Source organism: Sorex araneus, chromosome X, assembly GCF_027595985.1.
Source record: "Sorex araneus isolate mSorAra2 chromosome X, mSorAra2.pri, whole genome shotgun sequence".
NCBI lineage: Eukaryota > Metazoa > Chordata > Mammalia > Eulipotyphla > Soricidae > Sorex > Sorex araneus.
Genome location: NC_073313.1, coordinates 257,740,754 through 257,812,842, shown reverse-complemented (window position 1 = coordinate 257,812,842; position 72,089 = coordinate 257,740,754).

Sequence of the window (72,089 nt, the reverse complement as noted above, 5' to 3'; positions counted from 1 at the left end):
CCATAGGAGTAGAATGTATTATGGTCCTCAACTTTCTTTACAGAAACAAACAGGGACATATGTCCATGGAACAATCACAGGTTAACGTTCTCAGCTCCTACTAAATAAACTTATGTATATATGTATATGTGTGCATGTGTGTGTGTGTGTATGTGTACATTTGTGTGTGTGCATTGGACAAGGGCAAGATGTAATACTACGCAGTGGTAAATATGTGATTCTTACACTTCATATTCAGAAAAATCATAATGAAATATAAATGAAAATGTATCATTGATCTAGCACTGTAGCACTGTCGTCCCACTGTTCATCAATTTGCTCGAGTGGGCACCAGTAACGTCTCTATTGTTACTTGTTGTTACTGTTGTTACTTGTTTTTGGCATATTGAATATGCCACAGGTAGCTTGCCAGGCTCTGCTGTGTGAGCGAATACTCTCCGTAGCTTGCCGGGCTCTCCGAGAGGGGCGGAGAAATCAAACCTGGGTCGGCTGTGTGCAAGGCAAACGCCCTACCCACTGTGCTATTGTTCCAGTCCATCATTGATCTGTATCACCGTACCACTGTCATCCCGTTGTTCGTCGATTTACTGAAGCAGGCACCAGTAACATCTCCATTACACTCAGCCCCAAGATTTTAGCAGCCTCTCCTTATTCGTCTTTCCCAACGATTGGAGGCTCTTTTAGGGTCAAGGGGATGAGACCTATCGTTACTGTTTTTGGCATATCAAATACGCCAGATATCATTGATCTAATGATAATAATTAGAAAAACATATCATTTTGACTCTACAAATAATACTGACAAGTAGATAGAATTGAAAAAAAAAACACTTGTCAGGGCCAGGGAAAGATCACCAAGGACTAGAGTGTGTGTCCAGTATGTGGAGGCTCTGGGCTTGGTTCAGGCACTGCACAGAATTCAAGCACTAATGGGGTGGCCCTGGTGGCTGCCAAAGATAAGAATAAACCTTCATAAAAGGCAAAACCAAAAAAATCCCAACTTAGCTCACAAATCATTGACCACCAGTAAGGGTGGAGGTCTCCAATGTTTGTAGCCTTCTACCCACCTTCTCACTCTTTTTCAGAGAGTTATTTGGAGGCCAAGGGTGAGGGAACAAGGTTGTTGTTGAACTAGCCTGGAATATCACTAAAAACTGCAGACAGTTTACAAACTCAGTCCTTATTGACCCAAGTGCCAAGGTCTGATGGGTTAGTCAGTCATGGACACAGATACCCAGGGTTACTTTGGCCTCAGAGGTGGAAAATGCAACCGAGAAAAGGAAGGAAAGAATCCTCCATTGAACTGGGGTTTCATGAAGCACCCAGAGAGCTTCTGTCAAAGCCATTGCGGTCATTCTGTTTAAGACAACTCGGAACATTATAGGAACATGTAGGTGCCTGATTGCCTGAATGTTAAGCAGATCCTTAGGCTGTGTACGACTTTATTTTTCACAAAAGCCCCCTTGAATGGAAAAAAAAAAAGATAACACACAGAAGGAAGATAAAGGATATCATGGAAAGTTAGAAGCCTTTAAAATTTTTTGAAATTTATTTTAATGCAGACATATGTTGATACAGTTCTAGAGCTTAAATGGATTAGATGACAAAGATCCAATGTTAAAATCAAAAAGTATAAAAATCGTTGCCGTGAAAGTGGTTATATCTCATTGCAGGGTTGTTAAGTCCTTCTCTGAACATTTAGGAAGCTGTTTGTGGCTAGTTGGATCCTCTGTATTGTTCTCATTTGCTGAGCTTCGTGGGCTTCTGCGTTCCTTTCCCATCTAATTTGCTGTGCTCCTTTTGTAGGTTCAGTGTTGAGGAATTAAGAGCGGGCTGTGCAGTGCAGAGACTTCAGAATCTATGATCTGGGCCAATGAGTCGACAGGGGCGGCCGCTGTGGGAGGTGGGCGTGGCTGCTGGGTTTCCTCAAGTCCAGAGCGGACCGAGGAAGTTGCCCACCCTGACTCCGAGAAAACGCTTGAGGTCTCAGCCTGGGCACTGACTACCGGAAGTTATTAGCGCTTTGTCATCTCTGCGAACAGTGTTCCCGCAGCAATGGGATGGAGCCTTTGATGTCCTACAACTGGGGGTGGGGTGGGGGTGGGGGGAAGGGGGTGTGTGTGCGTGGCTAACAGGGCTTTGGCGGGTCTACTCTTACTACCCACCTCCACGAGGGTGCCCTGGAGGGGATTGGGTCAGGTTAAAATATTTAATTTTTAAGTATTTTTGCTAATTTTCTCTGATAGCTAGACTTCACGCCAAGTCAGTATGCAAACTACTGGGTTGTCGCAGGCCAGGTGAGTTGATAACCAAATACCAGTTGCTTACATGTGAATTTGAACTTTCTGGGTATCAATAAGCTTTGATGCTGCAGGTCTTCATCAGAGGGACTTGGCCAGTAACAGTTTCATAGTTTGCAGTGGTTTACTTGAATTAATCAAGTCAAGGTTTTATTCCCTTTTTATTGAAAAGGTCTATTTTCAGTTTTACTGAGTTTCCGTTAGCAGACAGCTTGGAGTTTGCATAATGACGCGACACGCATATGTATTGTGAACCTGAACCGGTTACCACTGTAAACATTTAACATCTAACTCCTCCTTAGTTACAATTGTTTTTCCTGTGATGAGAACTTTCGAGAGCTACCCTCTCAGCAATTTGTAAATGTGCTAAACAGTAGAGTTAACTCCAGTCACCCTGTTGTACTTGACACCCCTGGGCTAACTTACCCCTCGACTGCAAGCTTGTACATTTGATTTCCGTCATCCAGTTCTCCACGTTCAACCTTTCAGGATGTTGTTTCTCTTAAGAACAAATCAAGAAGCACCTCTCAAGGTGGGTCTGTCTGTCGGATTTGTTTTCTCAAAAATGAGAAAGTCAAGAAGCATCTCTCACTGCAGTTTGGAGATGCAGCGTCAAGGGTCTCACGAGCAGGATTCTCAATGCAGGACTCACACGGACGGGGAGGACACTGGATTCCACGGCCTTTTGGCATTTACTACGGACAGTCATCAAGTAGTTGATCTTCCTGAGCAAAGGAGCGACAAAGCCCACTTTTCATGGTTGCCATACTAACACTAGTTGTATGGGGAGAGGGGAGGTCTTTGTGCAAGAATGTAGGTTTGAGGAGATTGTGGGAAAGAGAAAAAATGCTGTTTCTTGAAAGTGATTTTACATTTTTTCTCGGTCTCCCAGTTAGCACTGCAGAGGGTGGGTTGTGTAAAGAAACAAGGAAAGAAAAGAAATGTGTGGGATTCCATCCATAATGGACACTTTGGGCTGGAAAGATGATACAGGGGTTAAAGCACTTGTCTGGTGAAAGGCAGACCGTGGATTTGACCACCAGCACTGCGCATGATCTGTCAAACTCTGCCTAGGAGTGAGCCCTGAGCACAGAGCCAGCAGGAATCTCTCAGTCCTGCTGTTTGCTTCCTAACCCAGCCACCCTACTCCCCGCCCCCAGAAAAAAAGAAGAGAGAGAAAGTGTGCCAGTAAGAGAGAACACAGGTTAAGGCATTTGCCATGTATGTCACTGTCTCCAGAAACCTAGGTTCAAATCCCCGGCATCACTTGTGATCTCCTGAGCAATGCAAGAAGTGATCCCCGAGCACAAAGCCAGGAGTGACCCCTGCGCTCTGCTGACTGTGTCCTGAAAACAAACAGAACAGCATCATGGGAACTTCCTCCTGAGATGAACCTGTGCTTCTTGTCCGCCCGTGTTTTCCTTGCACCTTGGCAGCGGCAGACATCCCTCCTGACCGCGTGTGAGGAAGGTGGCGCATGGAATGGGATCCCACGGGGATGATGGCATCGGGATCACAATAGGTTGTTGTTTTTAAGTCCTCCCATTTCCCAAGTCACACAATAGACTGGTTGAGTCATTGGACATCATAAATAATTCTTTGCATATGTAATGACATCCACACATAAGGGGTAAAATTAATAACAAGGAAATTATCGATACACCCAGGCTTTCTTAAACCTTGTTAAAGTAGCTTTGTGTGTGTGTGTGTGTATCACACCCGGCGATGCACAGGGGTTACTCCTGGCTCATGTACTCAGGAATTACTCCTGGTGGTTCTCGGGGGACCATATGAGATTCTGGAATTGAACCCGGATCAGCCACGTGCAAGGCAAATGCCCTACCCACTGTACTATCGCTCCAGCCCCTAAAGTAGCTTTTTAAGATGTAGATTTTAGGGTCTGAAGTGATAGTATAGCAGGGTGGGGTTGCTTACCTTGCATGTAGTTTGACCTGGATTTGATCCCAGTTACCCTATATGGTTTCCTGAGCCTACCAGGAGTGATTCCTGAGTACAGAGTCAGAAGTAACCTCTGAGTGTCACTAGGTGTGGCAAAAAGGAAGAAAGAAAGAAGAAAAGAAATAAAAAAGAAAGAGAGAGAAAGAAAGAAAGAAAGAAGAAAGAAAGAAAGAAAGAAAGAAAGAAAGAAAGAAAGAAAGAAAGAAAGAGAGAGAGAGAGAAAGAAAGAGAGAAAGAGAAAGAAAGAAAGAAAAGAAAGAAAGAAAGAAAGAAAGGAAGGAAGGAAGGAAGGAAGGAAGGAAGGAAGGAAGGAAGGAAGGAAGGAAGGAAGGAAGGAAGGAAGGAAGGAAGGAAGGAAGAGAAAGAGAAAGAACGAGAGAGAAAGAAGTCTGGTTTCATTATTATTCAGGTTATGGGTGACTTTTTTCCTTCCTTCCTTCCTTCCTTCCTTCCTTCCTTCCTTCCTTCCTTCCTTCCTTCCTTCCTTCCTTCCTTCCTTCCTTCCTTCCTCCCTTCCTCTCTCTCTCTCTCTCTCTCTCTCTCTCTCTCTCTCTCTCTCTCTTCCTTCCTTTCTTGCTACACCAAGTTTTGTTTTAGTTCCCAAGAGGTGAGGGTCTCAATGAAGGCAGGGGAGGCACCAGGGTTGGCCAGGAGGAACAGAGAGCGAGAGGAAACGCAGGCTGGAGCTTTTGCTGCACTTTATGTAGGAAGGAGGTGGTGAGGGCAGGATCCCTACAACAGGTCCCACTTGTAGAGGCTGTGTCTACTCGTGCATAATGTAGCTGTGAGGTCCCGAGTGTAGGGCTGTGCCTTGAGGTGATGAGAAGAGGTCGTTTTGATTCCGCCGAGAACCCTCGAGACAGATAAAGAAGACCGTGGGGGTGTGGTTGGATCGGGAGGCTGGCCGATAAAAAGCAGCTTGCAGGAAAGACTGGAAATTGGCCTGCGCCCTCGTAGGCAAGTATTCTGCACACACGCTGCAGGCAAGTCTTTCTGGGAACTGGCTAGCCCTGAGAGAGGCTGGCCCCCAGGGTCAGCCAGCCCGGGACGGGAAGGTCACAGAAGTCCCAGCATCAGCACACAAAGGCATGCTTAATGCAGATGAAGCAACATACAAGTCAGCAAAAATAGGAAGGGCAAACATGGGGCATCTATTCTGTGCCTGGCACGTTTGTGCTTTGTATGGGTGAACTCCAAACCTTCTGCGTTAATGCCGCTCTCTCGGGTACCAGGTGACTAGTCAGAGAGTAAGATCCATTAGTAAATTTTTCTTTCTTTTTCCTCCTAATTCCGATAACCCCAGTGTTGCTTCACAGAGCTTTTTTGCTTCCTGTGGTTGGCAGTAAGGACTTTTGTTTTATTTATTGCACAAAGAGATTCAACATTGTTTAAAGACGTCACTGCGTTAAAACGGTGTTCTTCAACAGCTTTACACCTGCAGACAGGACTCTGTCGTACGTGTCCATTCCATAGACTAGCAGTTATCACCAACGCAGTAGGCCAGTGGTTTGCAATCTCTCTACACCGAAGGATCAGCCTCGGTCTGTGAACTGGTGGCTGCAGATGGCTGGTTCGCAGTAGTGTAGAATTCCCGGGGGTCTAGCGTCTAGTCTCTATCTGTATATTAGACTGACTCCATTTTATTCTGGACTGGAACAATAGCACAGTGGGTAGGGGCGTTGCCTTGCAGGCGGCTGACCCGGGTTTGATTCTTCCATCCCTCTCCGAGAGCCCAGCAAGCTACCGAGGGTATCCTTCCCGTACGGCAGAGCCTGGCAAATATCTATGGCATATTCGATATGCCAAAAACAGTCACAACAAGTCTCACAATGGAGATGTTACTGGTGCCTGCTCGAGCAAATCAATGAACAACGAGACGACAATGTGCCATTTATCCTGAAGCTCCTAGTATTGTCTCACTGTCTGAGGACACCTCCACCTCCTCCCTCACCCTCCTCTTTTTACCATCTGGCAGACATCATTGTTGACAGGGAGTGTAAGAGACAGTTTTGTTGGCTGTGTTTTGTCAGTTTGTTTGCTTCAGTATTCCACATGTGAGTGAAACAATCTGGTATGTGTTTTTTTGCTTCTTAGCATAGCCACCTGAGTTTTATCTAATCTTGTCCCCCAAAATACCACTTCCTCTCTTTCAATGGCAGTGTAGTGTCCCATCAACTGTGTGTCACCTGCCTCTCTATTGTGGGCATGTTTTTGTTTTGTTTTGTTTTTGAGTCACACCTGGAAGTGCTCAGGACTTACTCCTGGCAGGCTCAGGGGACCTTGTGAGGTGCCAGAAACTGAACTGGGGTCAGCTGCATGCAAGGAAAACACTGTCCCCGCTGTACTGTCTCTCTGGCCCTGTGGGCATTTTTCCAGTTGCATATTACCAAACTAGACTGTTTGGATCCCCGGGACCCACACAGGAGTCCAGTGCTTTGAAGTGGAGTGATCCAAAGACCCTAAAAATAAGACTGAGGATGGACTTGGTGAGAAGGTGAGAGCAGAAGGGACCATCGATCTCAGGGGAGAGAAGTGGGAAAGAACAGGTCCCAAAAGAATCAAAAGAAATAAAGGTTCTTTGTTTTGTGTTGGGCCATACCCAGAAGTGCTCAGGGATTATTCCTCCTGATCCTGTGCTCAGGACCAGTCTCTGCAGAGCTTGGGGGGTCCGTACATGGTGCTGGGAATTGAACCTGCGTCAACATCATGCAAGGCAGGTGCCTCATCCTCTAGACTATGTCTCTGACCCTAAAACAGATTCTCTTTTTTAAAAAAATTTTATTTTATTGAATCACTGTGACAAAAGTTACAAAGCTTTCAGGTTTAAGTCTCAGTCATACAATGATCAAACCCCCATCCCTTCACCAGTGCACCTGTTCCCCTACCAAGAACCCCAGTATACCCCCCTTCCATCCCTCCCCCCACACCTGAGTGGCCAATGATCTTCACTTTATTCTCTCTATACTTTGGATACATTCAATATTTCACAGAGAACTATTATTATTTGGAATTTCCCCCAACAACAATCAAACCTGCTGAAAAGGCATCATTTGATAGTTTGTTTTCCATTGTTGAGGATGAAGATTATAGGCACTCGTGCGGCCACTGTTGCGGCCGCGCAGTTTTGGATTTCTGTTGTTTTAGCTCAGTTTACAGTCTAGATGCATTTCTATAAGTCTCTGGGTGCCAAAATGGGTGAGTGGACCTCCTGGATCAGAGTCTTTAAGAAGCAGAAGGGCCATGTCGTGCGTGGCTGCTCCGGATCTCATCTGGCCTAAAACAGATTCTTACTGGCGCTTGTAGGTGTTTTCTCAGTTGGACTATATCCAAACCACAGAGTCAATAACACTGAAATTATGAGACCCAAACTTCAACAACCAAAGTTAGAACTGTACCTGTGGAGGTGGCTGGCTGGGGGTGGCGTGGGGTGGCTTGGAACCTGGGGTCATTGCTGGAAGGAAGTTGACACCGGTGGTAGAATGGGTGCTGGGCCATTGATGCCTAAAGCTCAACTATCAATAGCTCTGTACACCATGGTATTTCATTTTATTTTATTTATTTTTGTTTTGTTTTATTTTGGGGGCCGCATCTAGCAGTGCTCAGGAATTACTCCTGGCTCTGCATTCAGGAATTACTCCTGGTGGTGCTTGGGGGACCATATGGGATGCTGGGAATTGAAGCCAGGTCAGTGGTGTGCCAGGTGAATCCCTACCTGCTGTATTATTGCTCCAGCCCTCAATCATGGTGTTTGAATCACTTGTATTACTTGTCATCCCGTTGACCTTTGATTTGCTCGAGCGGGCGCCAGTATAACGTCTCCATTCATCCTTGTCGAGAGCTAGTGTACCCAATGGTATCTGCTCACTCCAGGAACAGAAGAGCCTCAAACCATTCATTCAGGGTTTTGACCAAGAAGTCTGACCATCTCGTTGGTGGGCGGCCACGTGGTCTTTTGATGTCCCATGGAATCCAGTAGGTAACAGCTCTAGTCCAGTGGTCATCTCTGAATCACATTACGTATCCGGCCAACTGATTTTTTAAAAATTTTTTATTAGAGAGTCACTGTGACGTACAGTTACAAACTTATGACTTTTGTGTTTGCATTTCAGTCATACAGTGATCGTTTACCCATCCCTCCACCAGTGCCCGTTCACCTCCACCAATGATCCCAGTATCCCTCTCACCACCCCCACCCCATCCTCCACCGTCCCACCCTGCCTCTGCGGCAGGGCATTCCCTTTTGTTCTCTCTCCTTTTGAGTGTTGCAGTTTGCAATAGAGGTATTGAGTGGCCTTCATGTTCGGTCTGTAGTCTACTTTCAGCTTGCATCTTCCATTCGGGTTGGAAGATGCGGCCCGTCTGATTTTTGACGCCTTGGCAAACGAGACAGCATCCCTGACTCTTGACTCTCAATGGAGGTTGGAACTCCGAATTCCTTCTCTCACTTGAGTGAAACGAGATACTCCAAGCATAGCTCTTTCGATTCCTCTTTGGGAGACCTGAATAGCGTTCTCATCCTGTTTGCGTAGGGCCCAGGTCTCTGAGGCACATGTGAGTGCAGGAAGAACAGTGGAGTCGATGGTGTTTGAATAAAACGCAAAATGTAGAAAATGCACAAATTAAAGGAAGTCATACTTAGGCTTGGTTTCAGTAGCGGGTGGTTTATACCAGCGTCCCCAGCAGCTGCAGGGTAAGAGGGTGGATGCCATTCATTGCAGGGTGTGGACAGAGCAAGCACCCCGAGGGCGTGGTATCCCGAGGGCCTCTCCATGCCCAGGGCCCAGACGCTTTGGAATCAGGCAGCTTCGGAGGGGTTAGGGGTGGAGCTTCCTCGTACAGGTGGGGGGCAGGGGTGGGGCTCCGGGGGCGGAGTCAGCAGGTTGGGGCAGGTCACTGGAGGTCTGTCACTGCTGGCCAGAGTTTGAGACAATGAGGTCGATTGCAACGAACCCCTGCCACGAGTGGCCCCTTCGTCACAAAGACGCTAGAATGCAGAATATTCTCATCCAGGCCGGTGACCATCCCAGTCCTTTCTGGAACTTTCCAGCCAGAGCAGCTGCGGCTGCGTGAGGCGGGCCTCGTTCTGGAACCCTGAACTCTGACGAGAGCTTAGCAGAGCTTGAGCAGCATTGCAAACCCTTTGCTTGCTCGGTTGTTTGGGGGCCGTGCGAGGCAGCGCTCCGTGTTTCCTGCAGACGTCGCACTCAGGGACCATCCTGGTGGGCTGTAGGGGGACTGTCGGGGGTGGGTGCTGGGGACAGCAGACCCGGTCAGCCGCAGGCAAGGCAAGCGCGCTACCTGCTGTACCGTCTTTTTGGCGCAGGACCAAAAAGATCTGGGTTTCATTCAGAACAGCAGTCAGTAAGCGTTTAGTTAGGTAATTCAACTTCATTAAAGAAACCCTTGACCTGCACAGGGGAAAGAGAGCGCACACCTGCAGCACGCACGTCTCCGGGTTTTGGCAAGGATTTAGTTACAATTCCCCGCGCACCCGTGGCCGCCTCAGCAGATGAGTGGGGTTCTATCGCCACCTTGTGGTAGCACGCAGGAGCACTTTCATTCTGAGAGTTGGTTGTGTAATACGCCGGCATCCAGTTACAGGGCTTTGGAGGATTCTTCCCCCTTTTTTTTTTTTTTTTTTTTTTTTGCTTTTTGGGTCACACCTGGCGATGCACAGGGGTTACTCCTGGCTCATGCACTCAGGAATCACTCCTGGCGGTGCTCAGGGGACCATATAGGATGGTGGGAATCGAACTCAGGTCGACCGCGTGCAAGGCAAACGCCCTACCCGCTGTGCTATCGCTCCTGCCCCGGATTCTTTCCTTTTCTTAGGTCGCTCTTGATGCGGACTAAGAGCTTAAAAACACACAGTCACATAAAGCGGGAAGAAGTTCACACCCAAGCCATTAGAAACAGGAAAGGGCCCGTGTCTCCAAACGTCTTTAGTTCACAACCGTTAATATTAAATGCATTAATACTATAACCACATATTAATGTCGCTGGATTAATAATACAACCACATGAGTTGAATCTCATGGCCTTGGGGTTGAATACTGGGAAAAGGGCGCTGATTAGATTGCATTCTGTCTAAAGCTATTTAATGTTACTGTTAACGTTAATGCTACTTAGCCGTTTTCCACCCGTGGGCCGGCCCCTGTCTACACAGTTGTCTGTGGACAGGCAGCTACAATTAAGGCAGTAGATCAGCGGATTTCACCCTGCCTACAGCTTTGGCCTAGGGCCAGTTCCCTGAAGTGGTTGGAGAGCACTGTTCTAGGCATCCCTTCAGGATAAATATCCTCCCCCCCCCCACATACTTTCTTTACCTAAAATAACTGGAGCCCCCAGTTTGATCTAGAACACTTTGGAGACCCCCTCAAGCAGTGATCAGGGAGCCTGGGAATCACTTTCGGAAACACTTGGCCGGGTAAGCCCCGAAGGTGGTGTTGCTGGGGGTGGGGGTGGGCAGGGAGCCCTAGGGAGCCTCCCCGGCTACACCTGCTGGCGTGTGGCAGGTTCTCCTCAGTGCCAGGCATTGAACTTGGGACCCGGACGACTCACGCTAGGCCTCTGCCTTTGTACCCTGGGCTAACTCCCCAGTTCTATTCTCTTTTTTGAAATGAGGGGATTCTTCCTTCCTTCCTCCCTCCCTCCCTCCCTCCCTCCCTCCCTCCCTCCCTTCCTCCCTCCCTCCCTCTCTTCCTTGCTTTCTCTCTCCCTCCCTCCTCCCCTCCTCCCCTCCCTTCCTTCCTACCTTCCATTCTTTCTTTCTTTCTTTCTTTCTTTCTTTCTTTCTTTCTTTCTTTCTTTCTTTCTTTCTTTCTTTCTTTCTTTCTTTCTTTCTTTCTTTCTTTCTTCCTTCCATTCTCTTTCTTTCTTTCTTTCTTTCTTTCTTTCTTTCTTTCTTTCTTTCTTTCTTTCTTTCTTTCTTTCTTTCTTTCTTTCTTTCTTTTCTTTCTTCCTTCCATTCTCTTTCTTTCTTTCTTTCTTTCTTTTCTTTCTTTCTTTCTTTCTTTCTTTCTTTCTTTTCTTTCTTTCTTTCTTTCTTTCTTTCTTTCTTTCCTTCTTTTCTTCTTTCCCTTATTGAATCACCGTGAGATACAGTTACAAAACTTTCATGTACAAAAGTTTCCATCATACAATGATCGAAGACTCATCCCTCCACCCATGCATTCTCCACCACCAATGTCCCTCGTATTACCCCCCCCCGCCCATTTCCAACCCTGGAATGAGGGGACTATTACAAAACCAAGGTACGTGTTTTATAAACCTTATCTAGAGAGAATTATTTTTGTTGAATATTAACATGATCAAAAGACTGCTGGAAGGAAAAACTTTATATGGGTTCTAAATTAATCCACTCTAATGTTTCCAAAGCTTGCTTTCTTCCCCACTGTGTCCCCCACCCCCCAAATTGGAAGACTGTGGGTCATCTGTGTTAGGTTATCTGCTTCCTGGGAGGTTCTGATGTCTTTACTCATCAGTTGTTTCTGTAATTTGTCTGTCTCTTGGAGAAGTCTGTGGGTCGCTGTGACACGATTTTCATAAAAGATTGTCCTTGTAATATTTCTTCCTGGTATTTTATTATTTATTATTTGTTATCTTCACTTTCTTTTAATCCCTTCCTTTACAGAATTCATAACTTTTAATGTTATTTCAGGTTGAACTGGAACATTCTCTGCCAGTCTTAGAAGAAGCAAAAACAGTTCTTACTGTTTTCATTGGTCAAAACTCATCACTGAGTCTTGTATTAATATTCTTAGCCATAACTTCAAATAGCAATAAATCAGGATCTGAAACATACAAACTACCTGATATTTAAGAGGAAGAGTGACCTAATTAAACAAGAATACCTGAATGTTATTTTGAATGACATCAATAAAGCTTCATGTTGATCATCTTTTGTGGGGGAAAAAAATATCAGGGGCCCCATGTCAAGAAATGATATCCTAGGACTAAGTAGTTAAAACTACTTCCTGCCTCGACATGGCTCATCAAAATCTGTGTGGGAACCGAGATTGGCAGCAGGAGTCATTCAGCCGCTCCAGATTCACAAGGGTTTGCCAAGGACAAGAATCCAGGTTCTGCGTCTTCTGCCTTTTCTTCCCCGTGGACAGGTTGGTTTCTTGGGTCTAAGCCAGGAAGGCATGTCCGAGACCCTCCCTGAAACTCTCCCCTCCCGTCCCTTCAACTCTAACTTTCCTTTTACTATCTAGCTTGTGGCAGGCGGGAGACTGTGAGCAATAACGTACTCAAGAAGAAAGAATCCTTGTGCCATGGAAAAGCCTCACTTTTTACTACTTATAAATTCCTCTTGACCCGGAGTCTGTCTCACAAAGTTCCATTCCACCCTCTCACCCCCTGACCAGCTTCCTGTGTGGTGCGGAGAGAGGTTCGTAGTGGACTCCTGTCTCCCCAAGATGCTTTCAGAGGCTCTGGCAGCCCTAACACCCCAGACACGACACCCCATCACATTGGTTTCTTTTCTTTTCTTTTCTTTTCTTTTCTTTTCTTTTCTTTTCTTTTCTTTTCTTTTCTTTTCTTTTCTTTTCTTTTCTTTTCTTTTCTTTTCTTTTCTTTTCTTTTTCTTTTCTTTTCTCTTCTCTTCTCTTCTCTTCTCTTCTCTTCTCTTCTCTTCTCTTCTCTTCTCTTCTCTTCTCTTCTCTTCTCTTCTCTTCTTCTCTTCCTTTCCTTTCCTTTCCTTTCCTTTCCTTTCCTTTCCTTTCCTTTCCTTTCCTTTCCTTTCCTTTCCTTTCCTTTCCTTTCCTTTCCTTTCCTTTCCTTTCCTTTCCTTTCCTTTCCTTTCTTTCCTTTTCTTTGTTTTGTTTTTTTGGGTCCGATAGCACAGCGGATAGGATGTTTGCCTTGCATGTGGCCGACCCAGGTTCAGAATCTCCGTCCCTCTCGGAGAGCCTGGCAAGCTACCAAGAGTATCCCGCCCACACAGCAGAGCCTGGCAAGCTCCCTGTGGCATATTCAATATGCCAAAAACAGTAACAACAAGTTTCACAATGGAGACGTTACTGGCTCGCTTGAACAAATTGATGAACAATGGGACGGTAGTGCTACAGTGCTACAGTGATTTTTGGGTCACACCTGGCGATGCACGGGACTTACTCCTGGCTCTGAACCTAGTGGTGCTCAGGGGACCAAATGGGATGCTGGGAATCCAAGCCGGGTTGGCCGAGTGCAAGGCAAGCACCCTACCCACTGTGCTATCGCTCCAGCCCCTCACATTGGTTTCTTGACCGTAACTTTTGCTTTACTTTAACTTTCCACTTGATTTTTATTATTTCCAATAGATGAAAAGGTCTTTTAGAGGCAGGAGACCTGTCAACCATCTTCAGCTCATTGGGAAACCCTCGACATTTGTACAACCACTGAGTTGTACAGCCAACTCAGTGATTATGGTGGATAATCAGGTAGTGGACTGGAGCACAGCGGGTAGGGCGTTTGCCTTGCACATGGCTGTCCTGGGTTCGATTCCTCCGCCCCTCTCGGAGAGCCCGGCAAGCTATGGGGAGTATCTCACCCCCATGGCCGAGCCTGGAAAGCCTCCGTGGCGTATTCGATATGCCAAAAACAGTAACAAGTCTCGGGGCTGGAGAGATAGCACAGCGGGTAGGGCGTTTGCCTTGCACGCGGCCGACCCGGGTTCAAATCCCAGCATCCCATATGGTCCCCTGAGCACGGCCAGGGGTAATTCCTGAGTGCAGAGCCAGGAGTAACCCCTGTGCATCGCCAGGTGTGACCCAAAAAGCAAAAAAAAAAAAAAAGTAACAAGTCTCACAATGGAGACGTTACTGGTGCCTGCTCGAGCAAATTGATGAACAACGGGATGACAGTGATACAGTGCTATACTGTGGCCATAAGATCTGCCCACATTGTCTAAATGTCACCAATAAAATGCTTCTTACACAAAACTCTTTTATCAGTTTAAGTTCTACACAGGGCTGGAGCGATAGCCCAGCAGGTAGGATGTTTGCCTTGCACGTGGCCTACCCGGGTTCGATTCCCCTGCCCCTCTTGAGAGCCCGGCAAGCTACTGAGAGTATCTTGCCCACACAGAAGAGCCTGACAAGCTCCCCGTGGCGCATTCGATATGCCAAAAACAGTAACAACAAGTCTCACAATGGAGGAGACGTTACTGGTGCCCACTCAAGCAAATCGATGAGCAATGGGATGACAGTGACAGTGACAGAAGTTTCACACAATTATCATGATTTCTACTGAGATTTAATTACTATTGAGATTATGGTGTCTAAATTTTGTCACTCATTCTTCAATAAACATTTCTACATCAGGGGGCTGGAGCAATAGTGCAGTGGGTAGGGCATTTACCTTGCTCGCAGCCAACTCGGGTTTGATTCCCAGGATCCCCTATGGTCCCCAAGCACCTCTAGGAGTAATTCCTGAGTACAGATCCAGGTGTAACCCCTGTGCATAGCTGGGTGTGACCCCCCCAAAAAAAGTCAAAGAAAAAAATTTCTACATCAAGGTAAAAAAGAAAAAGAAAAAAATGTCTGCCCACATCGCTGTACATACAAATGGTCCCTTTCTTTCCATGCCTTTCTTCTATCCAGTAGCTATTCATTTTTTTTTCTTTCCTCTTTTTGGGTCACACCCGGTGATGCACAGGTCTTACTCCTGGCTCTGCACTCAGGAGTTACTCCTGGTGGTGCTTGGATAAGCACATGGGATGCTGGGAATTAAACCTGAGTTGGCCCTGTGCAAGGCAAACACCCTCCCCGCTGCACTATCACTCGGGCCCAACCAGTAGTTATTCTAAATGAGCTGTGCACAACATTTTTCTGTTCCCAGTGGAAAGGATATCTTCATGGTCTTTAACTTCCGGAAAGCCCCATGCTGTGCTCTGCGCACAATGCCTGGCCCCTTTGTGTACCTACTAGAGAACTTGAATATGACTCTGAAGTTGAGAAGCTGTCGGCAGGCAGCACTGTGTCCAGCTTGACGCAGTTCCACCGCGCTGCTCTCGAAGAGAACACAGACTCTCGGTCTGGCTTGTTTGCAACGTAGATGCATTCCTGCCCTTTCACACCCTCCCTGGGTTTATCACAGTACAGCAGTCTGGGCAGTCTGGTGGGTAAAATAGTACCTGGGGGTTATTTACGTTTGAATTTCTCTGACCCTAGTGAGGGATAACTTCTGTGAGATTCAGGTTCATGTCCTTTGTCTATTTTTCTAGTTTTCCTTTTCTTCCTCTCGTGTGTTGGTATTTCATGGAGACACAAAGATCACTGCTGAAAGTGACGCAGAGAAGCGCAAGGCTTCCAAGCGGGGACCTCGCCCTTGTCCCAGCCACTCCAGGAAGCCTAGAGACGAGGGCCTTTGTCCTTATCTTGTCCTTCTCCCTCAAGGCCAATCCTGGCTTTCTGTTTTTGTATAAGATGCAGTGTTCCTCCAGGGGGCAGTTCACAACAGAATTTATTGTTCATCCTGGCACGTCTCTGTCTGCAACCTATCCTTTCCAAAAGATGCCTTCCTGCTCTCTTTCTTTATAAATTCATTTGAGCAACAGTACAAGAGGTAGGGTGCTTGCCTTGCACACCACCAACCTGGGTTCGATCCCCGGCATCCCATATGGTCCCCTCAGCACCATCAGGGGTAGCTCTTGAGTGCAGAGTCTTGAGCATCACTGGGTATGGCCCAAGAACCAAAAAAAAAAAAATTTTTTTTTTAAATCATTTGTGACAAGTTACATGAGGTAACTGCTTTGAGGACACACATCCACCATAACACAGTGCATCTGCTGGTCCCCATTGTAACTGGGCCTGAGCAGGACCACCTACTGGGGACCCGACCACTTACCCCTTAGACTAGGAGTGACCTCTGGAACCCCTGAGCACTACTGAGGAGTCCTCCCCTAAAAAGTCAGTTGTAGCAACCTCAAGTCCCCAAGCCAAGGTTTTCTACCTAACATAATTGCAGCTTCAGCCCCGCTTGGCAATGCACCTTACCTAGTCCCAGGAGACAACAGCACGTGATGTGTAGAAGACTGCACCTGCGTCTCCCTGAGGGAAGAAGATACGCCACATTTTCTCTTTAAGATTAAAAAAAAATTCTTTGTAATTAAAAAGATTTTTACTGATTGGGCTGAAGCGATAGCACAGCGGGTAGGGCATTTGCCTTGCACGTGACCAACCTGGGTCCGATTTCTCCGTCCCTCTTGGAGAGCCCAGCAAGCTACCGAGAGTATCCCGCCCACACGGCAGAGCCTGGCAAGCTACCCGTGGCATATTCAATGTGCCAAAACCAGTAACAAGTCTCACCATGCAGACGTTACTGGTGCCCGCTTGAGCAAATCAACGAACAAATGGGACAACAGTGCTACAGTGCTACAGAGGTTCTCTGATAGATAATACTGTCAGTGGCAGCTTCTCATGCACATAATTCCAATGTCACACCCATTACTGATATATCCTCCTCACTTTCCCAGGAGTCCAAGGCCCTTCCCTTGAAATCCCTATTCAACTCAGTCCTGCAGACCAGTGCTCCCTATTGCCTTTGGCCCTTTGTTGCTACCTTGCTGTGTATCTTTAAGTCCCACCTATGAGAGAGATCCTTCTGCATCAATCTTTTTCTTTCTGACTTCATTTAGCATGATATCCTCTGGTTTCATACAGGTTTCAGTGAACTGTGTGATTTTGTTCTTTCTTATGGCTGCATAGTATTCCACTGTGTATATAAACCACAACTTCTTGTTTCATTCATCCAGAGTTGGGCATCTGGGTTGTTTCCATAGCTTGTCTATTGTACCTAGTGTGGTAATTAGCTTCACTGTCACTGTCATCCCGTTGCTCATCGATTTGTTCGAGTGGGCACCAGTAATGTCTCCTTTGTGAGACTTGTTACTGGTTTTGGCATATCGAATATGACACGGGTAGCTTGCCAGGCTCTGCTGTGCGGGCTAGATACTCTCAGTAGCTTTCCGGGCTCTCTGAGAGGGGCAGAAGAATCGAACCTGGGTCGGCTGCGTGCAAGGCAAGTGCCCTACCTAGCTATGCTATTGCTCCAGCCCTAGTATACATATATCCTTTGAATTAATGTTTTTGTATTTTGGGGATAGACTCCAAGAATCTGTATTACTGGGTGCTTTGGGAGTTCTGTTCTTGGTTTTTGGTTTTTTTTTTTTCTTTGAGCTATCTTCACATTGCTTTCCATAAAAGCTGAACCAGACCACATTTCCACCAACAGTGGATGAGGGTTTGTTTCTTTTTCATCACAATCCAGCCAACAATTAAATAGTCTTTCCTTTTGCTAAATAACCTCTTGGTCCTGCCCTCTTTCTAACTATAAAAGTCTTCTGTCTTTGTATAGTTCCCCTGAGCTATTCTAATTGCTAGAAGGGTTGCTATCCAATTCAGGATTCTCATTAAATAAAGCCAATTAGATCTTTAAGTTAACTTGGTTGAGTTTTGTTTTCAAAATAAGATTGCACACTCTAATTAGCACTTGCAAAGTTAAACTTTGACTCTATTAGTGATAATTTTGACTTCACTAAAATTTGTAACTTTAATCAGTAACAAATTCATTTCAAGTCACCTGGTAGTTTATATTGATTACAAATTCTGAAAGCAATTCTTATGCCTTATAATTTAATTATAAATTTTATAACTTATTAATCCATTTGTAAATTTGAATAACAGTTTTTGTGCTGTAATCTATTAACATTACCTTAAACATTGAAACTATTGATAAATTTAATTGTAGGATAACATAGCCTCAGGTAGTTTAGGTTTATTGGGTTACTCCCATCACAGTGCTCCCTTTCCTCTGTGTTTTTGTAACTTCTTTCTTTGTGCTTGGTTGACTTGTAAATATTGTTTTTCTCTTCTCCTTAAGTTCTTTGTATAGTATATTCAGAGCAATGTCCTTTTCGCATGGATACAGGAAGACAGTAGTAAATGCTTTTGTTATGTGGGAGTCATTTGACTCTAAATGATACTTCCCTCCTGGGCATCTTTTCTCTCAACCTAAGTCTCAGCTGCCCTTACTTCCTAGCACCTGCAAAAGCAGGGTCCCGAAGAGGGACTGGATGGACCCAGGGCAAGCGGTGAGCTATGTGCTACCCTGGCATCGAGATGGGCCTGGCCAAGGTGTCTAATGCTTAACTATAAGTTAAGCATTTGGACATGGACAGATGTTGTCGTGATCCAAAAAGTAATAACTAGATTTGGACTCTACTAGGGTTAGGAATGATTAATCTGACCTGAGCCCTGTAGTCTGAGTCTGTGGCAAGATGTTCCCAGGAGAGCTGCCCTACAAGCCTCAGTGTATCTCTTATTGTGTCCATACGAAAATAACTAAAGGAGAAAAACACCTTAAGTGGTATTTTGCCCATGGGCCATCAGGAAGGGCTTCCTTATGTTGCTCTTGATTCTGGACCAGGTGGAGCTTGGGACCGAAGGGCAAGGTGGAGAGATATAAATAGCGGTGGAGCAAGCCCTCAGAGGAGGCAGAATCCAAGAGAAGCAGTGGGGGTCAGAATCCAAGGGAAGTAGTGAGAGGCTGAATCCAGAGAGTTGGGATCAAGGAATGAGGGGCAAGGAAGGAAGAATGCGTGAGATGGGAGAGACGAGAGATTGAACAGTAACTAATCAGCAACCAGCCAGGTCCTTGTTCTTCCTTCGCCTGCCCATCCCCTATAGCCGTCCTGATCCTGTCCATTCACAGCGGCTCAAGAGCACCGAACGCGGGCAGTGTGAGAGAGCTGCCCGGAGAGCCCTTAAACACACATCCCTCACCCTCGGGGGTAGTTCTTTACATTTAATATAGTCAATTAGCTTTGAAGTCCTTCAAATGTCTTATTCACAAAGCTTCCCACATACTTGGATATTCTGATAAATGAACTACGTTAAAACTGTAGATAAAAAGAATCTAAAATTTTCTGAAATGTTCTCTTCTGTTTATAACCTTAGTCCATTTCTCTTATTCCTTCTATCTCAAAGGCGTAACTCTAAATCATTTATCCAAATACTCTTTTACAAGAGAATAACTAGATTAATCGGTGAAAGACTCAAGTTCTCTTCAACACTATCAGTGTGTAAGTCACCCAATGAGCTCAAATTGTTCTAATTTCTTTATTCATGAAGCTGTGGACAACCGGAAGTCTCAGTCAGGACTTAGGATCTAGGATAAAATGCTGCGGGGAGTCATATTTTACAGTGAGAGGAAGGCAGAGCCCTCTTTCTTGGGGCATTGAGCCTAGAGTGACTTCAAATTCATCCCTGTCAAATAGTGTGGTTTAGAGTCACTCTCAAACAGTCTTTAATGGAACATTGAAATCAGATTTGAGATCCTATGCTCAGATGTCAACATTTGATTAGATTCAACTATTCACCCAACAATATCAATTTTGATTCTTTTCTGAAGTTTTATACCCTTTTCTAGAAGGAGCACCACATTTATATATAAATATAAATGTTATATATATATACATACATATATATATATATATTTGCTTTCTGGGTCACACCCTCAGGGTTTATTACTCCTGGCTCTGCACTCAGGAATTACTCCTGACCGTGCTGGGGGGACTATATGGGATGCTGGGAATCGAACCCGGGTGGGCCGCGTGCAAGGCAAACGCCCTACCTGCTGTGCTATTGCTCCAGCCCCACCACATTTATAATTTGTAAAGATAGCCTGACTGGACTTTGCATACCTCTAATAGCTTGGTTAGGCTCCACATTAGGATCCAGTCACAGAATATCATTTGCCACAGAAAAGGCCCTTCCCATGTGTACCCCACAATTATTGAGAGAATCAACTGGTTCCATCTGTGTTATTTGCCCCATCCTGGAATCATCACATTATCCTGAAACATAGAAATGATTGGCTTTGAAAAACCAAGGCTTTCTCTTTTTCCTGAAAAAAAAAGAACATTCAATACATGCATTGACAATTAGCCAAATATATTTGTGTAAGTTATGTATATATTTTATATAGAAGGCACATAAAATCATGTTATAAGAATCCATGTCCTTAATTTAAAGGATAGATTTTTTATTAAATGCCATTTTATAGCAATATATTTAGCAATATTATTTTATATGGTTATAAAAATACTAGAATGTGAAATGGTAAATTATGTTAGACTACTACAAATCCCACTTGGTATCAGTATTATTTCCTGAAGAAACTGACAAGATATTCTGACTAATATTTTCTTTATTGTAATGGTTTCTATAATTAAAATTTCCCATGGATTTTGGTGTATATACCTTCACGTAAAAAAAAAAGTGTGAACAAATGATCCTTTTAAATTCTATTTTATGTAACATTTTAAGTAGCAATATAGTCTATTCCTTAAAATGTTGTTAGAATTATTTACTTAAGTGTTTTCATCTGATTTTCTCTATTTCTCTATTGTTTATAGTTGTGATAATGTTTGGCAATCCTATCTTTTCTGCTATGGTAATTCATATTTTCTTAGAAATTTGTTCAAACAATTTGAGCAAAGTGGTCTATAATATTTCTTTTTGGGGGGGAGCTGTCATACCTGTGGTGCTTGGCTCAAGGATTACTTCTGGTTGTGTTCAGAGATCACTCTTGGCAGTACTCAGAATTCAAATCCAGGTTTGATGTGTGCAAGGCAAGTGTTTAAACTCCCATACTAGCTGTCCAACCCAGTAGCCTATTATTTTATTCTATTTTTATTTTTATTTTTTTTTTACTTTTTGGGTCACACTTGGCAAGACACAGGGGTTAATCCTGGCTACACTCAGGAATTGTTCCTAGCGGTGCTCAGGGGACAATAAGGGATGCTGGGAAGGGGATGCTGGGAATTGAACCCGGGTAAGCTGCATGCAAGGCAAAACGCCCTATCTGCTGTACTATCGCTCCAGCCTCAGTCTATTATTTTAAAGATATCTCTGAGTCAGTTTCTCCATCCTCATGTTAATTCTGTTGGTATGTATACTTTTCTCCATTTTAAAAAAACTATGTTAGAATAGGGTTTCTTGATACAGCTAATATTTGGATTTAAACAATTCTTTGCTCTGTGGTGTGTGTGTGTGTGTGTGTGTGTGTGTGTGTGTGTGTCTGTGTGCGTGCATATGTCTGAGTCTATGTGTCTCAGACACATAGACTCAGACATATGACATTGGTCTATATGTCTGAGTCTATGTTTATTTATCCCTAACATTTTTTTTATATAGGATGTTTAAAGACATTCTTATTTCTACCTAGCAGATACCAGTAGCACCCCTCTTTATCCCATTTGTGACACCCCAAAATATCTCCATTGATATCCCAGATGTCCACTGGGATAGGAAAAATCCACCCACTTTGAGAACCACTAGACTGGATCATGGTTTATCTGGCTTCCTAATTTTTGTTAAATCAAAAAAAATTGTTTTTACTTAAAAATTATTTTTTAGTTTAAAAATTTCTCTCTGGCATTCCCTTATTTTGTTTTTGATAAGACAAAAGAACAAGTGGTGGATCATTAGTCTCCAGGTAGGGTGCTTGCCTTCATGTGACCAACCTGGGTTGGATCTGCCACACCCCATACGGTCCCCTGAGCCCCAGCTGGTGTGATCCTGAGTTTGGAGTCAGGAGAAAGCCCTGAGCATCCCTGGGTGTGAGCCAAAGCGCAGTGCATGCCCTCTGTCAGTGAAACTAAATAAGTGATGTCTTTTTAAAAACAAAGAATAAGTTACTCGGTTTATTCATCACTGCTATCACTTTTTCAATTTCCTGATTTCTGCTTACGTCTTTTTTACTTCTCTTGGGCATTCCTCAAATCCATTTTGTTGAATGAAATACCAGGTTTGGATGACTCATTTCTGGATGAATGTTTTTACCTGCCCCCGGAAACTCTGTGGGGTCAAGAAGAATTGAAGGGGGTCCCTGTACCCCTCAGCCCAACCGTGCACAAGGATCACTTGTAGCTTCAGATGGTCTCCAACTTGCCCACGACGTTCCGTCACTCTGGAAAGATGCAGTGCCTTGTCAGTTCTCCCCAGAGTTGCCAGCTGCCAGCTCTCTTGATGATCTGTTTTGTGTGAGCTCTCTAAGACTAACTTCCCGTTTTTCTCTTTGTGTGTTTGTGCTGTGGGTTCATTTTAGGGCAAAAAAAAGGAGGATAGAAGCAACTTTGGGTCATATAATCCAAAATCCAATAGCGTCATTCTGTTGGGTCTGCTGTGAGCTAACGAGCCTGCCTGCTGGTAATTTTCAATTAGCAGGTGCAGTTTGTAGAACCAAAGTCTTAGAACATCACTCGCTTAGATCCACCTTCAGACCACCATCTAAATTTTTATTTTTAACAACACAATTGTGCTCCCACTCTATGATTAGAAATAGGCTGATTCCGATGAGATCCATTTAAAAAAGAGGCTTTTCCTTGTGAAAGTTATGTCAAGAAAGATGACTTCAATCAAGTGGCCTGTGTTTTTCATGCTTGGTCTCAAAGGTGGATGGAAGGGACTGTTCCCTGCCTGAAACACACCGAAATGGGAGCTTTCCAAGGGAACGCTGACTTTGTGAACAGAACTGGCCTTTCAGGAAAGTCTTTCTCTAAATAAGTATACGTGGTGTGCAATTAAGATAGAGTCTCTTGTTCATAATTTAAAAATGGAGACAGAGGGGACTGGAGCAATAGCACATCGGATAGGGCGTTTGCCTTGCATGCAGCCAACCCAGGTTCGATTCCCAGCACCCCATATGGTCCCCTAAACACCGCCAGGGGTAATTCCTGAGTGTAGAGCCAGGAGTAACCCCTGTGCATCGATGGGTGTGACCCAAAAAGAAAAAAAAATGGAGACAGAGCTAGAGAGATCGTGCAACAGACAGAGCAAACTTGGTGTGCAGTTCCAAGAGAGAGAGAGAGAGAGAGAGAGAGAGACAGAGAGAGAGACAGAGACAGAGACAGAGACAGACAGAGACAGAGGAGAAAAGTGTTATAGAGGCAGGCTGGTAGGGGGTGTGACAGGAGGGTACTAGGATGTTGGCAATGGGAAATATATACTGGTGAAGGGATGGGGGTCGGAGTGAACCAATCCTGAACAACTTTGTATCTCATGGTGACTCAATAATTAAAAAAAACAATCTTGCTTATAACTAATATCATTTTATGAAAACAAACTAAAGTGAGTTATCAGGTGCTTTGAAGAGTTTTAAAAAATTAAAAATGGGGTGCAAAGTCTGTTTTCCTCAGCTTCGCCGGGAGTAGGAATTGCTTTTTTACAGCCCAAGACTATTATTAATGCCCACAAAATGATATCTTTATTACATGTCATAATTCTTGGTAGCGTTTAGCAGTGAAAAAATTATGAAAAACCTTAGATTAATAGCAGTGGTCTCATACTAACTTCCAAAAAAACACGATTTTGGAATTCTAACTCCCTACCTATTTTATGATGTGGTGACAGTCCAGTCATTTCACTCGTCCCTGCTCCCGCCCGCATTAGAAACTTTGATTTGTGCAGGGCTTACCCGTTTGTGGATGGTCATATAAAATGTTTCAAGACTGGGTTGTCTGTAATGCTCCGGAAAATCTCTTTTAAAATCTTTTTTTATATCTCTACTGGTGGAGAGAGAGCACAGGACTTACAGCACATGCCATGCGTGTGGTTGACCTGGTTTGATCCCCAGCACTAGATGGTCTTCCAAGTACTGCCGGGTGCAACCCAGGGGGTCCCTGAGCCCAGGGGTACTCGGGTAAACCCCATCACTGAAGGATCTGAGCAGCATCACCTCCTCGGGTCCTCATATTGCATCATCAACCTATTAGTTTAGAATGGCTGGAAGGAGCCTTCAGGCATCCTGAGCGTCACGGGGGAGCAACCCCCCACCCCCCTGCAAAAAAAAAAACCCTAAAATGAACAAACAGTAGTGTAGGATTGGTCAGAAACAAAAATGAACTTAAATGTTTGATTTAATTAATATGTAACATTATCAAAGGATCCCATCTGTTGCTTGGGGACAAAGTTTTTCTGCTTTTCATCTGCAGAACAAAACTTGTCTGTTTCAAATACTCACAGAATGTCACTTCTCCACTGGCTACAGCAAACTATTAGCCAGGTTCATTGATTCCCCATGACTGCCCTACCTCCGCCTCACCCGGAGAACCCCACAGCCGCTGGGAAAGACTTCACTGAGCCACAGAAAGAGAAAATTTCGGGGGCTGGAGCGATAGCACAGCGGGGAGGGCGTTTGCTTTGCACGTGGCCAACCCAGGTTTGATTCCTAGAATTCTATATAGTCCCCAGCACCACCAGGAGTAATTCCTGAGCGCAGAGCTAGGAGTAACCCCTGTGCATCGCTGGGTCTGCACTTCTCCCCCACCCCCACGCCCCTGCAAAAAAAAAAAAAGAGAGAGAGAAAATTTCGGAGTGAGTGGAAAAACGAGTTTTGATTTGGGGCTAAAAGGGAAACTTGAGTGTTTGGTATATGACCGCCCCAAACAGAATCAGGAAAGAGAAAGGGCTCAGGAAGTTAGAAGATCTAACTTGAGCCCCTTCAGTGTGGTCAGAGCTGCGATCAGGCCACTGAAAATAAACTTTCTCTTAAATTACTAATAGTGGTTGGATTCTTCTTTCTACATGAAGTTCTAGAAGGAACCCTAAGCAAAAGTACACCCCTCACTGACTCAGGGTAACTCTCTCTCTCCAGAATAGAAATTGTAACAGAAGCAGGTAGTTATCTATAATACAGTTTACTTAAAATTGTGCTATTGATCCCAAAACAATAGCACATAAAACAGAAAGTATTAATTGACAAAGGAACATAATCAGAATAGAATTAATTTTACTGTTATACCAGGGTGTGTGTGTGTGTGTGTGTGTGTGTTGTGTGTGTGTGTGTTGTGTGTGTGTGTCTGTGTCTGTGTGTGTAGACTTGAATAGACTTTCAGACATTCAAGACTGATGTTGGTGAACTTGCAGCTATTTTTAAAAAATTGGTTGAAGTACTATGTTTACAACATTCATAATGATGCTTCCCCTGTACATATTTCCAACACCACATCCATCACCAGTGTGTTAGTTTTAAAAAAGCACATTTGGGGCATGTATTCCTGTGTTCTAGACCAGTTTTTAAAATGTTTTTGTGATAGATGATGATGTTATGATGGTTTCTATCTATCTGTCTCTCAGGACTTACATACTATGGTTCTCTGTTGCTTTTTTAGTGGTATTTTTCAATACTTTCCTCTTATTTTTTAATCATGTTTTTTGAAAAGTATAAATTTTTTAAAGCATAGACTTGAAATATCATTCATAACACAACTTTCAGAGAATTGTTGTTAAAATCCTGGCAAACATGATTTTGTTTTTCTATGGTTAAATAACCACTTTTTAAAAAAGTTTCAATCTACGTTTGAGGTCTTACATACTGTCTTTTCTCTGATGAAGTTGCTGTGATTTGGAAAGATAATCTTAGTTTTTATGAGCCTAGCTGAACTAGTATTTTTCTATGAGGAAACGAGGAGGGTGGATATTTGGGTTCACTAGCAGCTTCAGTTGTAAACTCTCAATGCTTACCTTTCTGATTTTTAAAAATATTATTTTTTGTGGGCTGGAGCGATGGCACAGTGGTAGGGCATTCGCCTTTCACGAGGCCGACCCGTGTTCGATTCCTCTGCCCCTTTCAGAGAGCCCGGCAAGCTACCAAGAGTATATCTCGCCCGCACAGCAGAGCCTGGCAAGCTACCCATGACGTATTGATATGCCAAAAACCAGTAACAATAAGTCTCACAATGAGAGACATTACTGGTGCCCACTCGAACAAATTACTGGGCAAAGGGATGACAGTGATTTTTTTGTGGTGGCAGAGCACAGTCAGTGATGTTCAGTTTTATTTCTTGCTCTGTGCTCAGGGATCACTTCCTCAGTTCTTAGAGAAATTCCCAATAAAAACAGTTCAATGGGAGATTGTTATTTAGAATAATTTGACACCCAAACTCACAGGGATGTAGGATGGATCTGGTGGGCAAACTCACCATACGAGGTGACAAGAGCCCAACCTGGGGCTGGAGCGATAGCACAGCGGGTAGGGCGTTTGCCTTGCACATGGCCGACCCGCATTTGATTCCCAGCATCCCACATGGTCCCCAAGCACCGCCAGGAGTGATTCCTGAGTACAGAGCCAGGAGTAACCCCTGAGCATCGCCGGGTGTGACCCAAAAAGCCAAAAACAAAACAAAACAAAACAAAAAAACCAAAAAGAACCCAACCTAGGTTGGCTTGTGAAGCCAAACACCTTAGTCACTGTAATACTTCTCCAGCCCTCTCAAGTTCATGGATAAAAGCTCATTTTCTTTTTGTAAGTCTCATTATACAGGCAGCCCAGATGCTCCCGGAAAGATGCTTAAACTCTCTAGTAATGTACCAGAGTGTCTGCTTCATTTAGCTGTTGCCAACATTTAGTATAACTATGGAAATGAAATATGGGACAGGTTGATAGGAAAAATAAATCATAACTGTATTTACATTTTTATGATTAGTACTCTATTTTTCTTATGTCCATTATCTGTCTGCATTCCTTCTTTGGGACTTGTCTCTTATATATTCAGCTCATTTTTATATATACATCAGTCATTTGATTCATTTATCCTGCTTGAAATTGTATATCCAGAGGGAAGGAGTTTGTGTGTGTGTGAGAGTGTGTGTCTTTGTAACATTTCTCTCTGTACTGAGGATTAAACACTACCTTAGCACAAACAACAAGCTTCCTCAGTTTGTATAGAAAGCCCCAATAAAAACAGTTCCATGTGAGATTGTTATTTAGAATAATTTGACATCCAAGCTCACATGGACTTAATATGGATACGAGAAAGACTGGAAATACCATCCATAAAGTTGACCATAAAGTGTCTAAATTTCTGGAAAATGGTGAGGTAATGCAAGCTTATCTCTGAGTCAGGCCGATCTATTTGTGGCTCTGGGGTCTGTAGCAGGGACAGTGTACAAAGAAAGGATTGCTTTTTTCAATCCAGGTGGGTTGGATTCTGGGTTATAGCCCATCCATCTGGTGTGCTCCTACTGGGATTTCAGGGTGGTAGAGTTTGGAGATGTCACACAGCCCTGAATGCAGCTGTGCCCTCCAGAAAACCCACAATATTTAACTGGGCAGTCGGACGGGAGGCATGGAGGCAGCGTTGGGGTCGGAGAGCAACTAACCAGGGCTTGGTTAGGGTGGGTGCTGGCCCACCCACTTCCGAGATCTCCCTGGAGGTCTCAGCTGGGCATGGGTGTTTGAGAAAATTTAGCAACTCGTTTATCTTCAAGATTTATGAGTCTCTGGAGCAAGGCCAGGAGCTTACAAGACCAGTTTACACGATGGTGGTGGCAGCTGTGGGACGTGGGGATGTCTGCTGGGGATTGATTTCCGGAAGTGTGGGGGTGGTGGGGTGGAAAAGGCTGTCCATCTTGACTCTGAGAAGGAGATTTCATCCTCAAAGAATCATGTACCCGAAGTTTTCGGCAGGTTAAGTTCTCTGGGGAGCTTGGTTCTGGTCTGGTGGGGTCTGGGCAGAAGCACCAGGGTACAGTGGCAGCTTTAGGATGTGGGAGAAGTTGGAGGGCTTTGGGTCCCACCCTGAGATCTTTCCAGAGGTCTTGCCTGGAAATGGGTGTGCAAGAAATTTTTTTTTTTTGGCTTTTGTTTTAGGGCCACACCCAGTGATACTCATGGCTTTGGGTTACTCCTGGCTTTACACTCAGGAATCACTTCTGGTGATTCCAGTGCTTGGGGGTCCATATGGGGTGCTAGGAATCGAACCTGGGTTGACTGGTTGCAAGATAAGTGCCCTATCCTCTATACTCTCTCTTCAGTCCCTGTCTGAGACATTTTTGTGGCTACTTTATTTCTTTTGAAGATTTATTTCTGATGCTCTGAAATAAGGCTGATAGATGAGCTTAGCATTTTAACTTTTTAAAAATTAAGTTAACATTTATTTATTTTTAAAACTTTTTTATTAGTGAATCACTGTGAGATAAAGTTACAGACTTACACATTTTCATGCTTACGTCTCAGTCATACAATGATCGCGTATCCATCCCTCCACCAGTGCCCATTTTCCACCACCAATGGTCCCAGCATCCCTCCAACTCCCCCCCACCCTGTACCCTTCACCCCACCCTGCCTTTGTGGCAGGGCATTCCCTTTTGCACTCTCTCTCTCTCTCTCTCTCTCTCTCTCTCTCTTTCTCTCTCTCTCTCTCTCTCTCTCTCACTCTCTTTGGGTGTTGTGGTTTGCTACAGAGGTATTAAGGAGGCATCATGTTCAGTCTATAGTCTATTCTCAGCCATATCTCCCATCCCTAGTGGGCCCACCTAGCACCCTTTGCTTGGTGATCCCTTCTCTATCAGAGCTGCTTCTTCACCTAGCATGTGAGGCTAGCTTCCAAGCTGTGGAGTAATCCTCATGGTACTTATCTCTACTATTCTTGGGTGTTACTCTCCCATTCTGTTACTTTATATTCCATAAATGAGTGCAACCTTTCTATGTCTGTCCGTCTCTTTCTGACTCATTTCACTTAACATAATACTTTCCATGTTGATCCACCTATATGCAAATTTCAGACATCGTGTTAATTTAACATTTAATCATTTGAGCATTTTATTCAAAGTAGGTGGAGCCGATAGTTTCAACACTTGCATACTGGGCTTCGTCAAACATATCATTCTACTCTAATGGTTATAAGCAAAGTGTGTTTATGCCTTAGTTACAGGGATCTGAGTACTCCCAGCCTCTATATCAGCAGCAGGCAAGACTTGACTGATCTGTTTTGTTTTATTCTATTTGGAGGCCACAGGTGTTCTGGGTGATGAGTTGCTCAGAATAGCTCTGGTGGTGCTCAAGGGACCATGCACTGTGGGAAACCACCCGTGACTAACTTCCCACCTATGAAGCATATATGTCAAAACTTCGAGCTATCTCTCCAGCTCTCCAGCCCAATACTTGACTATTTCTTGCCAAATTTAAAGCCATCACGAAGAGAAAATGGAACTCACTAACATGAGGCTTATAGTTGGTTCTTATTCAAGCTTTCTTATAGTGTGATTGGAGAATCACCTCTCACTCTGCACACACACACACACCACACATCACTGTCATCCCATTGCTCTCAGTTTGCTTGAATGGCACCAGTAACATCTCCATTCATCCCTGTCAAGTTCAGGGTCAGGGGAATGAGGTCCATTATTGTGACTGTTTTTGCATATTGAATATGCCATGGGTAGCTTGCCAGGCTCTGCTGTGCGAGATTCTGCACCGCTCTCTTCTGGGAGCTTTGTTTTATAGTCTCTGGATCTTGGCTGTTAATGAGTTGGCAGTTTGTGGGTGTGACTGCCTAGCTGCTGGAAAATGAGGGATCTGGGTGGAGGAGGCCCAGTCCTAATCCAAGCAGGCTTGGAGACCTCAGCCACGGGTCCTGCATACGGTTCCTTCATGGATGAGGCTAGTTCAAGCATGTGGAGAGTGGCCTTGAGCATGGCTGCAGCTGGACTCTGGAGGTTTTTGGCTGCCGGGGCTCTGCTTGGGGTGGGGAGGGAAACTCAACCCGCTCCCTTCCGAGGGCGCCCCAGAGAAGACAGCCTGGCATGGGGGGCGGGGGGAGGGGAGGCAGAAGATACACACACACACACACACACACATATACTTGGACAGCAGACTCCCAGTCCAAACCAAAGTAGATCTTTATAGTGATTATTTCACATAGATTTTTTTCCCTGTAAGTTGGTGAATTACTTGTTAAATCCACTGACTATTCAAGGTCTGCCCTCAAGCCCTGCCACGTGATATAGGTCCATTAAAGTTTCCCAGGTTACACACAGCAGAATTTACCCATTTTTAAAGCAAACTGGGCTGCCTTTCTAATGGGTTCATCCAATTGTTACTTGAATAGTGAAATAAACCATATATAATCTAGTTTCCGAAGGAATGAAAGAAAAACTCTTGTTTGGGGCAAGTATAATTTTCTAGTTTCAGAGTTGATTTAAAATTTTTCTCCTTTCTATAATTTTCTATAATGAACTGTTTTATGGTTACTTACATTTAATTATTCTACTGGGACTGGGGTGTATTTGTGACTAAACACCCAGCATTCAAATGACTCTGAGAGAGGCATAAAAATTCTAATAGATACTTCTGAAACAAGCAGTCTTAGACTTTGTCTCATTTGATCTCTAGATAAAGATTTTTAGGATAGAATTACACATCTCTGCTCTAATATGAGAACATTTTGTTCCATCTGACAAAAACTAATTTCATTTTCAATTTTAAAAAATCTCTATATTAAAAGGAGGCACTGAGAATGTAATAATTATGTTATCACTTTGAATTATCATGTTAAACAACCTTGTGCAAATTTTCCCCTACATCTTAGACTACTTTGTTCAAAATTCTCTGTACGCAAATAGGGAAAATGTAAAATGATGGGACAGATTTCTGGCAGTCTTGGGAGATGATGATGGAAAGCTCAGGAGACCATAATAAAATGATGAATAACCTCAAGTAGAGGTTAACGTGTGGGATTGTAGAGATGAGACTATGGGGGTGAAAACCTGACATAAACTTGAATTCTCCATCACTCCCAATGTTTTCTTTTTTTTTTTTTTTGCTTTTTGGGTCACACCCAGCGATGCTCAGGGGTTACTCCTGGCTTTGCACTCAGGAATTACTCCTGGTGGTGCTTGGGGGACCATAAGGGATGCCGGGGATCGAACCCAGGTCGGCCGCGTGCAAGGCAAACGCCCTACCCGCTGTGCTATTGCTCCGGCCCTCCCAATGTTTTCTTAAGGCGAATCTTGTGGTTTTGAGATAACTAACTGAGGCTTGGTACTACTGAATTATTTTGATAGTTTATTACTTTTGTATGAACTTCTAGCCTTAGTAGGTATTTTTTTTCTATTGGATAGAAGTGTGGATGGGATGGGAAAATTGGATTCCACAGGGTCTAAGCAAGAGTAGGTATAAAGGGGGATCTTTAAGTTCCCCTAAGAAGGAATAAGAGCTAAGGGGGAAGAGAACACCTCTCAAACACATAATCTCTATGTTCTAGTACAGAAGTATCACTGCATCACTGTCATCCTGTTGCTCATTGATTTGCTCAAGCGGGCACTAGTAATGTCTCCATTGTGAGACTTGTTACTGTTTTGGGCATATAGAATACACAGAAGTATCTGGGGAAAATCTGGACTCTTCCAGCATGAAGGGTATCTAAATCCTGAATAAAATTTCAGGTCAGGTCAGGGAACAGGACACTGTTAGGTGGTTCAAGCTTCAAAGCTTGGACCCTGGAAACCTATATAGTTCTGGGTCATCCTGATTCTTGAATCTTGGAGCTGAGCCCATAGTCCCATAACCCAGGTCAGGAGGATCGGCAGAGCCTGCAGTTTCACAGTGCCTGGGGAGGAAGCAGCTGGGTCCAAGGCGGCCACGTCCGTTGTGTGAGGGACATCAAGCAAGGCTCACAATGGCAGAGGAGGGGCCTCCCGGTCTCTGCTCACTAAGTAAACAGGCCTGGACTAGGTCAGAGCGAACTGGCCATCTTCCGGGTGATCCTTCCCTCAGAGAACACAAATAGAAACGTGATGCAGATGTCAGTGAACTTTGTAAAGAGTGCTTATTACTATATTACAAGCAGAATCTCTGATGACTGGCATACCAGAGATGAATCCCAGAGACTGAAGATACGTCCATAATGGATGAGTTAAACTCTTAGATTGTTTTAACCAAACAAGAGAAGATGTTTGACTTGGCTTTGGAATAAGCAGAAGAATTCCATAGGAGGATGGACATATATCACAATGGATGTGTGAAATGTGTAGACTCTTTTATCCTTGCAACAACACTTCACTCGCTTTGAGGGGTGAGCAGAAATAAAAGTCACATAGGAAACGGGACATTTGATCCTGGAATACATTTGAAAAGAAATACAAGATACTGTGGCCATTATAATTTCAGCATCGTCAATGCATGAGTGAATAACCTCAGCCTTATCCTGAGGAGAAACAGCCCCTCCATGACTTATCCTGAGGAGAAATGACCTCTTCATAACTTATCCTGATGATTGTCCCTTCCATGGCTTATTCCTAGGAGAAAGAACCCCTTTCTTGTTTATTCTAAGGAGAGTTGACCTTTCCATAATCCATCCCAAGCCTACCTCTCCCTTGAATAACCTGAGGAGAGTTGACTTTTCTGTGGCTTATCGTGAGGAAATTGTGGGTCTTTTATGACTAACTCTGGTAAGAGGATGTTTCCTCTCTACCTTATCATGATGAAAAGATAATGCCATTTGACTTTTTTACAGAAGAAAAGGAATCACCATCAGGGCTTATCCTAAAGAGCTAAATCACTTCTGGGAAATAGAAGTGATTTTTTTTTTTTAACAAATCTGTTTAAGAAAAATGTCACAGACATAGAAGGGAATTTTTTTTAAAGATGTGTGGCCTTTAATTCTAAAAGCAGAATCTCCACTATATTCAGAGAAGGAATATTTTGCTAAAAATGTTACTATTTTATGATTTACTTGAAGATTGCACATCTTATATTCAACCTGGTAGCCATAACATGAAGGTATGGACTCTGAAAGCTTTGCTTTATATTCCAAAGAATATAAAGAAACATTTAGCAACTGTCCCATCTCCTAAATAGCTGCAGTAATGTTCTGTTCTTAAAACGTATTTTCAGCCAGCAGCTGTAGGAATAAATTGTAACTGCAATGATTAGCCAATTACCAGACCCTTGATTTCCAGATGATTTCAGACAAATAACTTTGGCCTTTTGGAAAATGTATGTCCCTCGAGTGCTTGCAATATTAATTAGGAAGTTTACATTTGAGACAAAAGCATTCCTCTTTTGGTCTATAAAAATTTGCTAGATAAACAAAGAGATAGTATTGGATAACACAGATTCAATACTTGAGAGTGTAAAAAAAAATCTTTTAAAAATTAGAATTTTTTTTTCTGGTTCTTTGTCTTACTCCTCAGTACCAGAAGCCCTGGACACATATGTAATGCTTCTGACATATATGAGCTTGTTTCATCTCTTTATTTACCTTATGCCTGTTCACTCCTAGAACTGCATATTAGATTGGTTTGCCAGAGTTGTGATGTTAAAGGAATGTAGCACACATTCCTTAAACAACAGTTTATTTCTCACAGCTTTGGGGCCAGGAGCCATAGTGCTGGGAGGTGTGTGCAGAAAGTTGACAAAGGACCAAATGTGATAGCCTCTCAGTATCTGTATTGCAAACCATAATGCCCAAAAGTAGAGAGAGAGTATGAGAGAAATTGTCTGCCATAGAGGCAGGGGGAGGGTTGGGATGGAGGGGTGGATAGGAGTGTGTCTTCTGAGGCCAGACAAGACATTTTCAGCCTTTTTTTTTTAACTACCAAATTTAATACTTTATTTATTTATTTATTTATTTATTTATTTATTGGGCTGGAGCAATAGCACAGTGGGTAGGATGTTTGCCTTGCAGGTGGCCGACCCGGGTTTGATTCCTCCGCCCCTCTCGGAGAGCCCGGCAAGCTACCAACAGTATCCTGCCCACATGGCAGAGCCTGGCAAACTCCCCGTGGCGTATTCAATATGCCAAAAACAGTAGCAACAAGTCTCACAATGGAAACATTACTGGTGTCTGCTCAAGCAAATTGATGAGCAATGGGATGACAGTGATTTATTTATTATTGAATCACCATGAGATACAGTTACAAAGTTTTCATGTTTGAGTTTCAGTCATACCCCGATTGAACAACCATCCCTCCACCAGTGCACATTTCCCACCAACAACGTCCCTAGTATCCACTCCTCCATCCCAACCCTCCTCCTGCCTCCATGGCAGACAATTTCCCCCATACTTTCTCTCTAATTTTGGGCATTATGGTTTGCAACACAGATACTGAGAGGCCATTACATTTGGTCCTTTGTCTACTTTCAACACACATCTTTCATCCAGAACAATCCCTTCAACTATCATTGACTTAGTGATCCCTTCTCTATCCCAGCTGCCTTCTCCTCCAGTTCATGAGACAGGCTTCCAACTATGGAGCAATCTTCTTGGCCCTTGTGTCTACTGTCCTTGGGTGTCAGTCTCATATTATGTTTTGGTATACATCTATACAATGGAATACTATGAAGCTGTTAGGAAAGATGTAGTCATGAAATTTGCTTATAAGTGGATGGTCATGGCGAGTATTATGCTAAGTGAAATGAGTCAGAAAGAGAGGGACAGACATAGAAGGACTGCACTCATTTGTGTAACATTTCTGGCCTTTGAACTTGGTTAGCAGAGGGCCTTTTCCTCACAGGCTCGACTGTTGGAACTGGAGGGTCCATGATATAGCTCTCCCTCATAAGATCTCCAGTCAGATCAAATTAGGATCCCATGGAGTATCCTGGATTTATTTGATTTTTCTTCCTTTGGCTGTAAGCAGATAAGACACACCCCTAATCATGCCAAAGCAGTACCAAACCATTCTAATTGCACAGTAAAATGGGGGAGCTGGAAGGCAATGAGACTTCAACTCTGAATTTTGAATGGGGGGCGAGGGGTGGTCCTAATTATATCCATAATCGATATTATTTTCATTTGCTAGATATGGAAACGAAGCTCCCGGAAAATGAAATGAACTCTTTAATTCCTTACATTTAATTACCATGACAAAGAAAAATGGCCTTAGATCCAGTTTACTATTTTAAATCAGATAAAATATATTCTAAACCAATAATAGAATTTAGCTACAACTCTGGCTTCCCTATTTTATTTTTTAGGTTTTTGTTTGTAGTTGGGGCTTTTATGGACCGTACCAGACTGTGCTCAGGGTTTACTCAGGCTCTGGTCTTGGGGATCACTCCTAGTAGTGCTCAGGTACCCTGATCAAACCAGGGTCAGTTATATGCAAGGCAAATGCCTTAATTCCTGTACTGTCTCTCTGGCCCTGAATTTTATGTTTTTTTTAACTATTTCAGATAAAAGACTTGAGGTTGTGAGTTCATGCAAGAGAGCTTTCTTTCAACCTGTCGAAATAATTTAAAGCACATTTGATGCTAAAAGCTCCATGGTATCCAATATGGTCCCCCAAGCACTGCCAGAAAAAATTCCTGAGTGAGAGCCAGGAGCAACCCCTGAGCATCACTGGTTATGTCCCAAGAACAAGAATTTTTTCTATTTTTATTTATTATTCTACAATCTAACATTCTAATATTTAATTACTAATAAACATTTCTTAAAAACTATACAAGTGTCTTATTTTTCCCCAATTACCGCAAACTTGGTGATTTAAAATAACAGAGATTTATTATGCTTTTGGATGTGAGAAATTAAATGGTAGGTCTTAGGGCTACATTTCTTTGTGAAGGCTTCAAGGAAGAATTCTTTCTTGTCATTTTCAGTTTCACTACCAAACTCCTGGTGGGCACTTTTCATTTTCAAATCCAGCAAATTTAGGTCTTTATTCTTCCTACCTGACTCTTCCAGGTATAAGGATTCTGGTGGTTACACCTGCCACCTACATAATCCTTATCATGTCACCTCAACATAAACCTATAGAGGGATTCCATTTTCAATCTTATTCTCCCTTGCCCCCCAACCCCACATCATATATTTTCTGGGGATTAGGACTTGAGCCTTTTTAAAACCCCTGATTCTGCCACCACAGGGGTTCCTCATATATATTTCACTTTTTGCTCATATTTTTGGGGTGTTCTGCCACTTAAAGTTAGTGACCTCCTTAAAGCTTTAATCTTCTGCTGGTTCTAATCCTGACCATATTTGTAGGTCTACGGGTTTATTGCTTTTAGGGAAAATTTATATTGAATTCAATATTTAAGAGGATCATGCTGTCGTTTTTCTAGAAATTAAGCATTTATGAGGATGGAAAAGTCAATTAAAGACTTCTCTCTTTTCGGCCTTTCGGAAAACATATGTCTCCGGAGTGCTTGCAATATTAATTAGGAGGTTTACATTCATAGCAGAAGTCTGCTTCTTTTCTTCCATAACAATTGAAATCATAAAAAAAAAAAAGTTCGTGATTTACTTTGAAATGGGAAAAACAAAGAGGAAGGCAATTTCCAGCACGCCAGGACCGGGATGTGGCTCAAAGCAGTGGTGTCCCACAGGCCTGGCATGTGCTAAGGCCCTGAGTCCAGTTACTTGGAACTGCATAGCACTGTGAACCTCGACAATTGCTAGGTACTCAACAAGTGCTCTGCAGGGCTAAGCACTGAATCGTTAGGCCCCTACCACTAGGCCACAGACCTCATAATTGGTGCCCTGCCCCAAACCCTTCCTCCAAATACTGTTAGATTGACCCCCTAAAGAAAACATATCAGAGAAAAGTGAACTTATTGGTTACTTTTAGCTTCAAATAGGAACTTGACCTCATTGGTATATAAATATATATAATTAAATGGAATTTAATGGAATAAATAAATGGAATTATATATTCAGATTCTAGTGGAATCCGAAAAGTGACCTTAAGAATAATAACAGGTGCAACACAATGTTGCTCTACTATAATTATGCTAGAGAAGTGGATGAATTGAAGTAGTGCAGTCGGGAGGCTATTTGGATAGATGCTTTCAAGGTTTCTGGTTTGATCCTAGGTTTCAGTAATGGTTTTAAATTAAGATTTTTTTCTCTCTTACCTAAAATATAAGCTGTTTGGAGTATAGTTAGTCTGCTTTCAAAAGGGGTGATGTGCAGTGTTCTGGTGGGCCTTTTCATAATAACCCATTTAGCACCATGTTGCTTCCTCACGCTCTGATAACAGAGAACTTGTCCTAAATGCTTGTTGGGTCTCCATCTTCTAAACTCTCGGTATTACTGTATTTAAAATAGCCACTGGGATTATTGAGATGACCTGTTGAATGGCTTTGTGCCTGAGATGTACAAAGCCTATGGTGGTTACCTAGTCAGTGATTTTCACGTTGACAATCATCATTATTTCTATTAGTAAGGAACAAAGCAAACAAGAACCATGAAATGGGAATTCTTTCTTTGGCCCCTTTACCCCTGAAAGTAACAGACGGTATTGAGCACTTTATTTCTTTGTACCCACTCGAGCAAATTGATGAACAATGAGATGACAGTGCTACAGTGCTACCCTCCTAATAATTTTTTAAATCCTGTGTTAACAATTTCTTATTTTTATATAACAAATGCAAAAGGACCTTTGCCCACCAGGCTTTTACTTCCTACAAAGAGGATTAACTTTCATTCCACAGGTTCTTACCTTGCAACTATAGGCAGCAGGGGGGCTTAGAAATGTCTGGAGCTAAAAGCAAATTTGAGCGTTCAGATGAATGTTACCAGGGAAGATTGTCAAGAACATTATAAAATTCTAGGGCTGTGACCTAGAAAAGATTTAGAAGTGTTGGTTACAAAAGAGGGCCTCACCATGAACCATGAATACCTGACAGGAGTTTATGATCTGACTTTTGACTTCTTTCAAGATATTAGGCAATTGGATCTCTCTCTCCTCCTTCCTTCCTTCCTTCCTTCCTTCCTTCCTTCCTTCCTTCCTTCCTTCCTTCCTTCCTTCCTTCCTTCCTTCCTTCCTTCCTTCCTTCCTTCCTTCCTTTCTTTCTTCCTTCCTTCCTTTCTTCTTCTTCTTTCTTTCTTTCTTTCTTTCTTTCTTTCTTTCTTTCTTTCTTTCTTTCTTTCTTTCTTTCTTTCTTTCTTTCTTTCTTTCTTTCTTTCTTTCTTTCTTTCTTTCTTTCTTTCTTTCTTTCTTTCTTTCTTTCTTTCTTTCTTTCTTTCTTTCTCTTTCTTTTCCTACCAGTGATACTCAGGGCTTTCTCCTGGTTCTGAGCTCAGGGATCACTCCTGGTGATACTTGAGGGACCATATGGGATGTTGGAGGATCAAACCTCGGTTCACCTCATGCAAGGCACGTGTGCTACCTGCTATACTTTCTTTCTCCCTCTCTCTCTCTCTCAGGCATAATTTAGGAGTTTTATTGATTATTGTGCCCAATTCTTGCTCAAATGTTGATTCCACTGTGATGCAGATTTCATAATGTGTAAATATATGGTCTAAGTTTCTCTTTGACCCAAGGGGTGGTCCTTGGGGATGGGTCTCCCACAGAGAAACGGCATTGACAAGTTTGAGAGTCCCTTCCCCATCACACTTCTTCCATCTCTAACCCTTACCCTGTTTCTTTGAAGAACCTTCTCCTCTACCTACATCCCATCTTTATGTTTAATCTGAAGAAGTGGGTCATTCCCCTCCTAATTGTATCTTTTGTGGATAATAAAACCCTCCCACCTTACCTTTATCATCCTAGTCTTTTCCTTTAGTTTTAATTGTGCTGCTGGCCTTTGTAGACAATCTGGGAGTTCAGAAACAAGACAATGTGTAGTCGAAATCAGAGGTCTCTGCAACAGCAGTCCGTGGGAAGCTGTTTCCCGTTGGCCACAGCTCCGTACTTCAGATTCCTGCTGGGGCTTGGAGGTCCCAAGGAACCATTTATTCTTTCCCAGCAGTCTCTCTGAGGCTGCTTTCGTGAGTCTGTTCACACTGTGCTCACTCACAGCATTTGCTGTAGGTTAAGCACCAGATAATCATAAAATATCCATAACACACAGACTGTCCCTTTAACCGCAGACACAGAGTGTGATGCCATGAAGGAACCAGCCAGTTGAAGAGCGAATATACATGCTTCCCTTTCTCTGACCCACGGAAGACAGAATGGAACAGAGCAACAGATTGTAGAGTGGAGTGGACACCTGAGTAGAGAAAGCGTCTCCTGCTAGATCAACCAGGCAGGAGAGAAAGGGATTCCCTCAGATCTGTCGCCCACGTCTTCGTCTTGGTGAACTTCATACCAGGAAGAGAGAGGGACAAGGAAGGAAGTTACCAATGTGGAGATTTTGACTAGGCATTCAGCAATTTCTTGGTAAGCAGAGGGTCTTAGGCCCCTCTATCTGCTGATTTCCTGAGTAAGAGTCTTGAGGCCACAGGCTCTCTTCATGGGAACGCTTTTCCATACCTTTCTGAACATAATTTACAAAGGGTCGTTACCTGAGGTGCCTGCCTGGCGTGGAGGACAGGATCTTGTCTTTGGTACATACAGGATTTGAGAAACACTATGCGGATGGACTCATTCCCGGTTTTCAGGCTTCTGGAAAAACAGCTGTGAGTTACTAATTTCCATGACTTATTATTTTTCCTGAAAAACTTATTAGGTTCCTGCCTCTCTTTCCTGATGGGGTGGGGTAGGTGTGTGTGTGTGTGTGTGTGTGTGTGTGTGTAGGGGCTACTGCTGGAACTGAACCTCTCAGAAAACAGCTTTGAAGTGATGGAAAAATTCATTTTTAATCAGAAGGGTCATTGAGTGGCTTTATTTGTTTTTCTATCACTTCATGCCAGGAATTAACCAGGTTTTCGGCCTAAGATTCAGGGACCAATTCCAGCACAAGAAGCGGAGTTTTTCCCACACTGCCAAGCAATTCTTTGACATCGTATGTGTGTGTGTGTGTGTGTGTGTGTGTGTGTGTGTGTGTGTGTGTGTGTTTATGGGGGCGCCAGGGAACTCCTACAATTGAACTCATTCTGATACTTTCTACTCAGAGAGATTGCATCAGTTCCTCACAGGGTAAAGGTTTAGTTTTATGGACTCTCCCTCTCCACCACCACCACCTTGATATGCTCGTCTCAAGTCAGACACAAAAGACTCACAATTGGATCTTATTGATCCAGTTTCTATGAAATATTCAGAATAGAAAAATCACTGGGGGCAGAAAGGAGTCCATAGTCCAGTACAGACAAGGGCCAGGGGGATGGCCCCATAGCTGGGATGCCTGCTTCATGAGCGGAGGGGAGAAGGCAGATGGAATAGAGAAGGGATCACTAAGAAAATAATGGCTGGAGGAATCAGTTGGGATGGGAGATGCGAGCCGAAAGTAGATAATGGACCAAACATGATGATCTCTCAGTGTCTGTGTTGCAAGCCATAATGCCCAAAAGGAGAGAGAGATAATGGGAAATATTGTCTGCCATAGAGGCAGGGGGAAGGTGGGAAAGGGGGGGTATACCTGGGATATTGGTGGTGGGGAATGTGCACTGGTGGAGGAATGGGTGTTTGATCATTGTGTGATTGTAACCCAAACATGAACGCCTGTAACTATCTCACGGTGATTCAATAAAATTTAAAAAAAAAAAGAAAGAAAGGAGTCTATAGTCATCTGACCTATGACTATAGACTGGCTATTCCTATGGTGCTCTCTTAATTCAATTCACTTTCAAGAGCAGTTCACACAATTTAGAGAAACATTTCATTTACTAGGACACTGGCTTACACTAGAAGGATAAAGTCCAGAATAGTCAGAAGAGATGAGTAAGGCAAGAGAGGGGGATAGGCGGAACTCCCACAGTTGAATAAGCCACTCTTCAGAATCTCATGTTTACCAACCTGGAAGCTCTTGGAACCTGTTCCCTTGCATTTCTAGAGATCTCATTCCAGAATGGCTTGGCTATTGGCATTGATTCAATCTCCAGACCCCACCCACCCATCCCTTTTCTCATTCTGGAAGTCAGGGATGGAGGACTGCAAGTTTCATCCTCAAATCTAGTCGTTTTAAATCTTTTGACACTGCAGGCTGGCCCCAGTTGCAAAGAATTGTTCTAATGGCATTGTGGGGTCTCCCAGTCAGAAGTCAGCCTTAGGTGCTTTCCGGAGGCCACCACAATAAAAAAACAAAAGAAACCTCTCATCGCTTAGAAAATTCCAGGGGTTTTAGGAACTCTGTGATGAGCATGGGGGTGAAGACTTGCAAGACGTTTCTTAAGACAAGGGAATTTTGAATGATGAGAAACCCTTGGACTTTGATTGCAGAACTGAGATTATCAAGCTGTAGATGGAAGGGTAGGAAGGAGAAGGGGAAATAGGAGTGACATAGGAATGTGCTGGAAGGTCTTGAGCACTTTGGGGGTAGTAAAGATGTGCAATTTTCTGCATCAATACCATAAATGTTTAATGTTATCTTACCATATGAGGTGCCAGGGATTTAACCCAGGTCAGCTGCTGGCAAGGCAAATGTCTTACCTACTATTCTATTTCTCTGGACCCTACTGTAAGAAAATAGTTTGTCCTACACTTCTGGACAAACTATTTCCTGAAAAATGAATGGATTCAGGATTTGGGTTCTTACCTTGAGTAATAGCACAGTGGGTAGGGCTTTTGCCTTGCACATGGCTGACCCGGGTTTGATTCCTCCGCCCCTCTTGGAGAGCCTGGCAAGCTATCGAGAGTATTCTGCCCACATGGTGGAGCCTGGCAAGCTACCTTTGGCATATCTGATATGCCAAGAACAGTAACAACAGGTCTCACAATGTTTTGGTGCCCGCTCAAAAATCCATAAACAATGGGATGACAGTGCTATAGTGCTACCTTGATGCTAGAGTGCTAGAGCTAGAGAGAGGAGTTCCCCTAGAATCACGAGCACTGGAAGAGTGCGCCAAGTACCTGGAGAAACAGCTAGAGGGTATCACCACCGTCTACTGCTGAACACAAAGCCCATGTGGATGGAAGAATGCTCTAGGTCAAAATGAAAAACCAAGTGTTGTTGGGCAGGTATTGGGGGGGGGGAGAGGGGCAGTGGGCAGCAGGGAAACAGGTCAGGAGCAAACTTTCCTGGGTAACAAGGTCAGGATGGAATAAAACTGGGTCTAAACGGAAACAGTTGGAATTCTTCCCAGTGATCTCTGTACCCTAATTACATGGGATTTGGGTTTGGCCTCGTGCTCCTTGTATGTGTGTACATGCACCATACAGATCACTGTTGGTGTTTAAAGGGAACTCATTGTAATAAGCAATATAATTAGAGATATAACCCGGTACCTTTAACTGAGTTCATATGAAAAAAGCATAAACTACCAAAGCACTATTTTTTTTGATCCACACCCAATTTAAAAAATTTTGATCTACACTCAGGTTTTTCTCTTGGTTCCATGCTCAGGGATCACTCCTGGCAGTGGTTGGGGGACCACCTGGGGAATTGGGAATGAGATCTGGGTTGACACTGTGCAAGGCAAATGCTCTACCTGCGATACTATCACTCTGGCCCCAGAAACACCTAATTTTGATGTTAAACATGAAAATGTAAAAATTAAACAGAAAACTTGAAAAAATAAACATTAATTTTTGGGTTTTGATCACAACCAGAGATTCTCAGAGATTACTCCTGACTTTTCACTTGGGAATTACTCCAAGTGGTGCTCAGGAAACCGTAAAGATGATAGAGATAAAATCTGGGTTGGCTGAATGCAAGGCAAATGCCCTACCTGCTATACTATCTCTCTGACCCCTAGATATCATTTTTTTTTTACTGAAATATATGTCCTAAAAAACCAAAGATAGGCTTAGTTCAATCCAATCCTTAGAGTTAATCATTGTTAGCAGTCTGGTGTCATTTTTTCCAAATAATTTTTATTCGTTACTAATATAAAATGAATGCATTTCATTATGAAAAGTAGATTAAATAATATAATTTCATGATTCCCCAAGAGTAGGACTGTATGCCTAGAGCTATAATACGTGCTTCGTTTCTTTGATATGTTATTTTTTCCACATTTTGAAAAACAGAGAAAGGAGACTTACATGGAAACTATAGCTCTAACTATAACACAATCCAAATAAAAATGTACTTCTACAAACTCTTAAGTGAGCACAGCAAATTGGTGTCATTGGTAGCAATGATGATAACGGGAAAAGATAAGCTTTATTGAATTTTTATTCTGTGTCAGACCCATTTTGAGCAATTTATAGAAATTAGTCCATTTGATCAGTGGCAAGGAAATGTAAAAAGCAGGGAGAAAATAGGCATTTATAGCAATTTGAGAGAACTGCAGAGAGAGCTTTGTGTGACGGAGGAGGAAGTGAGCAATGTCACAAAATCCAAGAAAAAGCCTCTGATGACTGGTGGTGTGCACTGTGTTTAGGAAAGATGCTACCATGATCTTTTTGGGACCAGTTGTCAAAAGTTGTCTGCACAAATACGATCCCCTCAGTAATAAACGTTTAATTAAATAAGTGGCAGTAACTTACATAACTGCAATGTAATTCATATTGACTCTAAGAACACCATATTTGTTTTAAAAGTTTTCACTCTTAATGTGATGCTTGACACAGATACACTTTCATAAACTTTAATATAATAATAATTTATGAAGTCATTTTAAAGAATGACAACTGTATCTAAATAGCTTTTACAAGTTTATAATAACAGGGGCCTGAGATAGTACAGTGGGTAGGGTGTTTGCTTTGCACGTAGCTGACCCGTGTTTGATCCCTGGCATCCCATACGGTGCCCCCAGAGCCCTGCCCAAGAGCTATCCCTAAACGTAAAGTAAGGAGGAAGCCCTGAGGGGCTTCCAGGTGTGGCCCCAAACTAAACAAACAAACAAAAAACCAACTCTACCACTCCCCACCCCATTTATAATTGTATTTACAAATTATTCTCTTCGAAAATTTTAAGTGCCTCCATTAAAATGGCTAATTTGGACAACAGAACCTTGTTGGAAATAGTAGCAATGACTTACAGGCTCATATTTTGTTTGTACATCTGGGATGTAAAATTTTAGTGGAATGGAAATTAAAGTTGTGTTCATGCTTTTTCCCTCAGAGTCTCTAAAACTCCAAATTAACTCAAAAATGGATTTAGCCTATTTCCTGGCGAGTCTGGCAGGTAATTTTATGGAGATTGTTTATTATAGTGCAGACAACAGAGCTTTTGAGGTAGACAAGATGTAGGGGGCTGAGCAACGGAACGTGGAAAACAGAGACCACTCTCTTGCAGGAAGTTGCTCAGAAATCTGGAGTGATGGTACAGCCGGTAGGATGAGCACCTTGGAAGCAATTGACCCAGGTTTGATCCCTGACACCCCATAGGGTCCCCCAAAAGTGTAGAGTCAGGAGTCAGCTGTAAGCACAGTCAAGTTGTCCATCCCTCAAAAAGTAGAAGTAAGCAAAATGTGCTCCTTATCATTTTTTAGAAAGAAAAGCCAGAGAGCTAGTATAGGAGTTGGTGTGGTCAACCCCAATCTGATACCCGGCACTGCCAGGAGCACAGAGCCAGGAGCATCACTGGGTATGGCCCCAAACTGGCTTCCCCCTGAAAAAACAATGGAAACAAAAACTTAGGCCTGTTTGCTTTTGTTATCTTTATATCACTCCAACCCCGACTTACACATTTTTAATTCTAATTTTTTCATTGACTTTTTATAGATTTTAAATATAGAATTTTAGAAGTTTATCTTCACACCTTGATTTTGATTTATTTTGGTTCTGAGGCCCATATCTGGGGCTCTCTACTTGGGTTACTCCTGGTAGTGTTCAGAGAACTATGTGACACTGGAGATCAAACACAGAAACCCCACATGCAAAAAAAAAATAGTAAATAAAATCTCTGGGCCATCTTCACATTTTTATGTGTATGTAATTCTCACCACTCCCACTGTAAAAGTTCCATAGAGTTAGTGAATGATACTGAGAACACCTTTATAAACCACAAGTTTAGTCAACCTGCCCTCTATGTTGTCACCTCAGTTCTTTCTCTCTGTCATCATTCTCACACTATCCCAACATTTGCTCCACCTCATAGATAGATGAGGAATCCAGACCAGCATTTCTGGGATTTTCCCAATCATCCCACTAAGCTTTCAAACTTGTCTGACTTCCGTTGATTTCCTTCCTCTGCTTTGTTTCCCTCCCCCCCCCCCCCGGAAGACCCATATCCTGTGTAATCAGATACGATTAAAGACTGTCCTAATCCAAATATTTCATCCCTACCTTTATTCCCAAGTTAAATATTTGCACTATGGTGGGCTTGGTGTCGCTTTCCCCCAACTTGTTATGTGCCAGATACAGTTGAAGGGTTCCAAATTCTTTGGTTACTTGTAATGATAGCATTGTAGACCAGCATCGTTATCTCCCTGACTCGAGGCAGAGCTGTCTCTAGACGGACTACCCATCCCCAGTTGCAAGTGAATTAGAGATGGGCCAGGATGCAACTCATCTCCACACATGCCAAAGTGAAGGATGGAGCTAAAGGCGCTGTTGGATGAAAACCAATGTTTCAGGTCATGTTTTTGTTTTGTCCTTGACTTATTAACCAAATTCTCTCAGTACCTGGCTTGTTCTTTTGACTAAACATGCCCAATAATTCTGAGCTGGATAGGGGTTACGGGGAAGTAAGTAAAGAGCCATTTTAAAAGACTAGATGTTTATCTTTGATTCCTAATTTTAACTTTCCTGTTTCCAAGTGTAATTATGTTCTGTCACTGGTGTTGTTTGCTTTAGGATGGAGACTCTCAGGAGAGTCTTTAACACATGGAGGACAGTAACTTCCAATTTTAAACCCTGGTTTGCCATTTAAAAAATATTCATCTATAGTCGGAGAACAGACTAAAACTAAAAGTGGGGATCCCTTTTGCACTGAAGGTCTTAAAATCTTGTGATTTTCCTTATTCTGAGTGTATAGTTCAGCTGGAAAAATGAATATTGTGTCTGGAGAGCTCAGAGAATGGAAAGGAAAGCACTCATTCCTTAATGCTTTCTGTAGAGCTTTACAAGACTGGGTGATAGCTACAAGGAAGCTTGTCTTGTACGCAGCTGAGCAGGGCTCAAACCCTGACACAACCTACAGTATACTGAGTCCCACCGGAAGTGATCCCTAGGCTCAAATACAGATGTAAGCCCGAGCACCACTTGGTGTGACCCAAGGTTGGCCACCAGTGAACCACATGCACAACAGTGAGTCTACAAATACAATACAAAACCACATGGGGCCTAACGTATGTTGCTGGCTCTGCCATCTATGTTTGTGTAGTTATACGCTAAGCTATTTGCACAACAATAAAAATCACAATTGTTAACTACCACATAACCGTAGAGCCGGTCATAGATTGTGGGCTCAGCAAATGTTATGGAAAGTTTGGTCCCTTTTCAATGGAAAACATCCCATCCATGTATTGTAATAATAGAGCTTCAACTGGACTTTTGTTCAGCGGTCCCTGGAGGCCCCTTGATATGTAAACTGTGTGGCAGATGTAGGCCTGGCTGAAGTTTGTTTTGGTACCCGAGACCTCCCAAAAGGAGGAAAGATAAACTTCTTCTGGAGCTGACGGGCCCTTCCATGGTCAAATACACCCTTTACGCCAACAGATCCTTCCCTCTCCCAGGATGAAGGGCCACTCTGGAGACCTGCTCATTTCTTCTGTCCCCCACAACCCACCCCTGGCCTGTCCTTTACTGTGGGGCATTCTGTTATCAGAAAGGCACTTTCTGTACGACTCTCCAACAAGCATTCAGATTTCGCTGTCTTTCTATCTTCTCCAGAGACTTACTGTAATGACTTTCCCCCTGCCAGAATCCTATATGTAAAGTTCTGTTAGCAGCTATTTTTCATACATTGCTTATAACTCTCTGCCCAGTTGTTTCACTTACACTGGTCTTCCCCCAGGATCTATATGTTTCTTTTTTCTTTTCTTTTTTTGCCTTTTGGGTCACACCTGGCGATGCATAGGGGTTACTCCTGGCTCTGCACTCAGGAATCACTCCTGGCAGTGCTCAGGGGACCATATGGGATGTTGGGAATCAAACCTGGGTTGGCTGCGTGCAAGGCAAACACCCTACCTGCTGTGCTATCGCTCCAGCCCAGATCTTTATGTTTCTTTACCCTTCTATTACTTATCAAGATCCCAAGGACATAGCAAATGACAAATTCACTAAACTTTAGAAACATCTAAAAAGGACCTACATTACTCAATAATCCCCAGCCATTCTCTGAGTCAGTTGGTAGTTTTAAGAAAGGGTGTCATGCAGGGACATTGTAACTTTTTTTGATACTCTGGATACTCTTGGGTGAGTTGAGACTTCATTTTTAAACTACCTTTGACAAGGGTTAAAAAAAAAACACATTAAACAGATGCTAGCTTTAAACAGTCATCTTCTAGGATGAAAGACCTCAAATTCATATCTACAGAAATCTGTCTTTTAAATTTGTACTTGACATGAAAACAATCACTTTAGATACATAAAAACAAGGGTTGGCTTTAAATTTGACTTGAGGTTAGTTGCATTTATGTGGTTTCACGAAGAATGATGTCTATTGTTATCTGTAGCAAGTCTCACTTCTTTTAGTGTAAAGTTTGGTGAACGCAGATAATCTGTAACCAAGACTTAGAACATTTCTATTCAGCCCCACCTGCCCCCAGGCTTTCAGCCCTTCATTTTTTCATTCTTATATTTATTTAGATTTTTGTTTGTTTTGCATTTGGGGCCACATTCAGCTGTGCTCAGGAATCACTCCTGGTGGGGCCTTGGGGGGCCATACAGGATGCCGGGAAATGAACCTGGGACAGCTGCATACAAGGCGAGTACCCTACCTGTTATACTATCACTCTGGCCCTCCCAGTCATGGTAATGTTTTCCCCTGCCACCCTAGTTCAGTTTCCTGTTCCTTATAATTTGCCTTCTCCATTTTAATTAGAACCATGACGCCTTTTTATTCTTTGTACAGAACGTTCATCTTCTTTCATCACGCATTTGAGGCTTAATCCATGGTTGTATGTATAAGCAATTGATCCCCTTTTATTGCAAGCATGCATATTTATGGATATGGATAATTATAATCTTGGTTTTGTGGGGGGTGTGGGGATCTGAGGTTATGATTGTTGAGACGTTCCTATCAACGGCTCCTTGGTTCTTCCTATCTACATGATGTCGATATGCAGCAACTGTGTGTTGAACGTTTGGCAGGGAGGACCATTCACGCCAGAACCGTGGACAGAAGAAATTCCAGGAGACCCTGACTCACTTCCTTCTGGAAGGCAGCAGTGCAGGAGAAGGGACAGGGCTTGTTGCCTGCTGACATTTGAAACTTACATTCGGGCTGGAGAAATTCCACCCTCCAGTTTCCAAACACCTTGTCTGGATCAGAACGTGGAAACTGAAACCATGCCTCCGGGATGCGGATTCTGGGAGAAGCCCAAGTCTCTCCCCCAGTCTGGTTCTCATCGCTGGGGATTCATCCTGTCAGCTCCTGCCTCCTGCTCGGCCCTGCTTCTGCAGCTGCCAGCTGCTCTCCATGGGATTATGGAACAGCCTGCAACCCTGTCTCTGTGCCCTCTGCCTTTATTCTAACCCAGCAGCTGCAAAGATCCCTTGGAAATCAGCCCATCGCCAAACTCAGAGTTCTGTGTCATTGTGCCATTTCCCATAGTGGATAAAACTCCTGTCCTTATTCCAGAATACAGAAGCCCACCCCATTTGACCTCCCTCCTGTTACAGCATTCGCCAAATGCTAACTGGATCAACTTTAGGGATTTCCCTTAGTTTCACTTTGATTTATTTAAAAAATTTTTTTTTCTATTAGAGAATCACTGTGATGTACAGTTACAAACTTATAAACTTCTGTGTTTGCATTTCACTCATACAGGGATCGTTTACCCATCCCTCCACCAGTGCCCGTTCACCTCCACCAATGATCCCAGTATCCCTCTCACCACCACCCCACCCCATCCCCCACCACCCCACCCGGCCTCTGTCTGTGGCTGTTCTCTCTCCTTTTGGGTGTTGTAGTTTGCAATAGAGGTATTTATTGAGTGGCATCATGTTCGGTGTATAGTCTCCTTTCAGCTCGAATCTTCCAACTCGAATGGGTCCTCCCAACATCCTCTACTTGGTGTTCCCTTCTCTATCTCGGCTGCCTTTTCCCCCAGCATGTGAGTCCAGTTTCCAAGCTGTGGGGCAGACCTCCTGATCCTTATCTCTACTACTCTTTTGACTTATTTTTTAAATGATTAATAAAGGCCTCAGTTGGGGATCTGGAAAGACAGAACAATGGGCTGGGCACTTGTCTTGCATGTAGCCCGACCTAGGTTAAATTCCTGGCATTACCTATGGTTCCCACCAGGACTAATCTCTGAGCACAGAGCCAGTCTTGAGCACTGCTGGGTATGGCTCCCAAAGAAAAGCAAACTATAAAGGAAATGTTTCATTGTCTCTTCTTGCTCTACATCTAACACTTTAATGGAGAGCAGGACCTTAGTCCAAGCTTTGGGTTGAGGAGGAAAGAAAACTTTGCATGCATATAAGCATTCTCACATAAGTGTTTGCACAGTCCAATGCAAAACTGCTCTGCACTGTCACACCATCTTTATATGTTTAGCAACACATAACTGAAGCTATTGAAGATATTTATTCATGAACAGTAGCCACTCTGAAAATCTGGGTTTTCAATAATCCCTTTCTGAAACAGCAGAGGTCTTTTGGAGCTTTTTCCAATAAGGCAGGAGTCTCAGGGGAAAACAGAACCATCAATGTCCGGGAACATCGGCTTCAGACCTCCTCCTTTCTGCTTGCACGGGGTAAAACAATCCCCCCTCTTGTTGCTCCCTCCCCTCCCTTTTCTGAAGTTTTAAAATGTTCTTCAGCAGTATTCAGATCTCTTTGGCCCAGAAGTTCAATGTTGTTTGTACATTGCTCAGATTACAAGTTTATGGTGACCTGAACATGACAGGAAGCAAAATTGTCCTTCCTGAAGAAAAGCACTGGGCGGCATAAAAGATATCAGTGAAGATTTGCCCAAGGTTTACATCAGAGATTACACAATCATGATATTTAAAGGGGCCCAAAAGGAACCGTTTTGTTAACTGATAATTTTAAAAGTTGTCTTGCAGTGTTGTCACTAAGCAAGTGATATAAGGTTACATTCCACCACCACCCCCCAAAATCCTATTTATCAGTCATGAAAATGAGCTGTTCTATTTGGATAAGTTTAATGCCAAGTTAGTGATCAGTCTGGTGATGAGTGATGGTCTGCTTACCTCTAGTAGAGTCAATTATTCTTTTTTTGTTTGCATGATATTTTTTTCAGTAGATTTTTTTATTATTTATTTTATTTTATTATTATTTTTTCAGTAGATATTTTTATTGGGCTGAAGCAATAGCACAGCAGGTAGGGCTTTTGTCTTGCATGCAGCCAACCCAGGTTCGATTCCTCTGTCCCTCTCGGAGAGCCTGGCAAGCTATCGAGAGCATCTTGCCTGCATGGCAGAGCCTGGCAAGCTACCGTGGCATATTCAATATGCCAAAAACAGTAACAAGTCTCACAATGAAGACATTACTGGTGCCCGCTTGAGCACATAGATGAACAATGGGACGACAGTGCGACAGTGCGACAGATATTTTATCGAATCATTGTGAGATTATGATTGGGTTTCATTCATACAGTGTACCAACACCCCTCCCTCTACCAGTGTACATTTTGTGGTACCAGTGTCCCCAGTTTCCCTCCCATCATTCCCCACCCCCTATCCCCAGCCTGCCTCTATGGCAGGCACTTCTCCCTGTCTCTGTCTCTGTCTCTGTCTCTCTCCCCCACCCCTTCTTTTGGGCAGTGTGGTGTGCAATACAATATTGAATAATACTGAAAGGTTATCATGTATATCCCTTTACCTACTTTTAACAGTTATCGTCCAGCATGATCATTTCCCACTATTATTGTCATACTTTTCCTTTCTCTATGTTACCTACCCTTTGCCCCACACACACTTGTGGTAGATTCCAGCCATGGACCAGTCCTCCTAGCCTGGATATTAATCTGTTTTCCCTGGATATTAATCTTCTACTATTATTGTTTTATATACCACAAGTGAATGCAGACATTCTCTATCAATACAGTCAATTATCAAGTGAGCTAAAGATCCATTGACCAAAAGCTCATTTTTGTTTGATGGAAATAACTGAAGTATGCTTTTAGTACTCGATGGATGAGATGTTCAAGTTTTATTCACTTGCAAAATCAGAGTTCACCGCTTGCTATGTTAATGCAGCATGTGAAAAGCTAGCACTATAATTTCAAGTGCAGAGATTCCCCAAACCCATGCAAATCAGCCAGCCATAAAAGAGACACTCAAAGGTGCACGGGGGAGGGGCCTGTTTAGCTCTAGATAACTGTCAAGTCAAGACAGATAAGACAGGCCTGATAAACAGGAGTCTAGTTCTGACTTCATCCACACTTGTCTTTACAAGTCTATTCAATTACCTGAGCTGCAGTTCTTTTTCCCTAAAGCCTGCAAATTAAAAGAATTAAAAATACCTGACTTAGTTAAAGCTAAGTATCTTAAACAGAGCTATAAATCACCCCTTACTCTTTCCTGGTAGCAGGTAGCTTTCTACTTGCAGTGTTCCGAGAACAAATGCAGAGCCTGGAGGTATCTGTGATAATACCCGTGAATTGAAGAATAAAATTAATTAGAAACATTAATCTCTAGTGGACAAATTTAGGAGTTTTCCCTATGGTTTTCATTTATTTGTAACTCTTGGTGATAATGAATAACTCATACTTTAAATAAACATCAGGGACTGGAGCAGTAGCACAGTGGGTAAAGCACTTGCCTTGCACATGGCCACCAGAATTTGATCCCCAGCATCCCTTAGGGTCCCCAGCAACTACCAGGAATGACCCCTGAGTGCAGAGCCAGGAGTCAGCTCTGAGCACACCTAGATGCCCCCCCCCAAAAAAACCCCTCTAGAAATGAAAATTAATAGCATTTTAAACCACAGAATCTCAATTTTTAAATATATTTTAAAACTTAAATGAGTAAATAGACATCATACTCATTAAATGAGATTTTCTAGGAATTTGCCTGGACATAAACACACTAGACATGTACCCAGAGTTATGAATACATATGGGAATAGATTGAGCCTCCCTCCACAGTTTAGGGAAACCTACCAGGCCAACATCTATCCAGGCAAGATGATGATTTAATTGAACCTTTTACAATGCATGAGAAAAACAGGCTTGAGTTATTGCAAAAGGGAATAACTGAGAGAGAGAGAGAGAGAGAGAGAGAGAGAGAGAGAGCTTTGAAAAGGAAAAGCTCAAATACCTATGCAATCTGCCCTTCATTTCACACCAAAATTCAAGACTTGTACAGATGAAGGACAAATGCAAGGACACTTTTTTCAGACCAGCGTTATATGCTTATCTGTGTGATTTCTGTTTTAAAAAGATGCATCAAGTTCTTTCTATGTCATGTGAACAAGCGTTGAACACCCAATCACATAAGAACTTAATTATACTGGAGGATTGGGTGCATGACCTAACAATATGTTAGTTTCCATAGAAACAGCATATAGACTAGATTTCCTAGGGAATAGGAATAGGACAATGTCAATTTCACATATTTCATTTTATTTTTTAAATAAGGCCTATTCATGAAACGTACTTGGTGATATGAGTAAATTGCTTTGTTAACCGTCTTTGTGTTTTAATGTTTTGCTGGGAAAACAATCTAGCCTCGGCACTCTCTTATACATCCCTTGTATCAAAAATTTTGCTACAGATGTTCTATGGTACCAGCTAATCAGAAAAGAATTCATCAAGCATGCTAAAATCTCTGCAAAGCAGCGGTTCCCGTCTCCTAGAAACTTGGAGAGTGATACAGCCTGTCTGTCATATACACACAGTGATACTCATGGGAATCTTTTAAGAAAATTCTGTCCAGACCAGTTGATTTTAGTTCCTCTGAATATACAGCCCACTAACCAAAAGGATCCAGACTTTTCTACAAACTTAAATTTTTTATGACACACATTCTTTCCCAGAGATGGCTAGATGACACTGATTCAAAATTCAAGCTCGAAGAGAAATCCTGCTAAAGCTGTGTGTTTAAAAACCATCATTGGGTTATTTTACAGCATCCCTTCAAGACTCATTTTCTCCAAGGCAATTCATATTCTGAAAGTAAATTGAGCTGAGCCTCCCTTTAGGCTGAGACACTGTCCATCCGGCTGGCTCTGCCCTGCCTGCCTATCTCTCATCTCTCTCCTGGCCCTTCTTTCACGCCTGACCCTCTATTTCTTCCCTCCAGTCCACATTATCTTCTTTGACCCCTTTTGCCCCCTAATCTTTCAGGGTCTTAGATTTTTTCCTGTGTTCTTATTACCATCTGAATGGTTTCTTCTGACCTTTGAGACCTCCCTAAATTGTCTCCATGCTGAGACCTCAGCTCAAACAGCTCTTGTTCAAGGAGGCTTTGTCTGCCCATCCTTGCTAGATAAAATCCCCATTCAGCTCACTTAAGATGCTTAATTCCACCTATAACCTTAACTCAATTTGCCTCGTCCCCAGATGTATTGGTTCATTCTGGGATTAAGATATGAACACGCATGGGGTCCACCCTTTTCATGGATGACATAGGCTCCCAGCGGGTGGAGGACTCTGCTCACCATGTTGAGATCTTTTTCTCTCCTGAGGATGGAATTTATTCCCTTTCTATTTCCCTATCTTTCACCCAAGAATTTGTCTCTCACCTAAACAGGCCATCTAATTGCATGCCAAACACATTGTGAGGAAAAATCCCTCGGAAGAGCAGTATTAGAGGAAGATGGACGTGTACCCGAGGCTCTTTGTGACTTGGTTTTATTTTTTCTGAAAGGTAATGATGTCGGTGGGCTCCACGGGTGACTTCCGTGAAGCGGGGAGGAGAAAGATGGTCACTTTCTCCCCAACTGCCTCTTCCACCCGGGACCCAGAGTTACTGGGTTCTTGTCTCGCTCTCGGAAAAGAATTTCAGGAGTAGACAAGCAGTGAAGTAAATAGATTTTATTCAGAGGTTTCTGAGGGAGGGAGGAAGGGATAAGTGAGAGAGAGAAATAGTAAGAATAACGCGCTCAAGAGAGAACACGGGCTTCTCCAAGGGTTGAGGAAGCCCCTACACATAACCGAGCTTTAGATACAAAGGTATGAAAGCGTGAAAGTACACATCTCAAGAGGGGAGATGCGGGCGACACATATGCTTGGGCGACACATGTGCTCGGCCACGCGGGCACAAACAGTACATGGGTTCAGGCAGCATATGCACGCCCTTCCTTTGTTCAAGGTGTCTTTTATAGGGTTTCTTCAACCTGCCCCCACACGCGGCTTCTTTCCAGGTAAAAGTTCGGTGCTAAGGTTACCAGGGAGGTTGGGAGTGGTGATGGCCCTCTTTTGGGGAACCTCTTGGGGAGGGGTCCATAATCCTCAGGGTCCGCTTTTGTTTTCTTGAATCTGCAAGTCTTCAGAGTCTCCTTCCCAGAGACTCTGTTAAATCTCAATTTTCATTGCCCAGGGCCTTTCCCTATCTACCTGCCTACATCAGTAAGAATGACTTAGATGGACATCCTGTGAAGCATGTTGAGGGCTAATAGCTAGGAATCTTCAAACACAGTATAAAAACCATATTTTAGGGCTGCACAGATATTAGGGCTGTGCAGATACTGCATGGGTTAAGGCACTTGCCTTGCATGCGGCCCAAACCAGTTTGAATATTCCCCCACCCCCTCACCCCACCCTCCGCATATTGCACTATTGCGCATGCTATATGGCCACACACAGTCCCCACCCCCCACCCCTCAGCACAACCTGAAGTGATTTCTGAGCACCCCTCAGGGAGAAAGCCCTGAGCACCCTGGGTATGACCTACAACCCCTCAGCCCTGCAGAAAAATGCTTTTATAAGAGTTATGATTTCATCACATCAGGAGTTCTAAATTGCTGTTTCTGAGAACTGGAAATTTAAAAATTGCCGAATGTCACTGTGACTTCTGTTTTGCAAGATGATTCATATAGAAGTTTGGTGAAAGAAATGAGCAGCCCGGGAATCTAATTTTCAAAGCCATACTGGTGAGTGTGGAATTGGGAAAACTCGCACACGAGATGGTGACATCCTTTGCTTGCTTGTTTTTACAGCCTGCATAAGACCACTCTTTCTCTTCTGACATTAGCTGGTTGGTTCTCTGATAGCCACGGATTCTCGGCTGGTCGCTGCACTAAATCTTAGGTAAAAAGGATTCTACCGAAACTGTCCTCCTGGGGTAACACTGACTTTGTGTCTCTTGTAGTATTCATCAAATCCTCAAGGTTAAGTGCTTTTTGTTCATCACTAGAGTCCGAAGAACCAGGAGGCTTTATTTCTCAACATTTGTCCTGCAGAGACTTTGAACATAAGAGGTGCTTAAACAAGCTTTGTTGAATGAACACATTTATCCTAAACGGTATTTTAGGGAAGGCTGCAGGTAACCAAGAGGCACTTAATATCAACTCGTGGTAGTAAATAGAGGTCACGGCCAATGCTCCTCCCCTCATCAGTGCTCGCCAATAGATAATGGGAGTGATTATGCCCATCAGGGGTTGGTTAAGCTGTAACTTAATAACTTAAATAGTCTCCACTTAAGGTCAAAGAGAGGACACCTGTCTTCAGTTAATATCATGGGGCCTGTCATTATTTTTTAAAAACTACTTGTGGGCTCATCATTGCTAAATCCCTAAGAAGTTAACTTTTGCTATGTCCTGGTGATGTTCCTTCATTTTTTTTGCTTTTTGGGTTGATGCACAGGGGTTACTCCTGGCTCTGCACTCAGGAATTACCCTTGGCGGTGCTCCGGGGACCATATGGGATGCTGGGATTCGAACCCAGGTTGGCCGCGTGCAAGGCAAATGCCCTACCCACTGTGCTATCACTCCAGCCTCCACGGTGATGTTCCTTCTTTCTGGAATATTCTTCTACCTGATCTTTCAGATCGTTTGCCACCCAGAGTTCAGAGTTTAGATGTACTATTGTTGTTGTTGTTGTTGTTACTGTTATTATTGCTTTGGGGGCTATGAGAGGTGGTGGTCAGTGATTACTCCTGGCTCTGTGCTCAGGGATCACTCCTGGCAGGGCTTACCAGGGCCACATGCTATATCTGGGATTGAACCGAGGTCGGGTGCATAGAAGGCAAGACCTAATCCGCTGTATTATCTCTCCAGCTCCCTCAAATATCATTTTTTAAGACCCTCTGACCCTCAGCGCTCCCTGTGAAGCAGCTGCAGTGTGCAGCTCAGAACAGAGCACATCAAAATTGCGTGTTCCGTAGTTTGATGGATAACGCACAACCAAGGGCGAGATCAAGATAAGGCTCCCACCCAACCCAGCAGCCGAGAACAAGTCAATTTCCTCTACTCCGGAGCCTGATGCACCCTCTATCTCCACCAGGCTCTCTCCTCCAGCCTCTCAGCTCCCCTTGCCTTGCCTTTCCTATCAGTTCTCTACAGAGCTGGATACACAATTGGCCTGACCAGATATAACGTGAAAGTGTACAAGTCGCCTGGTATAAAGTGAAAGTGTGTGAATGGGAAAAAATGATTTACCCAATGCCCATGAGATAAGGGGTGAGTTAATATCCAGCATATACAAGACATTAGTAGAACTGTACAAGAAAAAAACATCCAATCCCATCAAAAAATGGGGAAAAGAAAGGAACAGAAACTTCCTCAGGAAAGAAATACAAATGACCAAAAGGCACATGAAAAAAAATGCTCTACATCACTAATCTTCAGGGAGAGGCAAATCAGAACAACAATGAGATATCATCTCACACCACAGAGACTGGCACACATCCAAAAGAACAGGAATAACCAGTACTGGCACAGATGCAGAAAGATAGGAATTCTCTTTCATTGTTAGTGGGAATGCTGGTCCAGCCTTCCTGGAAAACAATGATGGGCATTCCTCAAAAAACTAGAAATTGAGCTGCTATATAACCCAGCATTATCACTTCTGGAATATATCCTGGGTGTGCAAAAAAGCACAGTAGAAATGACATTTGCTCCTGTATGTTCATTGCAGCACTGTTCACAATAGCCAGAATATGGAAACAACCTGAGTGCTCGAGAATAGAAAATTGGTTAAAGAAACTTTGGTATACCTACAAAATGGAATACAATGCAGCTGTTAGGAAATATGAAGTCATGAAATCTGCTTATAAGTGGATGGACATGGAGAGTATCATGCTAAGTGAAATGAGTCAGAGAGGGACAGACATAGAATGACTCACCCATTTGTGGAATATAAAATATCATAATATGAGACTAACACCCAAGGACAGTAGACCAGTAGACACAAGGGCCAGGAATTTTGCTCCATAGTTGGAAGCCTGTCTCATGAGCTGGGAGAGAAGGTAGCTGGAATAGAGAAAGGATCACTAAGTCAATGCTGGTTGGAGGGATTGTTTGGGATGGGAAGTGTGTGCTGAAAGTAGATAGAGGACCAAACATGATAACCTCTAGTATCTATATTGAAAACCATAATGCCCCAAAGTAGAGAGAGAGTAAGAGAGAAATTGCCTACCATAGAGGCAGGTGGATGGTTGGAATGGGGGGGCGGGGAGGATACTGGGGACATTGGTGGTAGAGAATGTGCACTGGTGGAGGGATGGGTGTTCGATCATTGTATGACTGAAACTCAAACATGAAAGCTTTTTAACTGTAGCTCATGGTGGTTCAACAAAAAATATTTAAAAAATTAAAAAAATTAAGTAAAAGTGTAGAGATACTGACCCACAATCCAGGAAGAGAGTTTATTCCTTTTTTAATCTGGCTTCTCTGAATCCATCACGGCATTTCTGAGTTGTTATTCCAGGTTGTGATTCTGGAATAAGAATGCCAGTGGGGTGAGAGCAAACCCTCTAGGATCCCCGGGAGTGTGCCCCGTGCTGACACGCAGGTGTGGAACTCAGGTCTCTGCAAGATGAGAAGAGCGGAGCCAACCCCATCCTGGGGGGCAGGAGGCAGGCCAGGAGACTGAGGAGGGACCTCGCTGGTGGAGGCCTAAGCCTATCAAGCTTCCAATGGACATCACCAACTCAAAAACGTTTATCTTGCCACTGCCTTATCATTAATTTATAGCACTGTAGCTCTGTCATCCCATTGTTCGTGGACTTGCTTGAGCCGGAACCAGTCATGTCTCCATTGTGAGACTTGTTGTTACTGTTTTTGGCATATCGAATATGCCACGGGGAGTTTGCCAGGCTCTGCCATGTGGGTGGGATACTCTCAGTAGCTTGCCGGGCTCTCCGAGAGGGACAGAGGAATCGAACCTGGGTTGGCCACGTGCAAGGCAAACACCCTACCCGCTGTGCTATTGCTCCAGTTCTGCATGTTACAAAATTTCAGTGCCACTCCACAGACTGAAGCACCCCTCTTCTCGTGCTCCTGACCACCCTTCCTTTTCTGTCCTGCAATCAACATCATTTTTGTGGAGTCTAGAGTTAATTTTGTGGTTCTCCCTTGCCACCGCCAGTCCCTTTGCTTTGGTTACTCATATTTCACATGTGAGTGAAACCATCTGGCAATTTCCTTTCAGTTCTTCATATATCACTGAGTGGACTCGTCAAAGGTAGGATTCAAAAGCACTTCAGGAGAGACCATGGAGGACTGGTCTATGATAGGAAGCTGCCACCAAGGTGGAGGAGGAGGGCAAGCAGGACAGAGAAGGGGCCACGATGACAGGGATAGTTGGAAATGATCACTCTGGACAAGAGCTGAATGTTGGAAGCAGGGAAAGGGATGCATGCTACCCTTTCAATAACAGTATTGCCAACCACAGCGCCTCAAAGGAAGAGAGAGAGAGAGAGAGAGAGAGAGAGAGAGAGAGAGAGAGAGAGAGAGAAGAGAAGTGTCTGCCATAGAGTCAGGCTGCAGGAGAGGGATAGTGAAACTGGGGACATTGATGGTGGGAGATGTGTACTGGTGAAGGGATGATGCTGGAACATTTTATTTTATTTTTTATTTTTTATTTTTTTAAATTTATTTTTAATTAATGAATCACCATGAGGGTACAGTTATGGATTTATACACATTTGTGCTTATGCTTCCCTCATACAAAGTTCGGGAACCCATCCCTTCACCAGTGCCCATACTCCACCACCAGTAAACCCAGCATCCCTCCCATCCTCCCCAATCCCATCTCCCCCCACCCCACCCTGTCACTGTGGCAGGGCATTCCCTTCTGTTCTCTCCCTCTAATTAGCTGTTGTGGTTTGCAATAAAGGTGTTGAGTGGCCACTGTGCTCAGTCTCTAGCCCTCATTCAGCCCGCAACTCCCTTCTCTCACATGGCCTTCGACTACATTATAGTTGGTGATCCCTTCTCTGAGTTGCCCTTTCCCCAGAATGTGAGGCCAGCCTCCAAGCCATGGAGTCAACCTCCTGGTAGTTGTTTCTACAATTCTTGGGTGTTAGTCTCCCACTCTGTTATTCTATATGCCATAGATGAGTGCAATCTTTCTATGTCTGTCTCTCTCTTTCTGACTCATTTCACTTAGCATGAAACTTTTCATGCCGATCCACTTAAATAAAAAATTTGTGACCTCCTTTTTTCTAACAGCTGCATAGTATTCCATTGTATAGATGTACCAAAGTTTCCTCAACCAGTCATCCGTTCTAGGACATTCGGGTTTTTTCCAGATTCTGGCTATTGTAAACAGTGCTGCGATGAACATACATGTGCAGATGCCATTTCGATTATACTTTTTTTTGCCTCTCTGGGATATATTCCCAGCAGTGGTATTGCTGGGTCAAATGGGAGCTCAATTTCTAATTTTTTGAGAATCGTCCATATTGTTTTCCAGAAGGGCTGAACCAGTCGGCATTCCCACCAGTAGTGTAGAAGGGTCCCTTTCTCCCCACATCCTCTCCAACAGCGGTTGCTTTTGTTCTTTTGGATGTGCGCTAGTCTCTGTGGTGTGAGATGGTATCTTGTGGTTGTTTTGATCTGCATCTCTCTGATGATTAGTGATGTAGAGCACTTTTTCATGTGCCTTTTGGCCATTTGTATTTCTTCCTTAGTAAAGTTTCTGTTCATTTCTTCGCCCCATTTTTTGATGGGGTTGGATGTTTTCTTCTTGTAGAGTTCAACCAGTGCTTTATATACCATTGATATCAACCCCTTATCTGATGGGTATTGTGTAAATATCCTTTCCCATTCTGTGGATAGTCTTTGTATTCTGGTCACTGTATCTTTTGCGGTGCAGAAGCTTTTTTTTAGTTTAATGTAGTCCCATTTGTTGATCTCTGTTTTTACTAGATTGCTTAGTTCTGTGTCACCTTTGAAGATACCTTTATCTTCAATATCGTGGAGGGTTTTGCCGACCTTGTCTTCAATGTACCTTATGGTTTGTGGTCTAGTGTTGAGGTCTTTAATCCATTTTGATCTGACTTTTGTGCATGGTGTCAGGTCAAGGTCTACGCCCATTTTTTTGCATGTGGTTGTCCAGTTGTGCCAATGCTGGAACATTTTATGACTGAGACTTGATATGAACAATTTTGTAACTGTATATCTCACAGTGATTCCATTGAGAGAGAGAGAGAGTGCCAATGCAGAGCCTGGCACTGCTGGCTAAGAGGCTCCCACCCTCCCCTCCTAGAACATACTGAACTTTTGTTGCAAGATGCATGATGGAGTATACTGTTTGAAAGCCACCCCAGGATTCTATTTGTCATTCATTCCGGTCATCGCTCCTGACTCCAAGGAGCTCAGTTGAGCCAATAGATAGAGCGCTACCTTCTTCATTTTGACGCTCATAGCCAAAGGCTGCAGGGGACCCCACGTGAAGCTACACCTTGTCGTCTCAACCAGAAGGTCATGCTTGGGATACCCAGCCAGGAAGGCCCCATGGTTGAAGGACGCCTTTAGGTCCTTCCTAAGTGACTGTTCCATTTCTAATCCTATCACAAACACTTGCATTTTCTTCTCTTTGGCTCTGTGTGGGGAATTTCCCCCTGTCCTCCCTCTAACATAGAACCCAGGTAGCAGGTGGCACTTTGGAAGTCAATATTAACCGTGTCTTCCACACAACCCTGTGCTAGAGGGAGTCAACCAGGTGTTACTCAGTTCCCATACCCCATCTTCTCTCCTTTCTCGTGTGCAGGAAAGTTTCCCATCTCTCTGGGGGCCGGATGGGGCAGTGGGCAGCTTCCTGCTATAAAAGTCAAACATTTAGGCTTTCCCCTCCCTCTTGTGGCATTGAAGAGTGGGCACAGGAATCAAACTGGGCTCAACAGATGAGCGTGTTGGAGCTGTGAGTGGGGATCTGATCATGGACCGTCAGAATCAGCGGCCAGTGGCAGGGAGAGTTCTCCCCAGAGCTGAGAGCAGCGGTGCGGGCACTACATGCAATGAAGGGCAGCTGAAGATGCCAGCCAAGCCCTCGTCCTGTTCGCAGCCAACCAAGGGCCTCTCAATGGCTCTTGTCTGTGAGCTTAGCAGCTCACCTCCACCTTTGTAAATACTATTATTTGGATCACTATATTTCTTTTGATTTTTTTCCTAGAGCACTATTTAATGCAGTCAGGGGGCTAGGAAAATTCTGTCCTTGTATGCATAAATCGGCAAAATGCAGGCGCCAACATACCTTGCATCTGCAAGGCATTATCTTGCCTCCCTCCTGTCTCCCTCCAGCAGGACTGAGCACTTCCTCAGAGCTGTTTGGCGGGTGTCAGCCTTGGCTTCTCAGAGGGCATGAGGGCCTTATGCCAACCTCTCACCAGTTGTCTTGGTTTGTTTCGTTTTGAGGGGGATGTGGTTGGCTCCTACCTGGTGGTGCTCAGGTCATCCTAGCCATGCTCAGGGGACCATATGCAGAGCTGGGAGTTGAACCAGGTGCAGCCACATGCCCTGGGAAGGAAGTGCCTCACCCCCCTCTGTTCTCTCTCTCCCAGGCGCTCTCTTGTAATCTCATTTCTGAGCAAACTCTGAGGTTGGAAGAGTGGGTTGTTTTTGTTTGAGGTCAAAGCTTCGTTTTGGTGATTTTTCAAAGTTTTATTTTCCAGCGACACCAGCTGTTCTGTGAGTGTTTCCATGTATTTTTAAGAAATTGCCAAATTGTTTCCCAGCCCGGTAGAAGCATGTCATGTCATCAGTGGTGAATGCATGTTCTGGTGGTTCCATGGCTTTGCCCACACTTGATATCATCAGGCTCTTTTGAGTTTCCAATTTGAAAGCAGCATCTAATCATGGCTTTAATTGAAGTTGCAATTAATGCGCTCACTTGTCAACCAAAGATCTTGTTCAGTATCTGTTTAGAGGTTTGATTTTTATTCGAGTCTAGTGCAGTTGTTACATATTCTACATTCAAGTCCTCTCAGGTAGATTTTCAAACATTTTTTTACTGATGTTTGTGTGGCTTTTCCATTTTGCTAGATGAATTCTTCAAAATGGGAAAGTCCACAATCTTTTAATATTAAATAATTATTTTTGTGTTTATGAATTTGAATAAATCCAATTTTTCTTCCATATGTTCCAGTTTTGCATGGCAGGGCCGGCCAAGCTACCCGTGGCATATTTGATATGCCAAAGAGAGTAACAACAAGTCTCACAATGGAGATGTTACTGGTGCCTGCTCGAGCAAATTGATAAACAATGGGATGACAGTGCAATGCAGTGCTATGTTCTAGTTTTGAGACCAAGCTAAGGAATCTTTATCTAAGATTAAAAAAATATCTCTCTTGGTCCTCCAGGAAGTTTTAATATATTTTTATTTAGGTTTCTAATGCATTTTGAATTAAATTTTGTATATAAAACGTACTAAAATTCTAGAGAGAATAAGAAGAGCACTGGAAATGATAACTGTATAATACAAAGACTTATTTTGTTGTGTTAATATTTTACTTGACACAAAAATAATGACAATATAGTCACTTGTCACTGGTCATCCCATTGATCTTCAGTTTGCTCGAGCAGGCGCTAGTAAAGTCTCCATTCATCCTTGTCGTGTGCTAGTGTAGCCCAATGGTATCTGCTTGCTTTAGGAACACGAAGAGCCTCAAACCATTCATTCAGGGTTTTGACAAAGTCTGACCATCCTGTAGGTGGGCGGCTATGCGGTCTTTTGCTGTCCTGTGAAATCCAGTTGGTAACAGCTCTAGTCCAGCGGTCATCTCTAAACTGTATTACATGTTTGGCCCATCTGATTTTCAATGCCTTGGCAAACGAGACAGCATCTCTGACTCCTGATCGATGGAGGTTGGAACTCCGGGCCCTTCCTCTCACTTAAGTTAAACGTGATACTCCAAGCATAGCTCTTTCCATTCCTCTTTAGGATACCCGAATAGCGTTCTCATCCTGTTTTCATAGGACCCAGGTCTCTGAGGCATATGTTAGTGCAGGAAGACTGGTGGAAGAAAAGATGTGCCCAGAGTCAGAGGTTTTTTGTCCTCTTAACCACTTCTTCGACACTCTTGAAGGCGTTCCACCCTGCTCCCTTCCTCCTGCACAGTTCTTGCCAAGTTGTTCCTCATGTTGAGTTCTCGACCCAGGTACACACAGCTGCTGCATTCAGAGATGTTCGTTCCATTGAGAGCAAATGGAGCATCAGGGACCAGTCCGTTTTTCATGAACATTGTCTTGGTGAGATTCAACTGTAGTCCAACTTTTCCACACTCGAGGTCAAAGTTGACCAGCATTTGTGCCGCTTGGCTAATGTTTGGTGTTATTAGAACAATGTCATCAGTGAAGCAAGGTGGCATAGTTGGCGACCATCTATCTTCACTCCCATTCCTTCTCATTCCAGTTGTCACATGACGTTCTTGAGTGTGGCACTGAAGTTTTGGTGAAATGGTATCACCCTGTCGAACCCCTCTCTTTACGTTGATGATCACTTCTTTGTAGAATGGTGAGATCCTGGTGGTGAATCCGTAATACAGCTCATGGAAGATCTTGATGTACTGAGTTTGAACGCCTGTTTGGCTAGGGCTTTGATGACCGCTTCAGTCTCAACAGAACAAAGGCCTTCTTTAAATCGATGAACGTTAGACAGAGTGGCATCTTGAACTCTTGCAAAACTTCAAAGAGTTTGGTCACTGTGTGGATATGGTCGATTGTGCTAAATCCTTTTCGGAACCTGGCTTGCTCACATGATTGTCCTTCGTCTAGTGTTCTGGCTATTCTATTCAGAATGACTTGTAAACGATGGACAACAGGCAGATTGGGCGATAGTTGCCGATGTCGTGGATGTCTACCTTCTTATACAACAGAACAGTCCTGCTGGTTTCCACTGGGACAGAACCTTGCATACAGACAGATAGTGTGTGAAGAGCTGAGCCAGTGTATTGACGAGTACTGGCTGCAGATTCTTCAGGTGTTCGGGTCTGACCTTGTCTGGACTGGGTGCTATACTCGTCTTTACCGACAAAATGGTGTGTCAGATTTCAGAAGGGAGGACGTTGGGAACGACATATCCATCCTGCAAAATTTGGTATGTGGGCTGGACGTGGCTGTCAAAGAGATCCGAATAGAAGTTGTGAATAATCCTCTCCATTGCCCTTCGGGAAGATGTGATAGATCCATCAGGACATCTGAGGGCAGTCATCTTGGTCTTGTAGTTGGAGAGGAACAGGCAAGCATTGCGAATACTTTTCCCGGCTTCTGCCACATTGGCCAGCACCGCTGCTCTTCTCTCTTTGAAGTCTTCCTTTATTGCTTCTCTGCACAGCTTAGCGAGCTCAGAGGTCAGCTTGTGATTGCTTGAGGCTTGTGCCAAACCACGTTGGCAAATGAGCTTGAGATTTTCCGAAGACAGGCATCTGTTTGTGACTTTCCCACTCTTGGCATTCCTCATGCAGTCATGGAGGTGCTGAACCAGTGGATTGTATTCCTCATTGATGTTGTCAATGACAGCATCTTCCCATGTTGCCACAATGGTACCAAAGAGCTGCCAGTTGGTGGCCATTCTGGGAGTTGTCTTCTTAAGCTTAAACTTTGCATTCCTTTCTCCCTGCTCTGTGAAGTAGAATTTTGCACAAAGGAGATGGTAGTTCAATCCTGTTTGGAATTTTGGGACAACAGCAACATTGGTCAGGCAAAACCTTTGATTGAATATGATGTGGTCAATTTCATTGTGGAGCTGTCCACTGGGAGACTCCCATGTCCAACATTTAGATTCGGTTTTCTGGAACTCTGAGTTAACCATGGATGGTCTTGTTCGACATGATGAACTCAGACAGTCTCTCACCCTGTTCATTCCATTCTAGGCCATGGATCCTGATGTGAATTTCTTCAGGTGACCTTCTAGGTTCTATCTTGGCATTGACATCACCAACAATGATCTTGTAGAAGGTGTGGTCTTTTTATAGAACTTCTCCAGCTCTATGTAGAATTTCTCAATTTCTTCTTCATCGTAGTTGGATGTTGGTGCATAGACGACGAAGATAGGAACTGCCGAAGCATAATTATCTGATTCGGATTGTTAGGCATTTGAATGAATCAATGTTCATGGCCAAATTTGTGTTGACAAGGACACCTACACCACCGATGCCTCTTTTGTTGCATGTTCCGAGGAACAGTTGTTCTCAGTGTCAAAAATGGTGTGATGTGATTGATGCCTTCTCGTCTCTGTCAGATCAATGATGTTGTGCTTGATGTTCTGCACTTGCACCACCAGGTCCTTGATGGATGCTTCTGATGCCAGCGTACATGCGTTGAAATTACAGACAATCATTTTACACCGTCTTTGTTTTGGCAGTCTAGTGCGTCCCTGAGATTTTATCAGCCTCTCCTTGCTCATCCTTCTTAACATTGCCATATTGGGGGCTCTTTCAGTGTCAGGGGAATGACGCCCATTGTTACTGTTTTTGGCATATCGAATACACCATGGGTAGCTTGCCAGGCTCTGACGTGCAGGTGGGATACTCTCAGTAGATTGCTGGGCTCTCCAAGAGGGATGGAGGCTTTTAGGGCAGCCTCTAATTGCCCTTACAGGTGTCCCCATGGTTCACACCATATTTGAACCTCATCAAATATGGTGCGGTAATTATTGAAAATATGTATTAAGTGTCTTATGACGTGGCAGTGGCTGCGCGGTACAGAAAGCAGCCAGGAGCATGGCAGTGGCTGGGTAGTGGAGGTAGTGGAGGTCGGCCAATGAGGTATTTATCTGGCCCCAGTAGAGTGGGTTCATCTGGGTATAATCCCTGGGGCGCCGGAGATTAGGGGAAGCAGGCAGAGGATCTCTGTTTCCAGGTCCCGTTGAGCCTGGAGTCCAAGGTCACAAAGTTCTGTTTTACCTGGTACTGTGGGGCTTCACTCATGCATGACGTTCAGCCCGAGTGTCCAGAAAGTGGCCTGGAGCATGGCGGTGGCTGGGTAGTGGAGTATATGACAATATAGTATGGTATTTAAAACACAGGTAGAAATGAGGTTTCTTATAATAACCTAAAGTAGATTTTTTAAGAATTACTATTTTATTTTAAATATTTATTTATTAATTTGCTTTTTTTGGTCATATCCAGCAATGCTCAGTGGTTACTCCTGGCTCAAGAATTATACTGCACTCAGGAATTGCTCCTGGTGGTGCTCAAGAGACCATATGGGATGCTGGGGATTGAACCAGGGTTGGCTGCATGCAAGGCAAACACCTAACCCCCTGTACTTTCCCTCTGGCCCTTAAAGTAGATTCTTTCTTCCTGGGAGAAATTTAAGTAAAGTTTTAAAAATCTCATCCAACACAGTATGACTAATTGCTTGATTTTTTGGAGAAAAAAACTGTGAATCTTAATGAAATGGTTAAACAATAATACAGAGAATTATAACAAACAAACCAGTAAAAGAGCAAAAGACAACCAGAAAGAAAGAAGAGGAAAAAAAATCTGAGAACAGATGGAACAAATTAAAAACAGACACAAAGGTAGCTAAAAACCCAAATGACTCTGGCGATCACATCAAGTGTGAACCCCAGTGTCATAGAAAACCCAATTTTGAAGCTCCAGCAATAGGAAGGTCACAGCGGATATTGGGAAGACATGGTTCTTACCCCACGGATGTGGTTGCTGTCCACCTTCAAAAGAGGCATTAGCCTGAATTTATTTATATTTTCTTACTTCAGCCCTAAACAGACAGGACACACACAAAATTCCAAATCAACACCAAACTGATTCTAATTATGCAGAAAAATGGGGGAGTTGGAAGGCATTTTTGATAACCCTCCATCTGAAAGTGAAAAGCAACAAAAGGAGGAATCCACAAACTGAGCAGCTGTTTCATTCATCTGGTATGCTGGCTGGGAGTGAATCTGAACGGGGAAGTTTTCGTTTAGACTTTTACGGCTGTGAAGACTATTATATGAGAGCACCAGCAAGCCCCCAGCAGCCCGGAGATGTGTGTGTCAGCTCTCGGGCTCTAACAGTGACTAACTCACTTACCAGCAAATATCTCTTAAACTCCTTCCATGTAAACACCACAGCATTGTAGACTTTAATAGTCCCGAATTCAAGGCCTGGGGATGGGAAATGATTCGAGGCAGACTCCATTGACAGGAATGTTTCATCAGTGGAGAAGATAGAATATGCGCCTGGGAAAATTCTATGCCGATTGCTCTGCAGAGGATCATGCTAATTGAACAGAGGTTTAAAAGGGTCCACAGAAACCATGGCGATGTTCCCCCATGTGCAAAAATATAAGTTTATTTCTGTAGACCTCACTTTACAAGTCCTGACACAGCAGCTTAGAAGAACAAAACGTAGCGTGGGATGCGAATGCTGAGGAAAGGTGTACAATTAGTGCGCGAACCACCTACTTGAGCTGGCTCTTGTCAGTTGTGATGGGCCCTATTTGGTTTTTAATTATACCTGAGAAGACCCTGGTGTGTTTGGAGCAAAAGTAATTGAACACATAATTTAACTATGTGAATATTTTCAGTTCCGCAATGACAAGGAGACGTTTCCAACGTGGGAGAAGTAGTTTGATTTTTAAAGCAAAATTATTCCATAATTTAGGCAACAAATGCAAGTATGGTAGAAAGTATGGCTGTCTCCTGAGTAATCTCGCTTAAAACTTTAAAAAGCCTTTTTCTACTAGCTTTTCATCTAGAGGACACCATCACCCATTTTTTTTTTTTTTTTTTTTTGCTCTTTGGGTCACACCCGGCGATGCTCAGGGGTTACTCCTGGCTTTGCACTCAGGAATTACTCCTGGTGGTGCTTGGGGGACCATATGGGGTGTTGAGAACTGAACCCGGGTCGGCCACGTGCAAAGCAAATGCTCTATCTGCTGTGCTATCGCTCTAGCCCCTACCCATTTTTTAAAAAAAGAAAATTTCACTGTGAGATACACAGTTATACATTGTTCATGACTGAGTCTCAGTCATACAGTGTTTCAATACCCATCCCTTCACCAGTGTACACCAGTTTCTCTCCCATCACCCTCAGAAAAAAAAAATCAACACTTTATAGTTTTTGCCCTCTGTGCACCAAAATTGGGAGAAAAAAATACCTTAATGTCTGGCAGTTGTTGTTTTTCTTTATATCTATGTGTTCATGTGTGTACAGGATTTTTTAAAAGGAGAAATGACATATGTAGCAAATTAAGTCAGCCTCTGGGCAGCCGCAGTGGGCTAGGATGGGTTTCTGGCAGGGGCACGAAGGCTGTAGCAAATGTGTTGCCTCCCCTTTCAGTTGACCCCATGGAAGTGCCTGCTCTCCATTCCTCCTTAATTACAGTCACAGGAAGGTCAGGGGAGGTTGGCTGTCCCAGGGTGGATGGCTGGGAAGTTAAATCAGTGCTGTTTGTTTAGTCTCTCAGACAGGAAAGATGGGACGATAAATTGCAGCATTATTCACTCTAGTCAACTTTTGGAAAGCATGTCAGTGCTCATTCATAGATGATTGGATAAAGCAGATGGGGTGAATATAGACAAAATGGAATACTACTCTCTTATAAGAAAAAAAAAAGGATGAAGTCCTGCCATTTTCAACAGTGTGGGTGGACCTAGAGGACATCAAGCTTAGTCAAGCACGCTGGGTGGAGAAAGTCAAACAACAGATGATTTCACTCACACAGTAGACAGAAAAAGCATCGACGAACTAAATAAAACAAAAAAACTTTCTAGACACCAAATTAGTGCTTCTCAGAAGGAAAGAGAGGGTGAATAGAATGGGATCAAGGGGCCGAGTATATGATCAGGAGCGGAAGGGACTTTCAGAGGGAAACATAATTATCTTCTATATAGATGTTGACTTAAAAGGCTGTAAGTCAACTAAACACTGCCCTGAGCACAGAACTGGAAGGAGTCTTTGAGTTTGTTCTTTTGTTGTTGTTGTTTTGGGGCCACACCTGAGGATGCTTGGGGGTTACACCTGACCTTGCACTTAGAAATCACTCCTGGTGTGCTCAGGTGACCATATGGGATGCCGAGGATTGAACCAGGATTGGTCACTTGCAAAGCAAATGCCTCACTAGCTGTACCATCGTTCTGGCCCCTAGCCTCTGAGTTTGACTGAGTGTGACCCACCCCTTCTGAAAATTGTAGGGAAAACAAAGGAGGGAAGGAAAAGGAAGAAGTGGGGAGGGGAGGAGAGAGGAGGGAAGGAGAGAGAGCAGTAGATTTAAGTCTCTGGCCCGTGATTTTCTTGGGTGGAGTAAAGTACATGCAGAGAGAACCAGAAGGTGCCTTTCTCTAGGAAGAACAGGGTGGGGGGAAGAAGAAACATTTTCCCAACTTTACGTCCACAACACCCCTTGGCTGAAGCTGACTCTTCCATGCACTGAATAAGCAGCCAACTGATGTTTCTGCTGCTCCAGGAAGAGGCTGGTATACACACTTCTGGTATACCTGGGAGTGTGCGTATTGCAGAAGGCCAGATATGACCGTGCTCACACCTCCTAGGTGACAGCTGGGGACTGCCTTACTTGTTTTCACTTGTTCATTGTCACACACAATAGCCTGTAGATATGGGGATGATGGCTCCACAGAGCAGACTATGGGCCAAGTCAAAAGTTGCACACAGGGTCCCCAGACACAGAAACTTGACATCCATGTAAGCTCCTGCCTGTCCCACAGCTGGGGTCCACTTGGAGCGTTGCAGATATTTCCACTATGTTTTCAATCTTACTGGTACTTTAGCAAATAATATTACCTCAACTCAATGACTAATAGGAATAAGGCAATCAAAGATATATTATTAAAGTGAACTTAAATAGGCTTTATCTAATTATTTTTTAATTTTTAAAATTTTTTATTTTTTATTTTTTTAATTCTTTAATTAATGAGTCACCTTGAGAGTACAGATACAGATTTACACATTTTTGAGCTTGTTTTTCCCTCATACAATGTTCGCAAACCCATCCCTCCACCACTAATAAACCCAGTACCCCTCCCATCCCCCAATACCATCTCCCCCCCACCCCACCCTGCCTCTGTGGCAGGGTATTCCCTTTTGATATCTCTCTCCAATTGGGTGTTGTGGTTTGAAATAGGCGTATTGAGTGGCCATTGTGTTCAGATTCTAGTCTACTTTCAGCACGCATCTCGCTTCCCACGTGGGATCTCCAACCACATTTTACTTGGTGTTCCCTTCTCTATCTGAGCTGCCTTTTTCCCCAGCACGTGAGACCAGCTTCCAAGCCATGGAGCCAGCCTCCTGGTACTTATTTCTACTATTCTTGGATATTAGTCTCCTACTCTGTTATTTTATATTCCACAGATTGAGTGCAATCTTTCTATGTCTGTCTCTCTCTTTCTGGCTCATTTCACTTAGCATGATACTTTCCATGTTGATCCACTTATATGCAAAGCAAATGACTTCATTTTTTTCTAACAGCTGCATAGTATTCCATTGTATAGATGTACCAGAGTTTTTTTAACCAGTCATCTGTTCTCTGGTACTCGGCTTTATCTAATTATTAAGCTATGTGACATTTATAATTATCTTTTGTTTTGGGGGACGTACCCAGCTGAGCTCAAGGATTTTTCCTCACTCTGCACTTAGGGATCACTCCTGGAGGGGCTTCAGAGGGAGCGTATGTGGTTCCAAAAATTAAACCCAGGTGGACCATGCGCAAAGCAAGAGCTCTACCCACTGTACATCTCTTCATTGCAACATTTATAGTTTTCAACGATTCTAATGCAGTATCATTATTGCATATCATAGTGACATGTTTCATTTCTTTGTCTTTTATTTAGTGTTTTCCTTGTCTTAGGGTCATATGTGTCTCAGGGCTTAGACGTTGCTCCTGATGGAGTTTGAGGGATCATGCAATGCTCACCACTGAACCTGGGCCGCCTGCATGCAAACATTCCCTGTAGCCCCTTGAACTGTCTCTCCAGTCCAAGTCAGTCATTTTAAATTAAAGTCATGCCAGAAGGAATTTTCATATCAAAATTTTTGCTACCCTAATAAGTAAAAGCATGGGACTGGAGTGATAGAACAACAGATAGGATATTTTCCTTGCATGTGTCCAACCCAAGTTTGATCCTGGCACCCCATATGATCTCCTAAGGCTGTAAAGAGTGATCCCTAAACATAAAGTCAGGCACAAACCCTGAGCACTGCCAGATGTGTCCCCAAATCAAGAACAAACAAAAACAACAACAAAAAATAAAAACCAAGCCAACCCCCCCAAATAAATAAACCAAACCCCAAACAAAACCCAATTAAAATGTAGAAGTGTACTATTTATAATATATGTTCTTGGTCATTCTATTTACTATTAATTTATCTATGCTTTGAATGATTAGAGGGGAAAAGCTGCTATAACTGCATTAGTCCCGTTCAGTAAGCTAGGACTCTCTCTTGACAATGTTGGATATTTCTCAATTAACAGAAAACCAATTGTTTACACACTTCTGCCATATGTCATCAATCACAAAGCATAGTCATTACTTGCTTATTTTTATATGATTATAGATGGCCTTATCTAAGCCATCATTTCTGAGTTTTGTGTTGCAGGGATACAGTCTATATCATTAATATTTGCAAATTGATTCAGAGGGTTTGCTAAATTTTCCAATCTCTCACCCTGGGATTTCTATGCACACAATCCTATCATCTTTTAATTATGATCATCACTTCCATTCCAATTCCTGTATCTCATTAGTGAACAAAAAGATTGCTCCTGAGACTTTTTCCCATTCTGAAGGTGCAATAATGTGCTTGATCCTCTGAAAAGTATCAAACGGGGTGAGCAGAAATTCAGAGCGAGGAGCTATGGCAAGGGTCGCTACCTCGAACAGTGTAGACTTCTGGACTAGGTGGTCTTTGTTTATTATGCAGTCA